This window comes from Dryobates pubescens, chromosome 17 (assembly GCF_014839835.1).
Source record: "Dryobates pubescens isolate bDryPub1 chromosome 17, bDryPub1.pri, whole genome shotgun sequence".
Taxonomy (NCBI): Eukaryota; Metazoa; Chordata; class Aves; order Piciformes; family Picidae; genus Dryobates; species Dryobates pubescens.
This window is the reverse complement of record NC_071628.1, coordinates 19,655,994-19,728,082: the sequence shown is the minus strand read 5'-3', so window position 1 is coordinate 19,728,082 and position 72,089 is coordinate 19,655,994. Positions and strand designations below refer to the sequence as shown.

Genomic DNA, 72,089 nt, shown 5'->3' with positions numbered 1-72,089 from the left:
ACAACCCCAGTTCCCTCAGCCTGTCCTGGTAGGAGAGGTGCTCCAGCCCCCTTCTGGCACAGTATCAAGAAATCTGCTGGCACAAATCAAATGTAGTAACACCAAAAGCAGCAACAACTTCATCAGTGGGGACCTGCCTGAGATTTCCTGCTTTGGACTTCTCTGTGCCTGAGAATCTGGTGGGGGGCAGCATCACAGACTGTGAGCAAAAAGCTGACAGTTCTAAGGATAAAGCTGAAGGAAGAGTTAGTGGGAAGACTACAGTCCCAGCACAGCAGTGTCCAATTCTTAGCTGGGGCAGTCCAAGTGCTGCTGGAGTTACAAACAGTGCAGTGAAGAACAGCCCTTCATGGGCTCAAATGTTTTCAGCCTTTGGCTACTGAAAGAAGACTCCTTTCTGCTTCTGAGTTCCCATATTTAATAAATTACTTATTTTCAGGTGGTTGTTTTGAGGCATTGGGTCATTGTAAATACAACAATATGGAATATTTTGCTAAGACACTGCAAGGAATAAATGCAGTACAGTAATTTGTGACAGTTACTTCTCAACCATGGCCCCACCAGAAAAGCTAACATGAGTCATGGCACTGTAATTCATGCTGTGAAACTGTCACTAGATAACTATATATTGGAAGCAGCTTTTAACTATGGACACATTATTAATGCTAGTAGCCAATCCAGATATATTTATTACTTAATTATTTGCAGTCTTTTCTGTACCAGTCTGAAAGAAGCTGATGCAGAGCTGCAGTCCACTGTGGAACCGGAAATGTTATTAAACCTATACATTTGGTTTCTTAGGGTTTTTTATTGGTATTTTGCTATTAAGGAAACATTTGAAGTTCCAAGTAGGATTGTTATTTCTTGAAAGGCATACTCTTTAATAAATGAAAAAATGTGATCAAATGGGCCAGGAGATGAGATGCAGAGTCTCCTGGAGCATAATCTAGATCATTAGATAAAACCACAAAGAAAAGAGATAATTATTATGAACGACCTCATCACGCTGATTCAAAGTCCACTGCAAGCAGTCTGCAAAATACTCTGAAACTTTGGCAGGAAAGAAACTGTGAAAATATTGTCCATGTTTTACTAGTGTCTTGCTGTGTTTGCACATGTCCCAGGAAATAAAGACAACTCCTCTTCCTAAAACCTCTTTCTGGACCAGATTTCTCTTCCATGGGTAGGGAAGCCTCACCAAATTTCCCAGGAATGGAACTAAGGGGCTGTGGCTTCTCAGGATACATCTTACCCCCTCCACGATATTTTTGTAGATACCCTTCTGCTCACCCTCTTACTTGAGTGAATCACTACTGCCTCTCCAAGACCTTTGGTGACTGAGGCAAAAACCAACAGCAGCAAAGGTTAATTCCACTTCACATGTGAAGTGAGCACAAAAGAAGCCACACATACTGCTTAGCACAGGTCACACTCAAAAACTCGGTTACACTTACTCAAGATCTGCATGCAAACCACAGGGATCTAATTTGAGTCAGGGAGAAGGATCATTAGGTACACATGCAAAAAGGCACAGTATGGCACAAAGAATACAAAATTTCTATATTGGTTACAGAAAAGTACAGAGGAACACCTGCCACAATGTTATATAATAGACCCTGGAGAACAGAAAAAGCAAATTAACTTCCAGTCTATGGATCTGTTTGGTGAGCACTGTGATTTTAAGTAACCATTCCACTTTGCAAAGAAAGGAGGAAAGGTATTTCTCTGTGCCCACTCCAGCACTACATTGTTCTTCAAAAGCCAGAGGGTAATGGACCAGCCAGAACTCAGATGCTCAGCATCTCCCTTCATAATCCACTATTTTAGCACTGCCAAGTTCCAGAATATTTGCTAAAGCTTTACTGACAAGGCTAATCTATACATGGAATGGGATGACAGAGTTATTAAATGCCTTCACAGACATGCATGGAAAAATGTAACATGCAAATAAATAGAAAAATGAAGAGGTCAAAGAACAAGTTCCTACACATACTCCTGCTATCACCTAAAGACGAAGCTGATCCAATGAAAGGGAAACCTGTGGGTTTTGACAAAGCTCTTTCCAACTGGCCACTTTAAAATGTACTAGAACCACTAGGATCTAAAAGCTCTTCTATGTGATTCAACCCTCCCCATTTTATGTTTGGTAAACCTAGAGAGTCACAGGTCCAATGTTCAAAAGCCAGTAAAACACAAACTGAGATCTGCATAGACAAGTGGCAGAACTTTTTGCAAGTTAGGTTTCACTGCTTAAAACCGAAACAAAACCAAAAACCCCCACAACAAACAGGTATACAGGAAGATAAACGCATTAGATGCTAACCTATTGCTTCTGGCTTAAAAGCATAAGGAACTGACATTTCACTCCTCAGGATTGCTCGAGGGAGTTACTCTCAAGTAGCCTACATCCATTAGCACATGATGAAAAATCTACATCTTAGGAGCAGGTGCAACTTCAGATCTGAAGAGTTCATGTCAAAATTGAATGGGCATTTGAGCCTGTAGCTTCAGTGAAGTGAAGCTTTAATGTCACAATTTGCTCTTAGCAAGTAATTCTGGTGAAGTTTGCTGAAGCTATTTAAATGTTAGAGCATTTCTGCATGTTGATTAGCAGCCAAGAGCTGTAAGCATAAAAATGCCATTTGAAACACTGGTAGCATAATTTGCACATGCTTCTTGTAGAACCTAATCAAGATTGCAGTGCTTGAGACAGTAAATTGAAGGCAAGTCATAAGCTCCACTGAAGAGTTAACATCCAGCAGCTTGCAAGAGCTGGGCAAAAATCAGTGCTAAGATAAGAACACAGTCCAGTGTGGGGTCTCACATCCACAGAACTAACACTAACATTTATATTCAGAAAGGAAGTATTCCACTCTGGGATTTATCTGATATGTGACATATGAAAATGCTGCCAAATGAGGACTGACCTAGTTTCAAGAACAGAGAGTGCACCCTCTCTTTGCTTCACTGTTCTTTAGCAAGTCCTCTCCCTCTCTGACAGCCCCCAATCAAACTGCACATGTCTTTCTATCATGGCTGATAAAGTCATCTTTTGCACTATCCCTTTAGGATTTCATTGGGTAGCAGCAACTCTAAAATTCCCAGGGAGAAAACAAACAACAAAACCCCAAACCAAACACAAAAAGCCACCCACAGAGCTACTGCCTGTCTTAAGAGTGAAGTTTGGGTAATTCAGCACTAGACAATCTTAGTAGCTCAGATCCATAGGCATTTTGTGGTTCTAACATTCTCATAGTGTGGGATAGGGAAGTGTTCAGAGTTCCTGGCTGGAAACTTGTTTGAAGTTTAGTTACTCCAGGAATACTAATGGAGCATAAAGAGGAGATGATAGTACAAAGTATTTCTCTGATTGCATTGAAAATTCAGCTCCAGTTGAAAATTATTGAGACTGGAAAAATAAGGATCTGCTTGCCTTAAATGGCTCCTAAATTAGAAGTCGTCTGAGAGAGACTCCTTGCCCAGGCAGATATGAAAGATTACTTCAAAAGCAGAGATCATGACTGCATAGCACAAACACTTCATCAACGACATTCTGATTTCTAACACATCTGCATGCTACTTAGACAAGATATAACCAAAGTCAGAGGGGAAATGAAAGACGATGGGGTTGGAGCAGTGAGCACAAAACTATGCTGCAGACCCAAGTCAGTTCTGCAACAGATGTCCTGACTTGCAGTCTGAGACAGACTTCCAACTGGGCTGGGCTCACTGTATCACCTTCCTTACACACAATTCCTGAATTAAAATCAGTCCCTACTCATATAACTATTGTTTTCCAAACACACTGGGAAAATTTGTATTTGCTCTTCTAATTATTCACCATTGTTTATGTTATACATCTTCCTGTCCTCAGTAAGTTTTAGGGAGGATTTATTTTCTCTAATATTTCTATGACTTTTTAAAAAGACAAACGAACAAACAAAACAAAAAGTAGTAAAAGGTAAAACTATTTAACTGTGAAAGGATAAAGTTCCCAGGATTATGGAACAGCTGGATTACATTCTCTGTTCTGTACATCTCAAGTAACCAGCATCTCTTTATGGTACATACAAAGAAACTGCAACCCAATCAAATTGCATGAACAGCTGCTAAGCAAATGACCAATACTGAGGCCAATAATGCAAAAAGGAACATTGCTGCATTTCTCACTGCTGCTTTATCATACAGGGGGGGTCTGCTCATTTCTGACATTGTCATTTCCTATTTTCACATCTGAGAAAGTGAAAAAATCGAGAGAGTCATCATACTATGAGTTTAATAATCTAATAGGACAGCTCTTTCATATCTATGGGCAAAATTACAAACAGTAGAAAACTTGTTTTAATCCTGTGTGCAACAGCTCTGTACAGCACAGCCCTGGATACCAGAGTGAGCACTCACGTACCAATTTTTACAATAGATTATGTGAATTAAATGTCCTTGAAATACAGCCAGCTGAAAACCCTCAACTCTTTTCTGCTGAAGATAAGAAACTCTTATTTATTCTCAATTAAGAAACCCAAAGGAAGTCTGTATACAAGAAACAACTTCTTTTCCTCTTGAAACTCTCTTGCTTGCAATATAAAATAACATACAATTGGCAGTGGATTAAACTGCCACTCCTGATATATTTTATTTCCTTGATGCCTGCTCTGCCCAAGGGGACTGCACTGCCCAGAAGCCAGCACACAGTTCCACTCCCAAACCATTGCTTTCTTCATTTTTGCACTTTAAGGTAAACCACATTCGGTTTGGACTCACACTGATATTCCAGGCTGAAGATTACAGTCTGCTCTGGGCTGCTTTGTGGCCCATTGAGCTTGCTGGCACGTAGAGAAGCAGAGCAAAGGGCCATTAATTGTTTTATCCTTTGCAACTCATAGGACTTCCAAGTGCATGTCAGTCCTGAGAGTCAGCTGACATGAAGCTGAATGTGACTTGGCCCCAAAATGAACTCTGCCCAGTTTCTTGTCACAATGACAATTTAATTCTGTTCTTATTTACACTGACTACTAAATCATGGCTTTCTCCGGTCAAGCAAGCTTAACTGCTTGCAACCCTGCTCATAAAGGAACAATGCACATTTCAGGGGAGGTACCGGTGAGAAAACACTAATGAGGTCTATTTGGCTCACTGTTTTCCTCTACCCTCACTGATAAAGGCACCAACCAGCCTATGAAAAACACACCTGTCTCATGTGGGTCAAAAGGCCTTTGGACAGGCCATGACTGTGGTTTGTGCCAGACCCAGGAGGCAAAATCAACTCCTACTTTGTAAGGTAAAGCATTCAAAGGATAAAAAACCCACCATAATATGAGCTGGCTAGTATCTTCCTCTCTTCTCTACTTTTAAGTGCTTTTAAGAGGGATAATCAGAAAGGGAAATTAGACCAGCATTATGAAGCAGAGAATTAAGTCATTCTGCAGTATTTCTCTGTATGCTATTCAATATCTACACATGCTAATGGTGGATTAGTACTGCCAAGTTGTCTTCTCTCTATTTCCCTGATATAATTTTCCCTGGGGATGCACTAGAAATGAGATTTTGAAAACTCCCATTAAATAGCAACAAACTTTCAAATGAAGTAATTGGAAAGGACATAGCAGAGACTGACTCAGAACTAACTTCGTATCCTAGGAAATTGATTTGTTCTCACATAAAGTAAGAACTAGATGGTCTCAAGGAATCCTGTCTGGTTTTGCTCAGGCCACAGCCTCACTGTATTTCCTGCCCTTGAGCTGCTCATCTGAGGCACGAGGCACTGTGTTGAGAGATCCTAGCAGGTGAGATCCAGCATACTACATAGGCCTATAAACATAAGCCACCTTGCTTTTCAAATACCAAGACATAGGTAGAAGAGGCCCAGGGTCAGCAGATGAATTTATCAGCTTAGCCAGGTCTGGTTTTGAGATGTTTCCAGATCTTCTAGAAGAAACAAGAAGTCTGTTTGGTAAAGTTGTACTTGTGATCATCCCAGTTAGACGTGCAAAAGAACTAAGCCCTGCTTAAGGAAAGGTATATTTTGCAATTCATTTCAAATCATCTCTCTCTTACAATGCAAAAAGAAACCCCACAGCTACTACATGCACATTTCAAAGAATTCACATACTGGCACAAACATCTCATACAACTATCAACCAGTCCTTCTCAGCCAGCTCAGCCATGGGCAGCCCTCAGAGGCAGCTGCCACCAGGGAAGAACACATCAGGTTTTTATCAATATGAGCTATCAAACATTCAGTAGGCTTCATTCATGGCAAGGCTAACTGCTCTGTATCCAACAAACTCTAGAACATTTGGAGTAAAAGATATGATGTCCTGACTGAAAGATGGCTTGAAGGATAGGTGCTCCCATGATGAGCAGGTTTGCATCCCAGTGCACCTACAGTTGCCTACAGACCACAAGGGACACCTTTCTCTTCAATTTTATTTCCTTTAAATCTGTTATTTTCTGCTGTAAGAATCTCTAGTTACCTTTAAAGAAATTCATCCTCCACAGAGTTTGCCTTTTTCATCTAATTCCTCTACTTACTGAAACCATTTCGAGCCAATAGTCTGTAAGGAAATTTATATTATTAATGCTTTATTACTCTGTTATTTATTGTGTCTTTATGGAAAGAAGACTTCATTTTCTTTATGATTTAATCAAGCCTTTCTGTTCTTTAAAATTCATACAGAACTAAAAACCACTTCCAGATACCAAGCTTGGCTGCGAGATTGATTTGTGGTTGCTCTTCCAGCACAGGGTTTTTTTGGATCAGTTTTAGCAGTGCAGATAATTATAGAGCAACTATATTATTAACTATTATAAATTCCTCACTGCCACCATCAGATACAATATTTAGATTGCTTCAGCATATTGAACTATAGTCATCTAAATATATAGACATAAAAATTAAGACTATAATGTCTGTCCTTAAATATTTAGAAGAAGCGTTCTTTCAGTATTGCTTCCTAGCCCTCATAGGAAACAGGCATTCTTCTCCAAGTGCAAGAATAGCATTCACCAACAAGAAATGGAGAGTCTAAGTAGATTGTATTGTCCCTGGGCACACATGTGCAATACGATACTAGACCCACAAGTTTACCTTACCCGTGATCCACAGGTGTAATTGTGTTCCTAAAAACCCTGGACTTTAACCTTCTTCATTTTATTTCAACATTTAAATCTGAAAAAAAAACCAGTTAGCAAAGCTATGCCATCATTAGCAAAATAATATCAGTTTGAAAATCTGTATTTATATTCAAAATGCACTTACATTTGAAGTGTCTCTCTCAAAGCAAAATTGCCTTGCAGTCACACAATTAAGTGGCTTGAATGGGAAACTTACTTGATTGGTTTGGTAAAGACACAAAGTTATTTCAGGTAATTATATCTAAATGTGACTGCAAGGAGTCTCAGAAAGGTTTCACAATAATGACTGAGTATTCAAATTCTACATTCTTAAAATGTACACAAGGGAAAACCAACACATTTATCAATAGATTGCTTACTATCCCTAAAGGCAGTAATATGGGAGGCAACAGTAATATTGGTTGCATGGTTTAGGTTGGTTGGATGATAGGTTGGACGCGATGATCTCGAAGGTCTCTTCCAACCTGGTCTATTCTATTCTATTCTATTCTATTCTATTCTATTCTATCATGGATAGGTGTGTGAAGCATTGGTTTGATATTCAGTGGCAATAAAAAGGCGGGTATGTTGGGAATCATTAAAAATAAAATGAAGCAAAACAGTTTGCATGAGTTACTCTGTGCAGAAAGCTCCAATATACCTGCACTTTGAGTACTTCTCTTTCCTCCCTAAGCATCATATGTATAACCAACCATCCTCAGAGATCAGGTATATGAATGTAAGGACCTTTGCTTACTCCAGCAAAATTGTTCTTACTGACTTAAAAGTCACCTTTTCTTGCCTTGGGGCAGATATAACTAACAAAGATAAAATGAGTATTTTTTTCTTTTTTAATCCCTGCATACAGCTGAGCTCTCACAGCAGAAACCACTGAGCAGTTCTCACTGTTCCTCACAAAACACATTTGGCTGGTTAGCCAGCACTTGCCATCACACTTGACTGTCATGTGGAATCTGTGGCCAGCTTTGCCCAAATACCCCACAGCACTGCTGACCTCTATCTACCCTGCCAACTGCTCTTTTACCACTGCATGTCTCGAGGGCACATCAAATGCTCTGCTTGCCAGATGTGTCTGGAAGTCAAAGATGTGCTGAAGTGGGATTAATGCTGGCTCAGAAAGAACACCTTCACAACTGTCATAACAGAAAAGAGATGTCAGAAGAATTTAAAAAATAATTAAATCCAACTTTACCTTTCAGTATCTGCACATCTGGCATTTCAAAAGTTCTCTCTAATCCCAAAGTTTAAGAAACCTGAAGGTTTCTTCATTTCAATGAAAGCAATCAGTTATTGTCTAAAGAGTAATTAATTCAATTCAGATTTAAGCAAATTCATTTCCCTGGATGGGGACAGCAGCAGAGTAAGCAGCAGTTGCTAAACGCTCCTCCGCAACTGCTGCACCCACGCAACACAGTCCCTGTGTGGCTGCATGGAAGTGGCAGGACTGAGCTGACCTGCGGAAGCAGCAAAGCAGACAACATCCCCCTGAGAGCTCATGGGTGGTCAAGAAGAGCACAAGGTTGTGCCCCTTGTCCCTGCTGCCTAGCACCAGGTGGAAACATTGTATTGAAAAGGACTTCAGAGACTGCAGTTCGAGGTCCGCCTGCGCAAGAATGCAGTACTTGGGTTTGTTGGTGCTACTGACAAATCGCTCTCTCTGCACAAGAGGAAACAACTGAAGACAAGTAATTTTTTTATAGCTTTAGATCATTTTTAAAACATATTCTCCTCAACCACTATCCTTGGAGACACTACAACTGTTCCAAACTTCCATATGCAAAAAGTCCCTAGCAAGTCTCCCCCTGCAAAATGACTCATCCTCTGCTTCCGCTGTACTTTTCCTGCTCTGCCTTCAGAGCCGACAGAAAAACTCTTCCAGTTCCTTAACCAGCTTTGTGCTCTTACATCTCATACCAGCAAAACTAAGGTGCTTACTCCTAAGGACTGGGTATTGGTTATTCGTATATGATTCAACTACTGGAATGAGCACATTTCAGATAGTTTGGGGCAAGTCATTTGGGTTTCTGTATCAGTTTCTGTATTTACAAAGGGTAATAAGATCTATGTTGTACAGGCAGTCCTTTTCATTGTGAGAGAGTACCTGGTGTATACCACTGTAAGCAAAAAGTGACGTTGGTCATGAGAGGACTTTTTGGTATGGTCATAAATGGGCTACGCCAACGTGTCTGGAGCCCGGTGTATGTACCGCTGCAGGAGCCAGACACTTTCTGGTTTTGCAACACTTTCCATTACCTTGAAAGAGGTCAGTGTCTCACTACCTAAGTGGATTTATAGAGTGAGTAAATTTCACTATTCCCACTACTCTTTGACTTTACATTCAATGTCATGTAAGCCCAAAGTATCCTGAAAGTAGCAGTGACTTCTTCAATGATTCAGAGCAAGCCAGGAACCCAAAGACATAAGAATATCTTTTCAAACCTCCTTTGCTCTGATTTTGCATTTGCTACACAGAAATAAACTTTCCCATTCAGACAATGGGGAGCTCTGGCAAACAGACAAAGTCTGACAGATGATATTATCCAGTAGCAATTGCTGTTCCTGGTGTCAGTTCCTCCACCTCAGTCTTTTTCCAAGGACAGCTCAACAGTTTTACCAGCAATACTTGGATAAGAAAGAGTAAAGGAAAGTGCCCTCTTAAAAAAAACCCAACACAAAACAACCCACACCACACACCAAGGCAGAAGTTAACATAAGACTCAGTATTTCCATTTTCTTAACAGCCTCTGGGATAGCATGATCTATAATGGAATGCCTTTCAGGAAAAGTGGAATGGAAAAGGCATATACAGTTAAATATTAATACTTTTTTACTGCTCCAAAGCATTAGAAACAGCTCTGCTCACTACACACTAGAGAGCTGATCCCAGCACCAAAGGTACAACTCACCATTATCTTCCTAATGTCAGCAACATATTGATTTTTGTTCCTTTTATTTGTGCTCAAGGCTCCCACTCTGTGCATGCATGCATGTGGGGTAAAGACTAGAAATGAATGATCTTTGGTGACTTTGGTCCATGTCTTTGGATGAAACAGCTTTTCCCCTACCCTTTTATGTTCATCTATTCTTTCATGCAGGTGCTGTTGTTTCTGCACTCACCCTGAAGCTGTGAAATGAAACAGTCACAGTCTACCAATGCCATGCCTCAGCAAGCAGTGAAGCATGACAGAAACTGGACCTTCCATCCTCTCTGAGGGCAAATATGTTCCTTTTACAGTGCTTCCAGCCTCAGCTGAACTTAGCTTGAGAGGAGAGACTCACTGCTGATCCTGCAGCTAATGCAGGATGATGAACAGGTCAAATCTTAGCTGAAGTCTCTGCAAACAAACCTAGCCTTGCCAGAACTGTCTGTAAAGGGAGGAGAAACAGAGAGGAGAGCTAAACTTCCTAACAAAGCAAATTCAGAAGTCTGTATAATTTACTATTCTCTAATAGTAACTCTGTTACAAAAAGAGGGTGTAGCAATAGTTGTAGTTCTGGTATTTTATTGATGTGTCCAAAAAGTAACAGAGGGACCTCACCTCAACACTCTTTCCTCCCTGTTAGAGTCACTAACAGACCCTACACGTTTTACAGTCCCTGCTCTCTTCCCAGTATCACAGAACATGTGCCTCCCAAGCCCAACTCTCTCAGCTTCAGAGTCTCAGGCCATATGTTGCTGATCCTGTCTTTTCTCTTTTTCCATTTTCTCAGTTTGGTGACTCTTAGAGGTGGAATGAAGTCTATTTCCAAACATCCAGGTTCTAAGCCACATCTGTGGGATAACCCAACTCTGCACAGTCACAACATTGTCTTCAGTCATTTTATCTCCAGATACCAATGACCATGTTTGCTTGCAGAGATCCTTCTTCCCCTCATCTGTGCTCAGCTTATTCAATTCTCAGGCACATCTGTTGTCTCACAACTGCCTTCCTGGCCTCGTCTTTCTCAGTCTGTGTTGTCTGTTGTCTGATCCTGCACTCACAGTGCTGCCTTCTCACAGTTATTTCACAAGAGTGCCTTTGTGCAGCCTTCCCAGGCAGATTTCTAACTTCTGCCTTCAGCCCCAATTTCCACCTCCCCCAGCTTCACAGCTCTCTTGCTGAGAATCCACTTGCCTCATCTCTTATCTAATTCAAGACAGTTCTGTTCCCCACAAAAAGCCTCAAAATTGATAGCACATACTCTCCATCCACTGCATTTTCAAAGACAATGTATACTTGAAACCACAGGTCCAAAAGGAAGAGGTTTTTGAATTTTCTGGGCCTTGCTCCCTTGCCCCACACTTAGCACTAGGGTAGGGACAACCTGTTTGGCTTCCATGGTTATTCTCAGATTAAAGTATTACTGAAATACACAAGAGATTGCATATAACACAAAGCAAAAAAAAAAAAAAAAAAGGAAAATCTATATTTGGATCACAAAGGTACTTAGACCATCATTAAATGGTTCCAGATGGCTGGTTTTAGGGATGTTTGAGCATCTGTGTGAAAAACATTGTTATTACAATGACACATGACTGGTGAATGTGAGCACCAGGGTGCATATGAGGTCTGTCTGCAGACCCCAGAATGCTGGGCTTCTCCTCCAGCCAGAACTTGGAAAAGATAAGAAGAGCCATAAATAGCACGTAGCATGCTGGCAAGCAGAGTGGTGACAAAGTGCTGTGCTGACTGCTGAGTGCCGTCCTGAAGGAATCAGCACTTTTTTTGGATGCTACTTCAAATCTTCATAATTGGAATAGATTGAAAAGATCAAATGTACCAAACAGGCTCATTCCAGGTCAGAGCAAAATCACAAATATACACACACAGGGTAGGGGGGAAGAAAAAGAAAAAAGAAGGAAGAAAATACCCTGTAGAAATAGCCTCTGTTCCTCTCACTTGTCTAATCCAAAAAGGATTTAGCCTAGTACTTCATGTAGATACTGCTTAGAGAGAACAATCCACCCAGCATTACGTGCTTTCCATGGTATCTGCTGCACAAATGTAGTGTCCCAGACTACACCTGGTTTAACCACACAGTGTTTGAGTGAGGTCATGGGCAAAGGCAAGCAGAAGAAATTCGCAGAGGCAGGCTGGACAGAAAATATATTTCCAGAAATTCAGACTCATCTTTCCATTGACCTCAGTAAGATTATATCAGGGATAATTCTGCCCAAAGCATAACATGGTGATGACTTTAAAATACTTACACCAGTTGGCAAGAAAAACAGAAAAAGGTCTAACAGAAGCAGTGCCTGGAAAGGCTTCCCTGACTTTGTCCTGTTAGAGCATGGGAAGCAAAGAAACTAATCCAGCCAAGCTCCTAGGAAAGTAGCTGTTTTAAGTACAGGAATTAGAAAGACAGAAATATTCATATTTTAAAAGCTTTGGTAAAGCATTTTGTTTGTAATTATGACAATTATTATTTTTTTCAATTTTGAGCAATAAAAATCCTCAGGTAATTATTCCAATGCTGATGTGACTTATTTGTCTCATTTTACGCCAATCCCACTAAATCAGTTACTTCTACTGCCTCAAATGGCACTATACTAAGAAAATCACAGGCATGGTTCTAGCATAGTGAAAATGGGATTGCCTTTGTTCTCTTGCATGCTGGCAGGCTCCAGTCTGCCACAAATAAGGATCAGATGGAAATGCAGATTGCACTGGGTGGAACTCAAAACAGATTTTTGGCTATCCAAAGCACAGTAGTCTGTGGAGACTCTCAATTACATATCAGAAATCACAAAGTTCCAGTTGAATTCCAAAAATACACCATTTTTACTGACAAGCAAATGTATTATATGTTTATATTTAGCTCATGTTCACATTCGTAAGGACTGCTGCTGTATTTTATGTGACAATAGGGAAATAAATATTGGGGTTTTTCATCCACTGGGATAGACATGTCACAAAACCAATTTGACAGGGATTTTATAGACAGCTAGAGAGGAATCTCATGAACATACACAAGTTAATTATTCAGGATAAAAAAATCCAGATGACATACCAAGCCAGATACTTTGTTAATTACCTTATAGGTACTACTCACCAAGTAAACAAATGACTAGTGAGTCAGATCTATTACTTGCTGAATCAAATATTTTACCTACTAAGACAACAACCCAGGACACAAAGGCTATACTAGGAGCCAGTAACTGAAAGAACAGTGGTGATGCTTTAATAAATAAGCAAAGATCAAATAAAATTCAGAAGGAAGTAATCCACTGAACATGAAGCAAGACCATCACCAGTACATGGGAGACACAAGAGTTGTGAGCACCTTGACAAATAACACAAAGAGCTTCAAGAACGATTTATGGTCCAGAAAAAGAACCTGCTTTATTAAGGGAATACCAAGAAACCAAGAAACTTTCCTTACCCAAAAGAAAGATGAATCTAAAACATATCCAAGAGAAGAGATGGAGTGTGAATGGAACTTTAACAAGGACATAAAGATACACAATGGTTGAAACTTAGAATAGAGATACACAGCTTTTCATCATCAGAAGTCTGCTACTTTAATCCTCAAGTTATTCTTCTTTATCTGAAGTTAAAAAACATGGAAGTTTAAAAATTATGTTCTAGATAAACAAATTACATGTGAGAGCTAAGAATCCTGTGGCCTGTAGTAAGGAGGACATTAGGATGATGTGCTTTAGTTTTAGAGTCCACATATTTTCAGAGTGGACCTCTCATCTACTTATTGGAAAACTACTCTGAAATCAGACACAGCCCTCTGCTAGAACTGAAGAACAAGTCAAAGGAGCTCATCTCTCAAATAAAGAGAAGGTTTGGATTTGACATAAATTCCTCTCATTCTCTGAGGAAGCAACACAGATACATGACTGAAATGTTGAGAATTAAGCTCTATTTTCAGCTTGGAAAAGAATCAATATACAAGGTCATTTAGTTTTCTAAATGGGTTCTATTCTTTTAGTTTAGAATAAAGTTAAAGAAAGGGCAGGGGAAATTCTAGTGGCTACATGTTTGAGAAAGGTTCTCAAGTGCTGTATGAGGCTGGGTTTGCAGGAGATGGTAGTATCTTTTACTAGATCAAGTGACATAATCAGAAAACCCCCACCATTTTTGCAAGCATATGGCTTTACAAAATTTGTATTGCTTGATATACAAATACCTCATTTGCAAATGCAGGAATTACTTCACTATCCTGCAAAATTTTCTTATCGCTTTATTCCTGCACTGTGTGCTCTGGAAGTCAAGCTCTTGGTTGCCATCTGCTGTTTCTTTGTTTACATTTCATCGTTTTTCTTAGCAAGGCCAGGTCACGACATGGGAGTCTTAAGGAATTGTTATGAATGGGCACAAGTGCTCCTTTCACACACAACCTGCCAGAGGTAGGTGACTAGAAATATTCTGGAAGGCTTCCTTAGCAAAATTTTGTCCAGCTATTCATATGGAGAGTATGTGATGCCCTGTTGAACCCAAATGCAAATTGGGAGTAGGAGGCTTAGGTTTAGTAGTGGTAGATTGATTCATTAGATTCACCACAGACTATTTGTGACTACAGCATAGGTATAAACACCTTTCTAAGTCTGATTTTCTTGTGGACAGTTCTGTGCTGACATCATGGTGACTGGCAACACTCCCCACTGTCACTCCTTGGCGTTGGCATGATTAGAAAAAGATACTGCTTTGACTTACAGTTCAGCCCTGGCCCCACTATCTTCCCCACTCAAGACAGGCTTCCCATCTCTCAGATATCTGCTCTAGTATCAGACCCCGGGGCTCCCAGTGTCCCAGTGCCTGCTACTTCCCAAGCTAAGCAGCTATAAAAGCCCCACACTAAACCTATTAACTCTGGAACCTCTCTCTGGGCAAAATTTAAGGCTGTTCCCTTGTCTCCACCTGCGAGACCTTTTTCTACAGTGTTTTCCACTCTGCACCTCAGCAAGAACAGATCTGGCTTGTTTTCAAACACCTTTTAAGTGACCTTGAGGGAAATCACTTATACTGAAGATTTTATGCTTATTGCACTCTCATATTTAAAGAACCACATGCCATGCACATCTATCTGTCCTGGCCGCATTTCTTTATATTCAACATGTTTAAATTTTGGCTTCTGCCAGCCCTTAATGCAATTGTAATGATCCTCTCTCTTTGAGGCAGTGAAGATGTAGGTTATTGCTCAAGATGCATTTATCACTTTAGCCACACATGGATCTTTCTCTTTCAGGAGAAGTGTTTAAAAAGAGATTATAAAGTTAAAAGGAGGTTGATGATTTAGTCCTGATGAAGCAGAATTGCCACATTAGCTTCATGACAGATAAGTCCAGTATCCATCACATTTGCTTGTTCAAGAATAAGCAAAAGAGTCTCTGGTAGCAGAAACAGTGTGAAAGTCACAATACTACAGGGCTTTCTTATGTTTTCATGATTCTTTTTCATTTCTTGCCATCCAAGCCCTTCACAAACGTTAATTCATTCTTTGCAAATCCTTATCTTTGCTTTACACCTGGGGAAACTGGAGCACTGAGCAGGGATGGTAGCCCTGGAGACTCATGGTAGAGCTGAGAACAAAGCCCACACCTTTTGGCTCTCAGTCCTCCTTTTTGCTGCACTCTTCAAATTTGCTAATTTTGAAAGGTAGTAGTTCCAAATAAGAAGATCAATTTCAAACAGCACAATTATCATTCAGTCTTCTCCTGTTTCTCCATTTAAAGGGGTGTGCAGATACCGATGTTCTGATTCCCTCCAACACCGACAGGATAGACAAACCTTTGGAATCTGCTACAAACAGTTGTGAGTTTGTTGTTGTTGGGTTTGGGGGCTTTTTTGTTTTGTTTTTTCCTGGCATGCAAGTGATCTTAATAACAGAATAATAACCCACACATGCCAACGCCCCATCCTAAAAGCCCCAGCGTACAAAACAGCCATTGTTACCCTGCTATGGGCCCAACACAGTGAAAGCAAGAAGGTGGTAGCAGGTCTGCCTCAGTGAAGAGGAGCAATGGTTAAAAATCAAGCGAAACTCTGGTCTATTTTGCAGTGAGATGTGCTCTGCACCACAGCACTTACGGGTTTTCCAGATGCCCATGTATGCACCAGGGACTTATCTATTGCTGCTAGCATCCTGCAGTATATAGATGCATCTTGAGAGGAGAAAGTCATTTTACTGCCAAAAGCACAATGATCTTTCTAATACAACTCTATCTGCTACTAAATTTGCCAGCCTCACATCACACTACAGACTGAGCAAGATCTCAGGTCTGGCCCTGTAACATTAAATTTCAAACACAGCTTGAAAATATCCTGTGTGACTTATTCACAGCATCTCTTTTTAGTAGATGGTGGAGCTTTTCCCAGTAGCTTACCAAGTACTGCAGAAAACACAGCAGCAGTAAAGGGTACTAAACTTTCAGTCTGCATAGCTGAATATGTACTTGCCTTGGCACAACCTGCTCACTCTTTGCTGTCTTTACTCCCAGGATAGTTGCAGTTTATTTCACAGGAACACTATACACTTTGTAATTTTTGGCACCTCTAATCAACTGTCGTTTGCTGTCAGATTTCGCTACAGGACACTCCAGCTGTTTCAGTTGAAAGGTATAAATACTGAAAGGGCTGGAAATAAATCCTTGCTGACTGACCCTTTAGTTTGAGAGAACAAAGTGATTAGGATTAAAAGGGGCAATTCTACTGAACCTGAAAAACAGTTTGTAAATACTAAAAACCTACAACTGGACCTTTACCAGGCAACGATCTGGATGATGGGATAGAGTTCATAATCAGTGAATTTGCAGATGACACCAAGCTGGGGGCAGGTGTTGATCTGTTGCAGGGTAGAAGGGCTCTGCAGAGGCACCTTGCCAGGCTGGACAGATGGGCAGAATCCAACGGCATGAGACTGAACACATCCAAGTGCCGGGTTCTGCACATTGGCCACAACAACCCCATGCAGTGCTACAGGCTGGGGTCAGCGTGGCTGGAGAGCGGCCAGGCAGAGAGGGACCTGGAGGTACGGGTTGATGGTAGGCTGAACATGAGGCAGCAGTGTGCCTTGGCAGCCAAGAAGGCCAATGGCATCCTGGCCTGTATCAGGAACAGTGTGGCCAGCAGGAGCAGGGAGATCATTCTGCTCTTGTACACTGCCCTGGCTAGGCCACACCTTGAATACAGTGTCCAGTTCTGGGCCCCTCAGTTTAGGGAAGATGTTGACTTGCTGGAACGTGTCCAGAGAAGGCAACAAAGTTGGTGAGGAGTTTCGAACACATGGCCTATGAGGAGAAGCTGAGGGAGCTGGGGTTGCTTAGCCTGGAGAAGAGAAGGCTCAGGGGAGACCTTATTGCTCTCTACAACTACCTGAAGGGAGGTTGTAGCTGGGTGGGGGCTGTTCTCTTCTCCCAGGCAACCAGCACCAGAACAAGAGGACAGACTCAAGCTGCAGCGGGGGAAGTTTAGACTGGATGTTAGGAAGAAATGCTTCATAGAGTGTGATTTCCCATTGGAATGGGCTGCCCAGGGAGGTGGTTGAGTTGCCATCATTAGAGGTGTTCAGGAGGAGACTTGAGAGGGTGCTTGGTGCCATGGTTTAATTGATTAGATGGTGTTGGATGATGGGTTGGACGCAATGATCTTGAAGGTCTCTTCCAACCTGGTCTATTGTATTCTATTCTAATGTAACACATTCCGCCATTACACCAAAACTGGAAACTAGGCAACAGTTGATGGGCAATAAAGCACAATTGCTCAGTCAAAATAATGTAGCAAGGTAGATAAACATAAGAAATAGAGCTTCCTACTCCTACAATTTACATTGCTTCTAAAAATAGAGCAACGTGGGGGGTGGTTTCTTCTCTGGAGCAATAAAAGATAGAATAAGAGGACATGCTCTCAAGCTGCACCATAGGAGGTTTAGGTTGGACATTAGGGAAATATTTTCCCTGATGTGGTGTCACACCCTGGAGCAGGCAGTTCAGGGAAGTGGTGGAGTCCCCATTCCTGGAGGGATTTAAAATACACAGAGAGGTGGTGCTGAGGGCCGTGGTTTAGTGGTGACCTAGCAGTGCTGGGCTAACTGTTGGACTCAATGATTTTAAAGATCTTTTCCAACCAAAACAATTCTATGATTATGATTCTAAGCAAGAACATACTGGATTTAGGATCACACTGGTATTAGCAAAGATGTATTCTTAAACATGCACATATTTAGTCTCTTTGTATTAATTCCATACAAAATGCAGGCACTGTGAGAATGGCTATAGCTTCAGTCAGAAGGTTGTCAAAGAACACCTGGCTGTTTGCCAGTCATTTTTGGGGCAGTCAACAGGTTGCCCTGCAACAAATGTCAAATCACGTAAAAGGAAGCAAAAGCGACTGATCACAATACATGCATCAGCTCCAAAATTGCATAACCACCCCCAGCTGCTGCTTCTGCAGTGCTTTGGAGAGCTCTCTGGACTTGTTACATTTGTGCACTTTGGGATTTAAGGATGTTAATGATAAACAAAGGCTGTCAGAGGCTTTAATACTACTGCTTTAAGCACTCTACAAACACAACCCACCTGCTAGCTCACAAAGCATATGGTGACAACTTTCAAAAGTTAACCAGAAAAGGCAAGCATTGTGTTTCCAGGAGGGACTTTGTTTGCCATCAGCCATATTTCAGAAGAGAAAGGTGGCTTTTCATTGATCCAGAATCATTCCTATTTTTACAATGAAAACTGGAATCACATCCATTGCTACCATGTCATTTGTGTTATTAATATTGACACAAGGCTGTTAGAGGCAATTCTTTGGAACATTTGGTGGATTTGGAGCAGATTCTAATGTGATGACATATCAGGCACCAACACACAGTATCACCATTTGAAACCATAAAGGAGTGTTATTTACCTGATCATTTGGTAGCATCCAACATTGCGTATCCCACTGTCATTTGCAGCAGTGTAATGTTATTATACCTTGCCTGAAGAGAGCTTATTACAAATACTTGTACATACTGAATAGAATCCATTTGGCAAGGCAAATGTAATTACAGAGGTGGTGTAGGAAATGAGCTTTTTGACATAATTAGCCACACAGACATGGTCCATCACGGTAGAGTAAGCCTCTGGATGTAAGCTAGTTCTCCAGCATTAAGTAGAATAGGAATAGAATAGAATAGAATAGAATAGACCAGACCAGGTTGGAAAAGACCTTCAAGATCATTGAGTCAAACATATCATCTAACACCATCTAATCAACTAAACCATGGAACCAAGTGCCTCATCCAGCCTCTTCTTAAACAGCTCCAGTGATGGTGACTCCACCACCTCCCTGGGCAGCACATTCCAATGGGCAATCACTCTTTCTGTGAAGAACTTCTTCCTAACATCCAGTCTAAACTTCCCCCGGCACAGCTTGAGACTGTGTCCTCTTGTTCTGGTGCTGGTTGCCTGGGAGAAGAGACCAGCCCCCGCCCGGCTACAACCTCCCTTCAGGTAGTTGTAGAGAGCAATAAGGTCTCCCCTGAGCCTCCTCTTCCCCAGGCTAAGCAACCCCAGCTCCCTCAGCCTCTCCTCTTAGGGCTTGTGTTCCAAACTCCTCACCAACTTTGTTGCCTTCTCTGGACACGTTCCAGCAAGTCAACATCTTCCCTAAACTGAGGGGCCCAGAACTGGACACTGTATTCAAGGTGTGGCCTAGCCAGGGCAGTGTACAGGGGCAGAATGACCTCCCTGCTCCTGCTGGCCACACTATTCCTGATACAGGCCAGGATGCCATTGGCCTTCTTGGCTGCCGAGGCACACTGCTGCCTCATGTTCAGCCTACCATCAACCAGTACCTCCAGGTCCCTCTCTGCCTGGCCGCTCTCCAGCCACTCTGACCCCAGCCTGCAGCACTGCATGGGGTTGTTGTGGCCAATGTGCAGAACCCGGCACTTGGATGTGTTCAATCTCATGCCGTTGGATTCTGCCCATCTGTCCAGCCTGGCAAGGTCCCTCTGCAGAGCCCTTCTACCCTGCAACAGATCAACACCTGCCCCCAGCTTGGTGTCATCTGCAAATTCACTGATTATGGACTCAATCCCCTCATCCAGATCATCAATAAAGATATTGAACAGGATGAGGCCCAGCACTGATCCCTGGGGCACACCACTAGTGACTGGCTGCCAGCTGGATGTGGCACCATTCACCACCACTCTCTTGGCTCAGCCCTCCAGCCAGTTCCTAACCCAGCACAGAGTGCTGCTGTCCAACCCACAAGCTGACAGCTTGGCCAGGAGTTTGCTGTGAGGGATGGTATCAAGGGCCATGCTGAAGTCCAGATAGACTACATTCACCAGGTGGGTCACCTGATCACAGAAGGAGATCAGGTTGGTGAGGCAGGACCTGCCCTTCCTAAATCCATGCTGGCTAGGCCTGATCCCTTGGCCATCCTCTAAGTGCTGTGTAATTGCACTCAAGACGACCTGTTCCATAATCTTGCCTGGCACTGAGGTCAGGCTGACAGGCCTGTAATTCCCTGGTTCATCCATCCAGCCCTTCTTGTGAAGGGGCATCACATTGGCCAGCTTCCAGTCTTCTGGGACCTCTCCAGTGAGCCAGGACTGTTGAAAAATGATGGAGAGTGGCTTGGCCAGCTCATCTGCCAGCTCTCTCAGCACCCTAGGTTGGATCCCATCCAGTCCCATGGACTTGTGGGGATCCAAGCAGCGAAGCAGGTCTCTAACTACTTCCTCCTGGATCACAGGGGAACCATACTGCTCCCTGAATCCACTTGCCAGCTCAGGAGACCAGTTGTCCAGAAGACAACCTATCCTGCTATTAAAAATAGTTATTAGTTGTTAGTACCTACTACTAATAATAATAACAAAAAAATCTTACTAAATTGCAAAGCTTTAGATTACAACAAGCAAATATTCCATATATCCCTGCCCTTCCCACTGGTTTCTGCCAGCAGCTGTTTTGTATGAGGACCCAGTTAGGCTTGTCCAGCCGACAGCTACTGGAACTACAGCGCCACAGTTTCAGTTTGGCTTGCATTCTTTAACACCACAGCATTGTTAAATGAAGCTGCAACAGTATTAACCCAAAAAGCACCAGAATGGTTGAGGTGTCACACACTTCTAATGGACTGGAAGTGCATTTGTAAGAAAAAAAAATTCCAGGAATGCAGAATGTTAGCTCCTGCACAGCTGTTCTAATGAGCTCATTTACAGTGGTGAGTAGGGAAAACTGTGATTTTACCTCCAGTGGGGCATGTTGGATATCTGCAGAAGTTATTTGTAAGAAGTTCCATTTTTCAACCTATCAGAGAGTGAAGCATGCCTTTGCTGCTGCTGAGATGAGGCAGGACCTTGGCACATAGCATTAAACAGAGGTAAGGTGCTAGAAAACAAAAATTTGTCATTAGTTTGCATTTCCTATAGCTGTTTTCAACCAGAAAGTGAGAGCTCTCCTACTAGTGCAACAGTGCATCAGTTCTTTGTGTTCTGTAAGGCCAGTATTTAACAAGCTTATCTGAAATCCCTTATCAATTCAGCTTAGCCACAAGCTCAGCCCTGAACTACATTTCAATGCCACAGCTATTGGAAACCAACTGTGGCTTTGCACCTGGAAGCATTTATTTTTGCAGCTATCTCACCATATCTGTACCTGTCTCATTAGGGAGGCCAGCTGTACCCTAACTTGCTTCCACTTTGAGGGCTCCAGCATTTCTGACTGCTTCTGTCCTAATGCAAGTGGCAGCCTGAAATCACCATGATAAATCTGTAAAAGGGGACTGACAGTTTTTCAGGACACTTGGACATCTTGCATTCCTCGTGCATCTAAGAGCTCTAACACCCTAAGGCATGCAAAGCATTACAGTACCAGGAACAAACTCCCACCCAGTTCAGTGATGGCCTTCTGCCACGCTATTTCCATGCCTGCACTGAGCATTAACATTCACATTCAGAATATCACAGATACTAATGTCTTCTAAAAAGACTTTTCATTACAGGAGCTCAACTTCACGAACAAACAGAATCCCACAGCATCACTGTGAGGAAAATCATTGCATAGCACAAGTGATCAAGGAAGACTCTCAGTGTTGTCAGAATCAATGAACACAGGCAAATGGCAAAGAGAGGAATATGACCAGAGAGAAGAAAACCAGTTGTAGTAATTCGCTCTGTCCAACTGAGACTCAGCAGCAAAAATAGTACAGTCAGTGAATGCTCTGTGACCTTTTGGCTCTGTGATGGCCCACTGCTTTGGTGAAGCAATCCCCATTATACATTGAGCTGCTACTCAACTCAAGAATCAAGCAGTATAGATGATACAAGCACACTTACTTTGGGGTCCACACATCTCCTGTAACTGCTGCAGAAGCACAGAGGCTAGGTTGGCAGATGGAAGATTTGCCTTTGAGGAAAAATAGGTCAGATATCAGAAAGTAAAAAGATAAACAGATGCAGTCCTCCTTTCCCAGCAGGCTGGTGCTTTCCTCAAACCCACCCTTAGTAACTGAAGGCATGGCTCCTTCAAAGCACTTCCCCATACATCATGAAAGACAACACTGTCCAGCAGGCCTAAGAGTGTAGCAAGATCACTGACCAGACCAGCCTCTGACAAGGCAAAAGCCAAGCACACTATATTAAGAAGCAAGAGGATGGCCCAGCATAAACACTTTGCTCAGGACATTACTCCTAGGGTCTGTGACCATTACAAGAGTGTAAATTACTGTAAGAATTCTCTCTTTCTACATGATGTTAATTAAATGCTGGAGGAAAGCAGAGAAATGGTGCTACACTGTAATGTGGTTAGTTACTTACTAGGATGGCACTTGTTTTTTTCATCCAAGTGATGTCTCCACAATGACTGTTCTCCTGTTCATCTCACTGAAAATATTGTCCTCCCCCTCAGTTCCCACACTATCTTTGGGTAATTCTAATGCCCTTTTAGAATCATAGAATGGGTTGAGTTGGAAGGGACCTTTAAAATCATCTAGTTCTGTCATGAGTTGAGTATTTCCTGCTGTTACTTAAAACAACCCTGCCTCATGCCAGCTTCAAAATGAAAGTGCCGGTTGGAGCAAAGTATTATGGGGCTTGAAGTTCAGATTGTAACATGGGAAGATTCCTGTTTCAGTTGTTGCTGGCTGGATCATTGAGATAAACAATAAAACCAGCATATGCATATTGGTATGGATAACAATAAGGCAACAGTGTGCTGTAAAAAAATTTGGTTTATACAGAGGTCATCAGCCACCAATTCCTACACATTCCACAGGACTTCTTATCACCTGAGATGTTTGCATAGCATTAAGATGCAATAAATCTACCCCTAAACAACATGATCACTTTTATATATATAAAAGCTTAATAGTTACAAGAGATCAAAGTTTTCTGTTTGTTAAAAACACTATAAAGCCTGAGAGATTATAACGAAGGGTGTTATATTAAAGGAGTATTTAAGGAAACTGTTTCAGACTGCAGGTGAAAACATACAAGCCACCTTTCCCATGGTATAAGGCTAGGAGCTTTTTAAAGAAATGGGGATCCTCAGGGAAGGATATGGTATAGCTGACATACCTTGAGTTTTCAGAGTAAGAGAAGGCAACTGCACAAGCCACTTCATCAGAGATGACTTGTATTAGCTTGTTTTACCCAGACAACAGTGCAGTGAGTGCTTTTCCATTTGTCTCACTGAATCCATCCTCTTAGCCTAAGGAAATGAGCCAAAAATAATAAATAGTCTGTTTAGAGGAGTGACATAGACTGCAGACAGTACAATTACAAAAAAAATTAGTATTCTCTTTACATATTGGGCCATCTCTGATGGCAGCTCCTTTACAGACAACCAAATTACAACATACTGGCCTAATTAGTGAAAAAAAGGAGGTGGCTAAAACATCTAGAGAGAAAGCAGTGAGTTGTTCCACACTACCACCAGTCTGCCTAAAACCAGCAGCAGGTACTCCAGACAAGTAGCAACTGTGCTAGCTGCGGAAGTCTGGGATGTTGTGCTGGTAAATAAGGAATGCTTCCACCATGGCCAGTGGTGTTCAACTGCTGGGAGATGAGACAAGAGCAGAACTGCATCCTGTGGCTAGCTGAATAAGAGTGGAACCTCGATATGAAGATAAAAGAGTATCCAGAAGATTAGCACTTTTTTTTTTCCTGGCCACAGACTGTGCTTGCAAAAGCCATGTAAAATGGCCTTCTACACAAATCTCCCCACAGCAAGTGTATACTGTGCTGAACCATTCAGCGGCAAAAGACGACTTCCACAGAACTTCTCTACTGCTCCTCTGGAGTGTCTTTATAGCTACTGCTGTTTCTCAACAAGCTGCTTTAGCTTTCTTTTGAAAAGCCTGTCAAATGCTAACAGCAACAAATTCTCTGTTCTCCTGCTGCTCCCAAAAAGCCTTTTGGAGTTCTAGTTAAGAGAGATCATGTGTGGGCCTTGGAGTGGAAAAAGGTTGGTAGCAGGCAATCAACTTTTTCTCTTGACACAGAAATTTACCCTCTGCTAAGGCTATAATTTATTGACACCTCTTTGTCTAACAGGTCATATGGCACAAAGTTACATCCAGCTCTTCCCACACAGCTATTCCCACTCATTGCACTTATTAACCAGAAAGCCTTCTAAATGTCATCTAATAGCAAGAATTAAGCACTTGTTTTGCAGATCATGCTCCTTAGCTTGCTCTTTCACTTTCTCTTACTCAACATTATCACATTATGCTCCCTCTTCTTATGTGTTTTTCCTCTTCACAAAGCTCTTTAAACAGCTGCAAAGGGGGAGGGACCATGATGCTCACGAAAACTCCAGTTTCCAGAATGCTTCTGCCAGGTCCTACTGCCTGTCTCTTTCCAGGCATTTAGTACCTCCAAGATTCAGGTTTGCTTTTACATCTCTTCCTTATGCATCCCTGACAACAGAGCCTATTACCAGCTGTCTTAATTCAAGAACAGAAATCCACCTCTTCCTGTGATTGCCATGAGGAATACGTACACCCTCCTTCTCTTTGTAGTGGGCTCCTTTTATTTTAACGGTAAGTGATCTTTTCTTTCAGATACAGTTTGCAGAACAGCAATAGCTCTCAGGGCTGGAAGGCAGGACTGTTATACAAGCTCTCAGACAGTTTCTAACTATTACTGCAGTAGATATCAGACTTCAAAAGGATGCATGAAACTGATCATTTTAGTGTTGTTTCTGGCTTTTTTGGTATCAGCAAATTCATGTCAATGGATAAGGACAGGCAGTAAGTTGAACACAAATTGACAGAACAGTAAGAGATGACAATGCTAATCACTAAATCATATGCATTTAGATGCTCCCAGGATTATCTGTCATGGGAAAAGCAGTTATTGTGCTGAGAGTGAAGCAAAAAAAAGGAATCACGACATGAACCATAAACAAGACAGATCTCATCCCTCTACAATGACCGGCTCAAGTTTATATATTTGGCAAAGTCCATGTTTCCTAATTGTTTGATTAGTATGTAAATAGTTTAAGTTGAGATATGTAAAAATATGCTAGAAAAAGCAAACATATTAAGAACATCTACTTTAGTCTGCCAGGAGCTCCTGCATGTATTTTAACCAACACACACAGCTTGACAGCAGCCTGAAATAGTGCATTTACCATGGGACAACCTTCCTATGGAGAATGTCTGCGAAACTGGCTGAAATCTAATCTAAACAAAAATCACAGCTTCCCCATAGTTACCTCTTCATCCAGGAGTTGCTTTGTTTCTTCAAACACTGAAGGGCAACTTCAGAAAACATCTGCTTTGTAACAAAGGGCAAGGGCCTACTTCAGATTCTTAATTACAACTTTTTAAAACCCATTAGTACAGTCTTTTCATTTCCATTAATTGCAGTACAGAAATAGTCTTGAAATAGTCTTCAAAATACATCGAATTCGCTACAACTCTTTTGTGGTACAATAAACATTCCAGTCTGGTGTGTGGTATTCTAGGAGTTTGTAGAAATCTTTTTACTCAAGAGTATGCTGAGAAGTAACACCACTGTGAAGTAACTTCCAAGATAATGGGACCAGCTCATTGCTGATCCTAGCTTGCTCTTTATTAATTACAGATGAGAATTTGGTATGTCACCACTGTCCACAAGTTATTTGTGAGAGGGGGAAAAAAAAAACCAACAAAAATGACAAAATTTGACAATGTAGTCTTTCTAAACAAATGCTATTTCAACATTTAGTAAAATAACTGCAGTCAGGGAAATGAAGGGAAAATGCCTTATGTTAAATGCTGTAATTAAGACAGTGATAAGAGCGCACTTGACTGTCTCTTGTCAACCCTATTCCTCATTGTGTTCTGTGGAAACCACTCCAACATATTTGTCATTACACTGAAAATAAACAGCAGAACACAGGATGACCAGTTACTTCATTGTATATATTTAAATTAGAGCATGTAAAAGGGAAAGTTTGCACTGGGGAGTGAACTGCATTTGTTTCTCCTGCTGTGAAATTGGAAGCATCCCTATGCAATTATTTTTTAATGGTCATACTCCCGCAGAGAAAACAAACTTACTGCAGAATGTGTACAGCAAGTTAAGTGGCAATTTGCTCTCCTTGTCATGGAGCAGATGTGTAGCGTGCTCAGTGACGCTAACACAATTTCCTTCGCTCAGGATCCACCCCAATGAGTTTTCTTTATTACTGCTTTCAGCACACAAAAATACTCCACCCCCAAATTAGAACTGCTTCATCATTCTTGTTCAAATCATTTGTCTAAAAGCATCAGTCTGCCCTTTGCAACATTTCTGGTGATTACTGCTATTTGGGGTGGGGGAAGGCAGTTTGTGAGGGATACTATGTACTTCCATTTCTTCCAACTATGAGAGGCTAAGGAGTTTCAAGCGCATGGCTACTAATATCATGAAGTGCATGCAAAGGTGAACTGGAATGCCTGGTAATTTTGTTCTCATTAGGTGCTAATTAACATGTAGGCTGGTAATGGAAAATGGATTATACAAATCGTACAAGAATCACTCATTTTAACACCTTATTTACAGGGGCTTTTGCAAGCTTTAAGGTGGTGTACTGCTGACATCTAGTGGTAGAGTGACCCCTTCCAGCTTCATTTCTGATGATTGGGATGAACAATACTGCAAAGCATTATTCATTAGAGCAACCCCTTTCCTAAGAACAGATAATGATTTCCTAAAGGGATCCATTATTTAACAAATATTTCTTTATAATTACATTGTGGCCCGTTGTGACCACCAGCATAAAATTTATTGACAGCATCAGTACTTCAGGTCTGAGCTGTTCTCCTCAGACATGCAGACTCCACAGGATGTTGGGATTTGGACACCAAACAACTATGCCTGCTAGAACTAGGTCTTAAAGAGGATTATTACAAATTCAGAATTAGCTTTCTGCAAATATTCTGCAGTTTCTACTTCTTACTTGCTATTTAGCAAATAAGTGCCACAATATTTACAGAAAAAGATGGCAATGGTGAAAACCTATTTAACAACCCAAATAAGAATTTACTGTCTTTGCTAGCAGCATTCAGCAGCCACTGTATAAAATGAACCAAATGGCAGCTGATTTATATTGGAATTCCAGCCACTTGCTCCTGTTATGCAGGAACGTTTGTTGAAATAAACCAAAACAATAAAATAACTTTAACTTAGATTGTCCCTTTAGTTACCAGGTACCTTCTCAGCTATCCTTACAAACCAAATGATTCACTCCTAGAGTGCAGCCCCATTTTCTTCACTCTATCTCAATTACAATACACAAGTTAAAACAGGACCTGGAGCTTAGCAAGGATCAGCACAGCTCTAGCTTGATATGCCTTTGATTAGGCAGGCTTACACTGAGAACAAATGTAACTAATATTAAAGTGACACACAGTACTATGGCTTTTATAATGACTTGCAGGGGGGTACAAAGCAAGTATACATAAAAACAAACAAACAAAAAACACCTGACCCAAAGAATCACAGATCATGAGGGGTTGGAAAGGACCTTGAAAGAGCAGGATCACCTACAGTAGGTCACATGCATCCAGCTGGGTTTTGAATGTCTCCAGAGAAGACGACTCCACAACCTCTCTGGGCAGCCTGTTTCAGTGTTCTGCCACACTCTCAGTGAAAAAGTTTTTCCTTATGTTTAGGCAGAACCTCTTATGCTCCAACTTGCACCCACTGTCCCTTGTCCTATCACATCACTGAGAAGACCCTGGCTTCATCCTCCTGACACTCACCCTTCACGTATTTATAAACATCAATGAGGTCACCCCTCCAAGCTAAAAAGATCCAGCTCCCTCAGCCTTTCCTCATAAGGGAGATGTTCCACCTCCTTAATCATCTTTGTAGCTCTGCGCTGGACTCTTTAAAGCAGTTCCTTGAGGTCCTTCTTGAACTGAGAGACCCAGAACTGGACACAATATTCCAGATGCAGCCTCACCAGGGCAGAGCAGAGGGGAAGGAGAACCTCTCTTGACCTACTAACCACACCCCATCTAACACACTCCAGGATGCCATCAGCCTTCTTGGCCACAAGGGCACATTGCTGGGTCATGGTCATCCTTCTATCCACCAGGACCCCTAGGTCATTCTCCTCTGCACTACTCTCCAAAACACCCATGGGTTTGTTCTTTCCCAGATGCAAGACTCTACACTTTCTTTGCTGTATTTCATTAAATTTCTCCCAGCTCAACTCTCCAACCTGTCTAAGACTTGCTGAATGGCAGCACAGCTTTCAGGTGTGTCAGTCACTCCTTCCAGTTTGGTGTCATCAGCAAACTTGCTGACAGTGCACTCTGTTCCCTCATCCAGATCATTGGTGAATATATTGAATAGTATTGGTCCCAGTAGCAAACCCAGAGAAACCTGACTAGATACAGGCCTCCAAGAACACTGATGGATTCACCCAAATTTGGTTTTCCAAACAGCTTAGGAAGTATTTGAGAAGCCTACTGTGGAGAATAACATTATGTTAAGTATATGTGACTCTACTTCCGCTATCAATGCCACAACATATGCTAGCCCTAAAAGAATTAAAACAACCTTTCCCCAGAGCTTGAGCAAAAGCTGTTCCTAGATGTGAAAAAAACAATTTGATGATGTTTCTTTCTACACATCTCCACTTTCTTACTGGATCAGAAACAAGAAGTTCTTACAGCAGTTTTTTAATCCGAGTGAAAATCCTAAGTCCCAAGTTTCAGGACAGACTTGTTCCGCCTGGCACCTTACAGCCTAGTTCACACGGGAACTGGGCACCTTCTAGAAATGCACAAAAGTTTTGGCTGCTTATGTGACCCTGGTCTTTCAATGTCTGCCTTTCTCTGGATCTCACAGATAGAAAAGCCAGAACAAATATCCATTTGTACCACAAATTAAAAATACCTGCATGTCAGTCATTTTTCTTGTGCGGAACTGCTCTGGCCAGTAATGAAGCAAGTATGCTGTAGGGCCACTATCCTCATATCTGCAACATCTATGGTTGAGTTAGGTGCCCTTTCCTATGCAAGGACTATTCTATCAACTGGATTAGAATCTGTTTGCATTAATGCCTGCATCCCTTGCTGTCAGCTGTACAACACAACAAAGAATTATTTGACATGCATCAGAATCTCTCCGGGTCAGTTCTTTGGCAGAATGTTACCACAACCTTAATCATCAGTATTGGTTTGAAAAGTCCACACACAAGATAACGAGAAGAGATGCAGTTACCTCTGATATTCTGTTCCATGGAGCATATTTAGGCTTCTTTGATAGTGCCTTGCATTATATTTTGCAGTCACTGAACTCCAGCTTTGGCCATCTAAGAGTTACAGCATTTGTGGTAGTTCATAAATCAGGTTTTGTTTCCACATAAAATAAGGCCTCAAGTTTTCAAATAAAAAACATTCTGCAACAGAAGCATCACAAGCTACAAAAGAGCTTCCAATCACTACTAAACTCTTTTAACTCCTGCAGCTCATCTCCTGGCTTTCCCTATATAGATCAGAGTATTTCAATTTGTTCATGGGCCTGCAACAGTGCCTACGATACCGAAAGAAAAGTCATGGCTAGACTCCTTGCTTTTGGATCATTGAAACGTTCTTCCTCTATTATTAAGAGGGTGGTTGTTCCCAGTCTCTATCTCTGAATGTATTCCCAAAACAATCTCTCAATTTGAGCTTCTCATTTTACTGTGAAAAAACCCCAAGGGGCTCTCATTTATCTGCTTTGATCTATGTTCTGCGAAAACAGTCAGTTTCAGCAGAACAGATATTGGTGCAAGTACCATATCCTTCTGTTCACACAAGCCTACAGTCTTCAGAAAATCAAAAGCCCTCATTATTTCGTGAAGATGATCTGATGCACAGAAAATCTGTGATCCCTACATCATGTCACTTGGTGTCTCTTCTCTAATCCTGTTACGTGATGTTTTACAGGAAGCACCGCAGCAGACGCCGAAGAAAAGCTAATGAACCACCTACTGAGCCCTGCCAGGTACAATAAGTTAATTCGGCCAGCTGTCAACTCATCCCAGTTGGTATCTATAGAGCTGCAGGTGTCCCTGGCACAGCTCATCAGTGTGGTAAGTTCATATTAGGCTATGCCTTCTGATTCCTTACTACTTGCACGTACTCTTAAGTAAAAGTCACACTGGTATTGCTATGTCTCTGCTATTTCTTAGTTTATGTAATAATACTTTGTCTGCAGGGTCCATATATATGATTTACTGGATTTATACTCCAGAATATAGCTACAACAAGAAGATCAATCTATGCCCAAACCATAAAAGACAGTGGCCAATTCTTTTAAGATTTCATTGATCAAAAAAATGTAACTATTCCACTGATTTCAGTACAGCTAGAGTAAACTACACCAAGCCCAGATCTATCCTGGACTGTGTATACAATGCTAAATCATCTTCTGTTGCTTGCATCAAGGAAATGTGGTTGAATGGTCAAAAAACAAGCTATGAAACCAGTTCAAAATCTCATAGAATGTCAGGCACATCAGCAAGAAATGTTGTAAAGAAAAAGACACATTAGTCCCAGCTGAAACAGCTTAACGTGGTTAAAACAATCCTTGCATAAGCAGCTCCTCATATTTGATTAAAATTATTTCAAGGGGTCTGAAAGACCTTTTCACTCAGAAGGTTAGCATGTGTTTTTCTTCCAAGGTACAAGCAGCACACACCATAGTGCCAAGACAAGTGTAGCATTAAATGCAGTGGGAACAAGGTCCAGCACAGAAGTTGGAAAGATCTTCTGAATCATGGCTTTCAACTCCACTTCTCTCTCCCTGAATGAAAAAGAGGATACAGATGACTGCCTCCCTGCCAGAATTTGTGTATGGGCCAGCAACTAACCTGGTGCAAACTTTCAGAGACCTGTACAGTTTATACTTCGAAACTGAAGAGGAAAAGAGAGGGGCATTGGTGAAACACAAAGGAAACTGTACCAACAGATGTGGTTGCAATGCTTGCAGGCTGATTTATACAGGATATAGTGTCATGTATACCAGATGACTCTGGGACAAGAGTTCCCTCTCTCCTCAGGAATTCCACCTTGCCACAGACGTACCTCCTCACACAGTGCACTGTCACCACTAGCAGCATTCCCTTCCACAATGCAAATTGTGGGCATAAAAAGAGGTGTCTTACCCCCTCAGGCCCCAGTGATCAATACCTTAAACAATAAGGATGAATGGGCAAGGGTTGAGGGGAATAACTCAGTTACTATCCCTCTGTATCCTCACACTTCATGCAGAAAGCAAAATTAGGCATCTTAGGGGCTCTAACAATCCCAAAGATCTTCAGAATTGGAGGATTAACTTGCTTTCCTGCAAAAATCCTTCTGCTTATTTGACCTCCTACCTTCTCTCTTCAGTAGAGCCCCAACCACATAGCTCTGTTGCAGAAAGATGTCTCTTCCAAATTGCTGTCCAGAGAGACAGCAGTTCCACCAAGCAGAGCCTGCCAGATGAGAGCTTATATGGCAAACCTTACATAAACCTCACAAAAGCTAATCTAGACCTTTGGTCAAATATGCCTTCTGTTTCAAATCAAATCCATATGGAAGGGGGGGTGAGGGGGGAGGTTGCAGAATCAGCTCAGCATGGTGGTGGTAATTGTTCCCAAATAGCCATGCTCACTTCTGTCACAGCTGTCCTTGCTAAAAGCCACTTGGAGCTCTAACTCGTGGGGTTACTACTTATTACCAGTGTGCACAGTGCTGGCCCTCTTACCATCAGAGAAATGCCTGTCTTTAAATACATTAGATGAAATCATGCTGCACAGTTGGAAATACCCTCAAAAGCCCACTGAACAGATTGTATTACTGTCAGAAAGTGAAACATTTTAGAGGAGAACTTTTCTCTCTGTTTTTCCCTGCAGAATGAGCGAGAGCAGATTATGACTACAAACGTCTGGCTGAATCAGGTAAACAAACCCACAGGGTCATGTTCTTGCAAACCACAAATGCAACTGCTTTCACTCCATCACAGTAATTGTTTTGCTAGTGGTGGTCTGGATTCTCCAATCACTACTGTACAATTCTTCTCGTAGGAGTGGATTGATTATCGCTTGGCTTGGAAGCCCTCTGACTATGAAGGAATAAATAAACTGAGAATACCTGCAAAACACATCTGGTTACCAGACATTGTGCTTTACAATAAGTAAGTATAATTTCTGTAGTTTATGCAGACAGTGAACAAAATCTTAGCCATGTGTCAAGAAACAGGCATCAAAATCAATGAAGCAGAGCTGATAAAATTCTAAAACTTAAACTTAGCTTTGTAACTTTTAGCCAGTATAGAGTGTGTCTGACTGAGGTAATGGCCTCAGAGATAACTTCAGTAAAATTAGGGCTCTGGTTAAAGAAATTCCAGCAGACACAGTGCACATCTGCAGTGTGAGCTGCTGTGACATAAGAGGATCCATTGAAATGTGGATCTATAGCATACTAGTCTAGATGGAAACATGAATTACAAACACAGCCGTACAGTGGTCATGTTTGCAAGAAGACAGGACATCTGGAATTCTACCAGACATCTTAGGTTGTGAGCTCCATTTTTTGTTTCCTGCTTCTTTTTCCCCCCATTCCTTCCACCCCAGGCTCCAGGATATAAAGCCACTAAAAATTTCACATGTACAAGAACTTCATGAGCTAACATCAATTTAAAAAAATTATATTCTACTTTCATAAAATATTCAAAACTCAATTATAGATAATAAATCTGTCAACATTCAACCTTGCTGCTTTACAGTACTGAGAAAAATAAAAGCTTAGTGCTAGACCACATTTCAGTTTTTCCAAACAAAGAGCTAATTGCCAATTCTGTTTTGTTGTTTTCAAGTCCCGCAAAGCCTTGAGGCAGATGTTAGCAAGTTGCTGGGAAAAAAAGAAATAAATTAAAACTGATACTTTCATGAAACTGAAACCCACTTGAATTCATGAACACATGATAGTTTATGAAAGTATACAGATGGGAAACCTAGGAAGTTTATATATAACTGAATTAAGTCCCTGGAATCCTCCTACTGGAAATCAGATTTGAGAAATACTTAAAACTATTGTATTAGTCACAAAATAATTCAGCCAGTGGATTAAGCTGTACTCTGCCTGGTCAAATTGTCTGGTAAATTGTGCCCCTGCCATCTGCTTATTTCTTCCTTACTCCCCAAAGGACAGTATTTAAGGGCTTGTGAGAGGGGAAAGGAACAATATCAAAAGGTTTCATCAGCATACAGGAAAAAGATTTTAGCCTCTCCATACTGGATTTTTACGTTAGTACAGATCTTCAAATTAAAACTGTAGAGAAAGGACAACCTCTCTAACTTTCTGCTGCTGAAACATTGTTTCATAGACATCAGACAGTTAAAGAAGGTGTGAAAGAAATCATAGTGCAATGCATGGCATAGGTAAATCTAACTCAGGAAGACAGAGACATGAGCAATAATGTAACAATTTCTTTACTGAAACAAAGAGTTTACGACCTGCTTATGCTGCATAATTTCTGCATCTGGTCATTTCACTGCCCACAGGAATTAGCTACAAGGGTCTCAGCTCAGTGCCAGGCATCAGATCCAAATGTAACTCATCTGGAGTAGAGCTATACATGTGCCAACCCTAGATATTTGTAGCACTTTCCTGCTCAGAAAAACATTACCATTATTCTCAAGCTGAATCTAAAACACAGCACTGTACCAGCTACTAGGAAGAAAATGTAACCCACTCAAACCCAGGACATAAGTTGATCTTCATTTGTTTACACTTGCAGTGAGTTTGGTCACATTTTTGCAGACAGCAAATTGTCTTTAGGTTGTGTGCATGTCAGATGTGCCTAGTCCAGACTCTTCTTTGCAGTCTTAACAAAGGGGCTTACCCAGCTTTTAATGAAAGCAGTTGATCAACATAGGAACAAATCTTTGAGCTTTCCAATGTGTCAGGAAAGACTGTCACTAACAGTTTTTCCATCCTACTGTTACACTTTCCTTTGGTAGCTTGACTGGCTGTGTTTGAAAGGTGTTGCATAACGCATATGAGAAGACGCAGTGAACACACTCAGAAATACTACATTTTGTCAGCAATTGACCGTTTCACATTTCTACCTCAGGATACTTCCTAGGTTAAACAGCCCTAAGTGGCTTGCCCACAAACACTAGACAGGAGAAGATACTGACTACTGACTGAAAATGATCTTCTCCCTGATTTAAAGGGCCCGTTGTAACACATAAGATTATCCTGGTGGAAGTTCAGCAGCTGGAGAAAATACAAAGCCAAGATGATTTGTGGGCACTAAGAACACTGTGGCTTCTCTGTTCTGGTTCTGTAATAAGTAAACATCAACTAGAGTGATGCAACAAATTCTAAACCATATAATTACATTTCCTCTGCCTACAATCTCCCTGTGATTCTAACTAGCGCTGCTCATCCTTATTTCCTCATCCAAGTCCTTTAGGAGTGTTGCTGTGTGCTCACAGCAGTGGCTGTGTTCCAGTACCTCCATTTCCATGCAGGATGAGGGCTTTTTTACGCAGCCTTTAGAGATGTTGTAAGCCTCAATTACTTTAACAAACATTTACAAAATACTTTGGATGAAACAGAGATGTATATTTATTATTTAACTATAGTTTAATGAAATAATTTCGTAAGTATCAGATCAAATAGCAATTCTCTGATGGGGAGAGATGCATATATTGACCTCACTAGCAAATTCTAACTTCCTACAACATAGACTGCACAACTTTGATTATTTGAAGTCTACAAGACCAAGAATGTCAGGGCTTTTCTGTTTTGAACTATGCTTGTCTTCTTAATGCTTTATTATCTTCTCTCCCTGTTCTTTCCTCCGGTTTCATCAGTGCGGATGGCACGTACGAAGTGTCACTATACACAAACGCAATCGTCAAGAACAATGGCAGCATTCGCTGGCTGCCCCCTGCCATTTACAAGAGTGCCTGCAAGATTGAAGTGAAGCATTTCCCATTTGATCAACAAAACTGCACATTAAAGTTCCGGTCTTGGACATACGATCACACAGAAATTGACATGGTGCTTAAAACTTCCATGGCAAGCATGGACGACTTTACACCAAGTGGTGAGTGGGACATTGTAGCACTCCCAGGAAGAAGGACTGTAAACCCTTTGGACCCCAGTTATGTTGATGTGACATATGACTTCATCATTAAAAGGAAACCTCTTTTTTATACCATCAATCTTATCATTCCCTGTGTGCTAATTACATCCTTAGCCATCCTGGTGTTCTACTTGCCTTCAGACTGTGGAGAAAAAATGACCTTATGCATATCTGTGTTGCTTGCTTTGACTGTGTTCTTACTGCTCATTTCCAAAATTGTCCCTCCAACATCTCTAGATGTTCCACTGATTGGGAAGTATCTCATGTTTACAATGGTACTAGTGACCTTCTCAATAGTTACCAGTGTCTGTGTCCTTAACGTCCACCATAGATCTCCAAGTACTCACACTATGCCTCCTTGGGTAAAGCTGGTTTTCCTTGAAAGACTCCCAGCCTACCTCTTTATGAAGCGTCCAGAAAACAATTCTCCACGGCAAAAGCCATGCAACTGCAAAAAGACTAAAGCAGAGCACCCTTGTATGGATCCAGCTGACTTCTACAAGAACTCCACCTATTTTCTGAATACAGCCTCTGCCAAAAAATATGATATGAAAACCACTGAGACTCTAGACAACATCAGCAGTCATCGAGACTGTAGGTTACGAACAGGAACGAAATTTTCTCCTGAAGTCCAAGAAGCAATTGATGGAGTCGGTTTTATAGCAGAGCACATGAAAAGTGATGACAACGACCAGAGTGTAAGTAAAAATGAGACATCATCTCAGTCCTCCCAAACTTCATATCCTGTCCTCCTCCACAACATGTGGCTCTTCAGCAAGCATGATTGAGCTCCCTAGCTACTCTAAGCGAGATTCTAGCTATAGTTTATAAAAGAAAATAATTTCTACAGTTAAAAGAACTTAATGAACAGCAATTTGGTGATTGCCAATACTCTTTTGGAAAGAAACATGGCTGTTTCTATAAAGGCAGAATATTGATTGCACAGGAAATCATGAAACACCCTTTGAAAAAGCTGTGTTATCATATCCAAGTAGTGTTTGGCAGGGAAAGAAGTAATATCTAGTTCCAGGTCAGAAAAAGAGTATTTTTCCCCACTATATTCAGTAAGACTGTGATTCAGTGAGGTCATGTTAACCAGAAACAGTCCTTCTGCAGCTCAATCACTTATTTACTTAATTGGGTACAGAAGGAATATTCAGTAAAACTGGTAAAATACGTTTGCAAACACCCTCTCTGGGCTAAGATATCTGTCTCTATATGGCAAGGAGAATGGGGAGAATCGAAATCCTAATGCCAGCAGAGATGACACTTCCATTGAGTTAAATCAGACTCATCATTGGCTGCAAGTACTCTACTCAGAACAAATCTGAGCTGCTGCTGCCTATCCACTCACCCTACTAGCTAGCACACTAAAGCTGATACAAATGCACTATGAACACTTGGAAAAACTGATGGGTCAGAGTTTTGTTTAGACAATCACCCATGGTCAGAAAAAAAAATCACCCTGATACCTACCAGTGTCTTCTCTCTGACCCATATCCCACTCAGACTCCAGGTTCTCTTTTCCTGTTGTGCTCTCCCTCTCTCGGCTGAGCAGATTAAGAAAGTGTGGTTTCTGATCTTTCAGAAGTCCCTTGAGGAGCATGCTGCTGAGTAGTTCATGTTTTCTATTAACTGAAATTACTGTCAATATAAATAAAGAAGATCAGCTATTAACATTAGACATGAGCTTGTAAACACTGAAATTGACTGAGCAGAAGAAGAAAAAAACATTTTCTAATAGCTCAGAAATTCTTGCAAGAATGTGTTGCACTCAAATGATCTACCAAGTTTCCACTTGGTACTAAGAATAATTTTCCATTAATTGAATGCCTTTCACACTGGGTCCTCTAATATGACATATCACTTTTCTAGATTGATAATTTTAATCTCTGCTTTCTTCCTTCATTACCATGGTCTGATAACAACTGCTTGTGGGCATTTACCATAGTCTGATTTCAGAAGCACACAATTCCCATTAGCAGCAATAGAAATTAACAGTGTGCACTGGAGGAAAAAGATGTAATGTTCTACTATAAGGCATGAGGTAATTGAAATGCATGGTAAAGTCACTGAGGTGAGCATGTCCAATGTGTAATTAAAAATCAATAAGAGAGGGGGGAAAAAAAAAATGACTCCTGAGATGCAAATTAAGATTGATACATTCTCTCTTTACAATAACAGCCTGATAATCACTTCAGTTGAAGAACAGAGTCTAAGGCAACCCAGAAACATATGCAAGGCAAAAATGGATTTTAATAAAAGCAACAGTATTAATATGCATTAAACCCCTTGATTAAGATGACTGCTGATAAGAACACTGAAGCTAACCTTGTTTAACATCAGTAAACAACATCTATTTTGTCCACTGAGATTAACAGCATCTGCAAACTAAAATGAAAGAAAAAATTCCTTAATTGGATTATCCTGTGGGTCCTTCTGGACTGGCTTCCACCAGGCAGCTACATTCAGCACCTGGTGCATCCAAGTCAGCTAAGAAATACAGCACTTTTCCCCAAAGCACAGAATGGTTGTAGGAGAAAAATCCCTTCCCAAGCCTAGTCAGTTTATTCCTTGACCCTTAAGACTTATTTCCTTTTATTTTTATAAAGTAAACCTCAGCATTAGCAAGGGAAAAAGCAAAAGAACGTGACAAATTGCTAATATCTTTAATTGTCTTTTTTCTTCCAGGTCATTGAAGATTGGAAGTATGTTGCCATGGTAGTGGACAGGCTGTTTCTCTGGATATTCGTCCTTGTTTGTGTCCTGGGAACTGTTGGATTATTTCTGCAGCCACTTTTTCAAAATCACACTGCTGCCCTGAACACTTAGCTGTCATTTAAAATTGTCAATACGTACATAGATATTGGGTCTCATTCTGCTCTCAGCTCCTCTCTGTTAAATCCACAGATATGCCAGCTGAGTTCTGTTACACCAGATTTAGGGTAGGGTAACAGAAAGTAGAACTTGACTTGCTGTGATAGAGAAAAAAAGCCCACAACAAACAGAAAGTTGTCTCAATTAACTCAGTACTTCTGGTGGTATCTTGGCCCTTTTTTCAACTATTGAAGCCTGAACATTACAGAGAAAGGTATTTACTGCACAATATGCCATCCTGGCTCACAAGGATTATTATTTTTCAAGTATTTTACATACATTGTCTAAGGAAGGACATATTCTTTCCTTAGAATATTGACATTTCCTGTTACAAAGAAGGAATTGCTATGATGTTCATTTCCTTCAAATATGTGTAATCTACAAGGAACTTTACAGGTGGAATCACTGTTCAGCTGTTTGAGTATGACATTTAAAACTGAACTGAGTCATGGAGACATACTTCTGAGGTAATCACTAAAAGGTTTCTGACCTTGCCATCTCTGATAGCTGATTGATCAACACAGGCCAAATTAATATATGACAAACAAACATGTATATACTCTGTTCAGTGATGAAATATAAATAAAATGTAAAATTGTCCTTTACATAGATTTTTGTCTTGAAATGCCCTGCAACTTTAATGGTGCATGTAACTGGGGTTCATATACAAGTCCATGAATGCTAAGTCCACAGGAAAGCGTCTAGAGAAAGCAACTGTGAAAGACAGCTACCTGAGAACAAATGGACCCACATGCTTTGCTGGTGAGACTTTAGTGTGGATTTCAGTATAATTCCCAACAAGTTAGTTAGGAAAGCAAATAACTCACGTATAATCTTTGGCAAAGGACAAATCAAATGCCCCAGACTCCCATCACAGGACAATCCCACCACCTCCAGGTAGCTTGTAACCTGCAAAAAGAAAAGTGGGCTTCTGGCATTTTTCAAGCTAAACTGGTCTCAGGGTTTCCTTGAGGTGTTGTCAGAACACATAACATTTTTACCACCATTGACAGGTACAACTAATGACTGGTGAACAAATTGTTAAAATCCACTGTTCCTTGTAAAGGGGACTTGAAGGTCACTTGTCCCAGAGGAGTAAGCACACAGGTATCTGTGCTCCTCAGCAAGACACAACTACCTGCCCTCATCAAAACTGAACTACATCTCAACCTAGATCAGCATTTATAGGCAGCTACACATAGCTACACAGATTTAGACATGCCAAACCAGCTACATTATCACCTTTCCAACTGTTCAGAGCAGCTCTGGGATCTTTGCTGACTCCCATCTTCACTCCCTCCCTGGCAATATGCTGAACTCCCCAGCACTCCTGGCACCCTCCCCTCACCCCTGGACACTGGAAGGGCTGTCCCAGGGACCTGGGCATCACAGCATGGCTGCAATGATACAATGGCAAAGCATCAGAGGTGGGGTGGGTGAGGCTCTATGAGCAGCAGCATCTCTTCTAGGCGGTATGTGTGAAGAAGGAATAGTTGTAACACTGTAATCTTCCTTTCTATTCTCATTCCGCTATGCACTGTAACTGAAGTAACATCACTGAAGACAAAGCAAGGCAAAGGATGATTGCAGGACAGTCACCTAATGCAGGTATGCCCTATGACCATAGAAGTTGTCACATTGTCCACTAGCAGAGGGTGGCAAATCCCCAAACATTAACCATACTGGACAGTTCCCATGGTCACTGCTAGGCGGTGCAAAGTTTAAATGGGTCAAACCTGCTTTCCCTATCTCAAACACTGCCTTCTCTTCCTCAAACCTAGGGAGCAGAGCTATGTCCCTGCAGGCAACTGAAACAACAGCTGCAAAATGAGATAGAGCACACACAGCCTCTTGGGAGCACAGAGGAGCCTTCACCCATGCAGGGAGATGCTCCTCTACGTTATGTGCTGGGAGCTGCTGTAGAGCAGAACATCACAAGCACACAACTGCACACACTGTCCCAGCTGCTAAGCAGCCTTTTCTGCTTACAGAGAAGCCTGAGGGAAGCCAGAGCAGCTGCCAGCAATACACAGGCAGCGTAAAGGTGAAGTCTCTTTAAATCGCACAATAACCCTGAACAGTGAATCTGAAAGGCAGCACAGACCTCAGCACAGGGCGGAAGGGAGAGGGACCAAGCACCCAAGGATGCAGCAGGTCAGGCAGACTGTCAGTTTGCTCGCCTGGCACTGGACCCCTCTCTCCTCTTTTCACCCAGCACTAACAGCTCTTTTGGCTCTGGCTCTCTCTCACTCTCTCATCTCCTTGTTCACTTCTTATCCTCCCCATCACTGCCTGAATACAGCTGAAATGAGGCTTCCAGTAGTCCCATCTCATAGCTGGCCTTATCTCTATGAGCAGTAATGACTGGTAATGCTTGGCTCCGTAACTGCAGCCTTCATCTGAATTATCCCCAGCACAGACAAAAGTTTTAGAAAGGATTTGGCAGCTCAACTAGCAGCTAACACAGAGCACAGGCAGATGGAGGCCTCAGACTTGACAAACCCAGAAAAAGCTTTCAGAAGGCACATCACTGGCCCCAGAGAGATCCCTGCAGAACTAGACCTCCTCATCCAGGAAATGGTAGGCTCTGGTGCTCGCCTTACACTCTGGCCATTTTATTCCTTTTTGATGATGAGTGAAGCAATACAACCTGCCCTAGCTATGTTCATGGAACCTATCACTGAAATATTTTTTTTTTTTAACATTTCCAGAAATAATCCAATCCCCAGGAAATTTCAGAATGGAAAATTTTGTTCAAAGTCCTAAAATTTTGAAAAAATCTGACCTCCTAAAACTCTGCTTTCAAAATGGGAAATGCTATTTTTGCCTACCCCTCAGCAGCTCCACCTACATAATACATAGAACTGTTCCCAGTTTAAATTGTCAAAGAATTGTAGGGGTTTCTGCTTTCATTTCTGGGCAAAACTTCAAAAAGAAAATATTTCTGGAGAGAAAGAAACACTAAAAATGTCACTTTGCTGGCTAATAGAAATATAGGAAGATGCCAGTTCATCAAACAAAATAAACTTCAACATTTCCACTTTCCAGGGGTTTTTACAGCAATGCTTTTTATTAAGAAAAAGTGGTCTTTCAAAATGCATTTTTCATTAAAACTGTTCTTCAATAGCAGTGTGCAACCACCCTTTGCTTCCCTGCTAGCAAGGAAAAGCCTCTCTTGGCTCATCCACATTTCCTACCATTACAAAACTCTTTAACTGTGACCAATCCTGTCTCACATCGGGACATGCAGAGGTGGCACCACCATAAACATCTGTATCCAGGTGAGTTTATTTGGGACTGTTTCTGCACTCCTGCAGCCACAGCAAACTAGGAAGATCAGTAATGTTGGCTTTTTATAGAGGGAGCATCTGTACCCCAGACAAAGGCAGGAAAATAACCTTTTCCTCATCACCTCAGTTGATTGATTTGATCTGCACACAGCAAAACACCTCCACAAGCAGCAGATTTCTTAAAAAGCAAAGGCTACATGTTTGCTGCTGCAGATCTTGGGTAGATCAGCTTGCCCCTCACCATACAAATTCCTCTTCCACATAGTTCTGCAATGAAGACATGGTGACGCGTTCTTAGCACATCGCTCTCCCTAGCCATAAAAATAATCTTATCACAAACCTGGGCTGATTTCAGCAGGAGCTCCAGCATGGATGTTAAGAAACAAACTATCTACGCATACAAACACCACTGAAAAATTCAGTAACCTGGCAGATTAAGCTAAAATATCTTGATACAATGCCTCTTTGCTGTCTCTGCAGATCAGATGTTTCCAAATCATGCAGGCTTAAGTGCTGACTTTTTGTGAACATGGGTTATAATATGACCTTTGAAGCTTTTGCTCATTTCTAGTTAGGACTGAAAAGAAACAAACAAAATTTTCAGCTACAATGCAACTTACATATGCAAACGAAGGAGAGCAGAAGGATACATCTAGTCTCAAGGCCCTGGAAAAGCAAAAAAAGTATCCACAAAGGGTTAAGCTAAAAGACCAAGCAGCCGAGTTCTCTGGGGGGGGAAAAAAGCCAAAAGATAGATAAAATCAAATGGACAGTAAAGCCTATTTCCTCCAAGCTAATAAAATTGCAGAAATTATCATAAGAGCATGTGTCTGGGGACAGAGTGAATGATGCTCTGAGAGACAGGGCAAACAGGATAAACAAGCTCTGTGCCAAGAGCAGCTGAGCTGAACCCAGTCTGGTGCTCTTCCTCCCAGTGCTACCTCTTAACAAAAGGCCACGTGAGGTCATGTCGTTTATCCTTCCCTAACTACACAGAGAGAAGCACCCATTAGGTGCAGTCTCCTATCCCACAGGGCTTCCCTCTCATCATTTCTGAAAATGAGGGTGGAATCCCACTTTTTTCTCCATCTCCCTTCTCCCTCTACACAGACTGCCCAGATGTATGCAACTACCAATGGTTGCCTGAGCTGTACATCATTCGGTCATTAAAGGCAGTCAAAAAGTGACATACAAGTTAACAAGGAATTGGATGGGCACCCAGGGAATGAGTCACTTTGCAAAAAATGATTTTATGATGCAGTTTGAAACACAACTACACATTTCTTCTCCATCTCCTTTCCCTTAAACAATAAGGTTTTGCAGGATCAAGCCAGGATCCTGTGCTCTTACTCCCTTTCCCAAAGTTCACCTTTCTAAAACATGAAAGCAGGAAAGGACCAAAGACTGTCAAATGTTCTGTCAAGTTTGATCTCCAGCTGCCTCTTGCTGGATCCCAGCTAGGATATGGATCCCAGCTAGGATATGGATCCTTATGGGCTAAGATCCTGATAACAGCTGTACATGCCTTTAATTACTCCTGGGAATAACACAACCTTTTTATACAGTCAAGCACCGAGCACATGTACTTGCAAGATGAAACAGAGACAGGAAAAAACCCCAACATTAACAGCATAATTGGAAATTCAGGTTCCATGATGTCAGTTCAGCGCAAAATCAGACATCCTTAATGCCAACAGCCATTTCAGCACAACTCAATTATAAGATGTTTATTAATTAAACATGTCCTAGTAGATTGGCATGAGCTTCTGCTAGAGAAGGATGCTGTATAGCAGCTGACTACAAAAATCTTTAGCACCATCATATTACCAGGTTTGTTTACACACCAGCATAAGGACTCTTGACTATAATCCTTGCCAGAAGACTGCTCTTTACTTACAACAACATCTGGTTTGCCTGCAATTTATTTGCTGTTTCCTGTGCTCTGACAGCCTGGGCAGCTAGAAAGGGGGCAGCACAGCAAACCTAATGGGAGCTCACTGCGCAGAACTGTGTTCAGGGTCCTGCCGTCTGCTGCTTGCAGGCGTTTCACGCATCACAGGAGCAGAGCTCTCTGTACTTCCCATGCTCACACAATCCTGGCAGCTAAGCTCATCTCCAACATTCTCTGTCGACAGGCACTAATTCATAACACCATGGAGAGCACACATTCTCTCCTTCTGGCTGCTGCTGTTTGCTTTCTCTGTCAAGGTGAGTGATCTTTAATTTGTTTATTCTTTGCTGGTGAAGGGGGGTTAAAAAGGAGAACAGGAGATGGCTTTGGTGCAAATTATTTTTAAGAGGTGTTGAAGCTCACTCCAAACTAATGGATAAATGTCCAGAATCCCACTACAGCTCTGTTTGTTACATAGTTTGTTGGGGTTTTGTTATTTATTTATTTTTAAATTTCTCCTTGTAAAGTAGTTAAGTAGTCCTGATCCGAGATGCCAAACAGGACACACAAAGCTATCGTACCATTAAGAAGAAAAAATACCTTACGTGTAAAGGTCTAGTTTTACATGTAGAGAGGAACACAAGAAAGTAACAATATTAAACAGCTTTAAATACATGCTGAAAACAGTTCACCTTCTCTCTGCAGACACAGAAAGTACAGAAAAATGTAAATAAATAATAATAGAAAACATTAATGCACTTCTCTAGATACACTGGATGCTAGATTTAACTACTGTTGACATGTAAAAAGGCTGGCAATTTAGGACTGATAAAAGAGAAATTCGTTGCAATCTCACTTTAAAATCATTTATGCAAAAGACTTAGGAGTATTTATTCCAGGAAATCTTGATCTGAGGCATAAATCAATAAATAATAAGGGCAAGGTTAGCAATTAAAAAGTGTGAAAGAATGTGTTTGGTTTTTAGTTAGGAAGTGGGCTTGAATGATTTCATTAACGTGAAAACAAAACTGCCCAACCAGGAGAGCAAGATATGGGGAGGGGAAAAAGACCAAAAAAAAAAATGTAAAAAAAGGCAAGCTTTTATCTGAATACAGTTTCACATGAGGGGGACACTCTTTTTTTAGGGAGTGCTCTTCCAAAGATCATAAAATAACACCTGCTTTATGAAACACTACAGATCAGTCACCTGCAGAGACTCCTGCCTTCCATCACTTTCTCTACTGAAAAACAACTATCTGGCAAAAAACAAGCATCTCCTAGCAAATAACTCTAGATTCATACTTGTGTTTTAAAGGAACTGTATATTCAACACACTTCTGTGCTTTTGCCAACCTCACATGTAGTCATCCATAAATGACACAACAAGTCTTTTTCTGTTTTCCAGTTAGTGCTTGAGGATGTGATGCCACAGAGTTTATAACAGAGTTCCCCCAAAAAAAACAGATACTGGCTTTTAAATAATGTCCATCTCTCAGGACAGTTACTGCCTAACTACCTCCAAGACTAAAAAGCTAGTGTGAAATATAGGCTCTCACACCTCATCCTGAAACAGCTGAAAAACCTTGTTTAAGAATTTCAGTTTGCAGCTTTTCTTTTGGCCACATGGCACCAAGAACAACTGCAAAACAGACAGTAGGAATGTATTATAAATAAAAATTGCTTTGTGTAATTAATGGGTAATTAGCACATTTCTTTGAATGTCTTTGAAAACAATGGTTAATTCAGTTTTAATCATTTTTTTCCCTCATATTTTAACAAGTAGGCTGTTATCATCACTGTACTCACACAATCATGACTCAGACTAGAAAGCAGAGTTCTTATTTTCTGTAAATCTTCCTACTGCAAAGCACCCTGAGAGCTTACAACTGTCCTGGTGGGTTACACTTCTCCCTTCCTTTGCTCTACATCCCTTGCAGCTTCAGCAGGTCTAGGGGTTGAGGCCTGTGAAACTGCTTTTGCACCTCCAGTTTTCCACTAACTCTGTAAAACTATTTCTTGAACCCCTTTGCAAGTATGCACGTGAAAAAACTGTCATTTACAAACTGCCTTTCGCTGCTTTCCTTCTCCCAGTCTAATGCAGTCATGACACACGACTACCCACTTAGACGAGACCACTTACGTGGCCTTTCCCCAGGCATCACACAGACGCCAACAATCAATGCACAGCAAGACAGGCACCAATAACAGCAGTGCCGCCAGCCCTGCCAAGCCCCCCAACACAGAGTGATGCTGTGGTAGGCTGCATCTGCACCCGCCGCTGCTCACCCCGCCCTGCCCCCTGCAGGCTGCGGCGGCTCCGAGGCCGAGCACCGGCTCTATGCGACCCTCTTCCAGAGCTACAACCGGTTTGTCCGTCCCGTCAAGAACGTCTCGGACCCCGTCATCATCCAGTTCGAAGTGTCCATGTCCCAGCTGGTGAAGGTGGTGAGTACCCGCCCCGGCGGGGCGCCCGCGGGCGGTGGGAGGGCCGGCGTCTCTCCTGACACCTCTCTCTTCTCCAGGATGAAGTCAACCAGATAATGGAAACCAACTTGTGGCTGAAGCACGTAAGTAGAACTCACTGGTAGCCCAGCCGGCAGCAACTCATCTTCTCCCCAAGGCGGGAAGCGTTGCCCGCAACCCGGGCGGCCCAACTTCTACCCTCATGGGCCGCACCAGCAGCGGGAAGAACCGTCCGCCGACGAAGGCGTCTGTGGGCTCCCGGGAGCACCAGGCTCGTCCGTCCCGCGCCAGGTCCCGCTCCCTCGAGGCAAAGCCGCAGCCCAGGGAACCACCACAGGATTAGGCAAACCCCGACCGGGGCCACAGCGCCCACAGCTGCCCCACAGCGTGGCTCTCCGGCGGGAACGCCGCCGTCGCGCCCTCACCGGCGCGCTGCTGCCTCCCAGCGGCGCGCTGAGGAACGCCTCCTGCCGCAGGCGCTGACGCCCGCGCTGACACGGCGCGTCAGAGCCCACCTGCTTGCTCTCACTGACCGCTGGGGCTGACCCCAGCAGGGAGCAGCACGGCCCTGCTCTACCCTCAGGCCCTGCCCCCGGCCGACTCCCTGCTAAGGGGCATCGTCCTTAACTGACCGACCAGAAACCCCTCTCTACCACACTGTCTCTCTGATTCGGGGTGCTGCAATGTTTGAACACGGGCCCGGCTGGGGGTGCAGCCGCTAAACTCCGTCTCGAGTCGCCAGCAGCTGCCCTAACCCCCCCACACACACCCCTAGCAAAGTCGAAGCACCTCGGCAGGAGCTCCCACAAGGCATGATGTAGTACTGGTTAGTGCCTCAAACCTGAGAACAAATGCAAAATGCTGACTTGACTGAAAAGGATCTTCATGGGTTAAAAATGTGATTGCTCATCATGCAGTCAGTTTCATAACCAACATAATTCCCAAGTTTAGCTTAGTGTTAAACTTTGCTAAACTGAGGTTTAACAAGCCTTACTGAACAAGACAATCACTTAACTGAGCAATGATGATGACACCATGCAGCTCTGTACCACTCCACCCAAACTCCTTCACTCACCATTCACACCTAGTACCTAAGCCTAAGAATTGCTTTCACCAACTCACAGACACCTGGCTTTTTGATATCTAAATTATTTAAGCCCTACATGCTCTGGCAAGTGTGTGTCTTATTCCCCCTTTCTCCTTGTCCTATTCCTGGGACATTGTCACACACATCAAACTCATATCTACACCAACATGTAAACATTCACACCCCACGTGAATAAAAACCATTGTAATATCCAAAATAGAACAACCCCAGAAGTGATATACTAGCACTTGAGTCTAGTCCATGGAATTTTAATTTCTTCACAAACCTAATATGGACTCATTTCTTCCATAATTAGATCTGGAATGATTACAAGCTTCGGTGGAATCCAGCAGACTATGGAGGTGCTGAATTCATTCGAGTACCATCTGGCCAAATCTGGAAGCCAGATATTGTTTTATATAACAAGTAAGACTCTTGCGTATTTATCTTCTTAATTCAGGAAGAAGGGGGGGTGACGTTACTAGTTAAAAAAATAAATCAGCAGCAGGGTCACTGAACTAACTGGCAAAGCCTGCTTCTCAGTACAGCTGTCCCACATCTCTCTATTGCTGTACCTACCTCTGTGCCATCTGTATTAGCATCTCTGGGCAGACCAAAGCGAACTTCACTTTTCCTCTTCATGAGCTCTGACTTTGGTTATTATATCCCTGTCTACAAAACAGGTGGCAAGAAATTCCATTAAGACAGGAGAACTTTTGTCTGAGAGTCAGACCTTTAACCTCTGCAAATTCTAGCTTTTTAGCAGTTAAACTATTCCTGCAAATGCGTCAAACTGTGTTGACGTAAAAGCCACAGGTAAAAGTTTACTTTTGAAGTTAGTTTCTGAGACTGTAGGGAGACAAATTGTGACACAGATCCAAGGACTTACGTCTATGGAACAACTCCTTTTCCAACTTTAGCCTTAAAACATTCAATTACCTTTTTAAATTTACTTTTTACCAACTGAAATTATCGCACCGATCTTACTAGATCCATGTGATCCATATAGCCATGTAAGACTTAGGAAAACCCTCACCCAATTCACTTATACAAAGATGCACCTCAACCCTAATCCCTCTTTCCATAGTTACTACCTGCACTGTCCAAAGAAGAGGTGGAAATAGCAGTATTGCCAGTATCCTCGTATCAGCCCTTGAGTTCTGATGTGATCTAGAATAGAACAAAACAGTATAGTTGGAAGGAACCTACAACAATTACCCAGTTGGACTGCTATTTGCAATCTCCTATCTGCTGCTTTGAATGCTGCTTGCACTGATCCATACTGTCATAAGGGAGGACTTTTCCTTTGAATCCTCCATGGTAAATTTATACAGCTGTTTATTTCAGTTTTAACTATGCAAATTTATGACAGCCAGCAACTCACAGTCCTGCATGTGCAATTCAGCTCCATCCCAACATGTAATAGCTGACTTTTCCAAACCAGACTAAAGCGTTAATGTATATGACATAATGTAGGAAACTATCTGGAGTAGTTGCATTCTAATTTTTACTATGTTTATTTGCTTTGCAGTGCAGTTGGGGATTTCCAGGTTGATGACAAGACAAAGGCCCTCTTAAAATATACGGGTGATGTAACTTGGATACCTCCAGCTATATTTAAGAGCTCATGTAAAATAGATGTAACCTACTTCCCATTTGACTATCAGAACTGCACCATGAAGTTTGGTTCCTGGTCTTATGACAAAGCCAAAATTGACTTAGTTTTAATTGGCTCTACAATGAACCTGAAAGATTACTGGGAGAGTGGAGAATGGGCTATTATTAAAGCTCCTGGATACAAGCATGACATCAAATACAACTGCTGTGAAGAGATATATCCAGACATCACATATTCTCTTTACATTAGGCGTTTACCTTTATTTTACACTATCAATATGATTATTCCATGTCTGCTGATTTCTTTTCTGACTGTGCTGGTTTTCTATTTGCCTTCAGACTGTGGTGAGAAGGTGACACTCTGCATATCAGTCCTTCTATCATTAACAGTGTTCCTTCTTGTTATCACAGAAACCATACCTTCTACTTCCCTGGTAATTCCACTTATTGGGGAATACCTGCTTTTCACCATGATATTTGTAACTCTTTCTATTGTCATTACGGTATTTGTACTTAATGTGCACTACAGAACACCCAAGACACACACAATGCCTGTGTGGGTGAGAACCATTTTCTTAAACTTACTTCCTAGGATCATGTTTATGACAAGGCCTGCCAGTGATGACGAGAGTAACGAGAAGCCAAAACCAATTTTCACTTCTGAGTTTTCAAATGTAAATTGCCTCAACAGTTGTGAAACTAAATGCTGCAAAGAAGGCTTTGTGTGTCAAGATATGGCATGCAGCTGCTGTCAGTATCAGCGAATGAAGTTCCACAATGTCAGTGGCAATCTCACAAGAAGTTCAAGCTCTGAGTCTGGAGATCCTCTGTTTTCGTTTTCAGTTCTGTCACCAGAAATGAGAGATGCTATTGAAAGCGTTAAATACATCGCAGAAAATATGAAAATGCAGAATGAAGCAAAAGAGGTAAGAATATATTTTACTACTCAAACTCCAGACATTTGCCACTATGGTGATCTCAAAGAGATCTCAAAAAAAGCCCCAAACGCACACCAAAAAAAAAAAAAAAATAAATAAAAGGAGTAAAGAAAAAAGGACAAGAAAGAAATAATTTTATTATTGTTCAAAATTATTTTATACAAGAAGATTACCCAAAATATATTACAAACATGTGCATTTTTTACTTTAGATGATTTTGAGGAGCAGCTCTGTTGCAAGGCAGTCTCTTTATTGACAACACATACCCTAAGCGAAGCATGTTAAGGTAACCACTGCTAGGGAAAGGTAGTGGAGTATCCATCCTGCAACATTCAGAGTGAGGATTTTCCAAGTTGTAATCTTAATACTGGAATTTGCTGATGCTATAGCTTTTGGAGTTACATTCTCCCTCCCACAGTTTATCATCAATAACAAAGAACATTTAGAAGGAATGTCCTTCACAGCAACGTGCTTGTTGTGCTGCTGCAGAGTGAAGTACTGTAGCTAAACAAGGTAACTCCTGCAAGATGGGGACCATCATCTTTCATAATACTGCATCTTAGTGCACTAAAAAGTTTTCTTTTTATCATGTTCCTTGAAAATACTAAAAGCAGTAGCTACACGACCACAGCTGTTGCAGAATTTAAATCCTCTGCAGTATGGCACTTACAGTTAGAATGAAGTTATTGTGTTTATGCTGGAATCAGAATTTTATTTAGAATTAGTTGGTATAGAAGCTTCAGGGTTGTTCAGGAATTTTTTTTCCAGTCTGCTTTAACAAACAAGTTCTAAGTGCAGTATTTCAAAACCAACAAATGCATTATTCATGTACTAGCCTTCCTGAAGAGGAAAACAAAATAAAAAATTGTGATTGCAAGAGTAAATTAAAATGATCACTTAATGCAGTTATTATGAATATATAATGCATAGAATATCTCAGTATCACTCTTGTAAAAAGAAGAGAAAAAAAAGACACCGAAACGTTAGTAAAATCTGGGTTTTTTGGTAACAGGGTTCCCTCTCTACATGGAAAGTAATCAGATGAATTTCATATTATGCATGAGAACAATCAAATTTCAGTACCACATAACAAACATACCAATAATTATATACTAATTAACCCTTGTCATTTTACATACTGCCTAAAGACCTGTAGGAGAACTCTGGTTCAATGAAGGTTTCTGGACAAAGCTGATGACCTAAGAGTGTAAAGCTTTTCACTCTCATTTTTTTGCAAGAAGAAGAGAAGCTGTATCTCATGAAGTCCGTGGTCTCAGTTATCAACTTTTTGTATTTGAAAAAGTAGCTTTTGGCTTTGCCACAAATAGTATATTAAATAAAGCTCCTTCAAGGTGAATTTGTTTATTAATGAAAAGAGAGGTATGTACATTGTACATACATGAAAGACATCTACAGATGGAAAATATATGTGCTTCCTATAGAAATTGGTACTAACTGCTAACGCAAGTTATCTAATAAACATGCTATTCCATTTCTTTTTCAGATTCAGGATGACTGGAAATACGTTGCCATGGTAATCGATCGTATTTTCCTATGGGTTTTCATCCTGGTATGCATTCTAGGAACTGCAGGATTGTTTTTACAGCCTTTGATGGCTGGAGATGAAATGTAACAATTAAATGGTATGTTGTGAAATCAAATAAAACTTTTGCCAACCAAATCTGCACCCCTACCCTAACACCTGGTGTCTCTTCTATGTCTAGTAGAACAAGGATTTCTCTTGGCCTAAACTTGGCCTGACCAAAAGCTTTTTTTGAAGTGCGAAAATGTGAAAAAAGTAACATTTTGACCCTTTGTGGCAGCTAATCTCAAAGTAATATGAGCTATGCTTGACAGCTACTTTTTTGCAATAACATTAAACTATACAGGAATGGTTTAAGAAGGGGTTGATAAAGAAACTGAAAATTACATGAATATTGAGAAAGTCAAGACAGGTTGGCTACTAGCTTTGGGCTACGAGATTTGCTTCCATGAGTCCAGCATCAGGTCTCTTCAGACCACAACAGGCAGGGAAGAAGTTCATACTGAGTTCCATGAATGCCTTTTAAGGACCCAATTGTTTAGGAAGCATAAATACCAAATTGTTAGAATGCAGACATTGCCACCTGGTGTTGAAAACTAACTCAGATCGTGGGAAGAAAGGACTACAGACAAGTTTACTAAAAGAGGAGAACAAACAGGTAAAGTAATAGATGATGTTAAGAAAACAGCCATAATTTAAACTCTGTGCATCCCTCTATTTCCATGTATGAGAAGACTGTCAGAAAAAACAAGCTATTCAAACCTAACGATGTTTAAAACTGCTCAAGTGAAACACACTAAGATGCAGTCTCCAAGTTATAAGAAGGATCAAAAAACTTTGATAGGAAAGTTTGGATACAGAAGCATTCTGCTATAGCAAAGTGTTTTATGACAAAGTAAGGCATGTAGGTACAAAATAGTCCTGTAAAGTGTGCTAAAATTGCTGCTTGGGCTTGCAAGAGCATGAATAACGCAACAAAATAATGTCTTAAGAAAATATTTCGTATAAATATGAACTGTTCTCTCTGTATGACTCTGGAATTTGTTCTCTTTTGGGTTTTTTTTTTTTTTAATACAGTGTGTCAAGTGATATGACATGAAAATAAAGAGAATCAAGCTGATGGAAATTGTATCTTTTTTTTTTTATTATTATTTTGACCAAGTGACAAAAACCTATATAAGGTAGCATTGGCTACAGTTCAATGCATTCAGAAACAAGTTACATAAGTAAAGGCCCATGCTTCCAAGTTTCAGACATATGAGATAAGGAAGAGAGATCAATGATTCTAGTGTCAGCTATCTTATCTGTATTTACCAGGATCAGGATGTAGAAGTGACTAGAAGAAACTCATGCATTCGCAACACTTGAGTTACTAGTACAGATACTCCATTGGCCAAGGTGCTGCCAATCACCTTGTGATAAAGTTGGGCAGTCTACAGACACCACGTGATAATGAGATGAGGTGGGGACTTAATAATATACATAACCAAGATAAACTTCAGTGATTAAACCCCAAGGAGGACTATATAAAATTAAATTTTGCATTTGATGAGGAAATAAGATATCTAAAGTATTCCTGCAATTTCCACATGAAGTCAACAATAGTAATACCAAAAAGGCAAAAATTATTATATTAATAGATTAAATCAGATCATGTTTGCAAATTAACCTTTAAAATTAATTATGATGGGACTAGAGGAAATACAGATATCCACTGCCAGATAGTATTAAAAAGAAAACAAAGGGAGGCTTGCCTGGTGTCATTGCCCCACCTGTAAGCCTTAAAAAGTTACATAAACCCAAGAAGGTCCTACAAGTCAAAATAACTTTAAATGAATATTCAATGATATCTAAGTTATGACATCAGCAATCAGTATTGTAATTGGTACTGCTATTCTGAAGGATAGACAGGGACATGCATCTTTTTTCCAAATTCATAATCACTACATTATCAAAGTCACTACAATCTATATAAAACTTCTCAAACATGTTATTATTAAAGCAGTAATTTGAGCAAGGCTTGTTCTAGCTTGGCATTGGTTTATTAGCCCAGCACGATGCAACTGTATTTCAACATACACTGACTAAATTTTGGTTTAAGAAAACTTCTGGTTCAGAGTCTTCTAGAAACATTTAGGAAAGGTGGGATGGGAATGAAAGTGAAAGAATTCAGAACCAGTATTTCTAGAGTATTTTAATGCGATAATTTAAAAACTGCAAGTTAGTTTTCAGTACTCTCAGGGGGAAAAAAGTATGGAAAGCTGTAAGTCTTCACAGCCTAAGAGTTACATATAGTTCTATAAGTAGGAGAATCTCTTAGAGGTAGCTACTACCTGTGCTTAAAAACTTAATTCTGAGAAACACGCCAAGGCAGGAAATGATTAACATGTTTGCCACTAACAGTATGTATCAAATCCTTCGTCAAGAATGAACAAATCTACATGTTGTGGTCCATTAGAATATTTGTGCAACTTGGGAACTCATTTAATTTGTCTTTACCTTTCTTTCCCTAGATGAGAGAGATATCAATATTTGTGCACCCTGTAGGCATTTTAAGCCTTACTGCATTAAATGCTCACATCAGTATGATAACATTAGAAAGAGTTTAAATTTAGCAGCAAACTCCACTGAAAATTTAGAAAGACAAAATGCAACCAAACCACTGTGTTCACTTCTATGTTGAATGTACAATAAGTGGCAATTTTTTTACTATTTTATATGTATTCCATAGAAACTTTACATTTTCACAACACATTTGGAGAGCTGGTAAAAATTGTCCTTTGCATACTACAGTAAATTGAAACAAGCAGCTCTGCTGTGTAAATATCTGCCAATATTTAATACTCAATTAACAACTTGTATAGTAATTCATATTTGGACTATGGTCATCACTGTCTAAAAAATTTTCTATCCTATTTCACAGTAGGTGTCACTGCATGCTTTTTGACACATCACACATGCAAGTGCTTAGAAGGTCCTTTTAATTCTGACCTAATGTAGAAATAGCTTAGTAGACTGACAATAAGCAAACCGACTTTTGCATCTCCTAGGGATGCCATGCTCTAATATAAATTCCTGGGTTTGGATATTTTTGTTCTCTATCAGAAACGTGCCTGCAAAGAATGCGCATGGAAACAGAGCTACTGCACAACCCTCCAGAGCTATATTAGCAGAAGACAGACCCAAAACTACTTTATGCATTTGTACTGCCTATATGTGTAGGTACTATTATACTTGCCCATTTATGAATAACAGGAATAAATAACAGAAGTGATCCAATTACTGAAACCAGAAGAAAAGCCCATAAGAACATTCGATCAAGCACCTGAGCAATAAATTTCCAGTCTTCAACCACCTAGAAAACAAAGAGCATAAGACTTAGTATCTGTGAGAACAGGTAAAAAACACACTTCAAAATCCTGCAATTCTTAATCATTTTACAGTATGCCTTTTTCCCAAATCAGGCATAATTGGTTATCCCCTTCAGTAGCTTTTTATAATTACAGTATGAGCTGGAAGAGCAACAAACTTCCCTCTTTGAAGACTGGAAAGCTATATAAACAAATACTAGAATGCAATGCAGAAAGAGACCCTGACAAGCACTAAATATCCTCAGCAACAGAAAGATTAAATCAGTATGCAATTTTCTAACAGACTGCAGGATTTAGGATTCATGCCACAGCCTCATCATAAAGCTTAAGACAAAGAAACAAAACCAAAACACCACTCAAACCAAACTTAAAATAAAAAATACCACAATCCAAAATTAAACACACACACACAAACCTACCACAATGTGACAAACTCACAGTATTTTCAGGACTATTTTTGAGCTTGATGGAATTATTAATATCTATACATAGTTTTGCAAATATAGCAGATATAATTGTGGAAGCAAATTAAAACCTTGCCAAATAACTGTCTTTGATTTCAACTGGAGCTATCCATCACTCCCAAGCCTACTGCTTCCTAAGAGGTAAGGGTATAACAGCACTAGTGGTGTTTTCATTAACAGCTTCTGCAATTAAAGCTCACATTCTCTGGAGCCCAAATAAGAAGATAAAGTGAATCCCCAGTCAGCTGTATATTAATTTCTGAGGTCTGGAGTCACACCAATATTAAATCTGAAAACCAAATACTTACCACATCTCTTGTCACTCAAACGGAGTAAGATCAGTAAGAGAAAGAGCCAACCCTTAATTTACAGGAAATTATGTATTTAATAGAAAACTATTCTGGTTTTGTTGTTTATACAATGTAGAGGTATTGAATGCTCTTTTAAAACCACAGTAGATACATTTATTTAAAATGGAGGCTGGATTCCTTGTGATAATATCAGAACTGAGTCCTGAGAAGGCACATTAGAGGACTTCGCTTACTCCCAGGCTAGTACAGAAGAACATGCTCTTAGTAAGCAGCAGCTTCTGAAGACAGTAATTTCTATATATATTGACAGAATCTCAGGCCTTGCCATCACAAAAGATAGCAGTATCATGAGACCACATAACAAGCGTCTGCATTTCTACACTGGTCTGAAAATAGCATTTAAGTCCCTGATGTACAAATGCTGCTAGTTTAAAAAGCACAAAAGGAAAAGAGATTCAGAATGCCCTTATCTAAATGGTGCAAACATACATCAAGGATAGTTCAGAGTGCAAATACACAGCCTGAAGAAAAACATTTGATATAAACTTAGAGACAAGTAATACAGGTAGAAGAAAACTCAAGAAGTCATCTATTTGGTCTTTGGTCTTAGCACTAAATGACCAACATACAACTATACAACTTGTATTTAGATTCATGTAAGTTAGGGCATTAGAAGCTGTTTTTATTTGGAATTGAAAGCTGCAAAATGACTCATTAATAACACGAAATTACTTCTAGAAGAAACCAAAAGAACTTAAAGAATCCAACTACTGCGTTGGATCAGCTGAGTACCTGTAAGAATTCTCAGTATTGTACCATGCACGTAATTCTTTCCAGTGGAAATAATTAGAGGCTTCCAGTGAAGCTGGAAATTCCATAGCATGTATTTAATATGCAACTGCCAAGTAAACCATTACTTCTTTTTCTTATTTTCAGCTTCACAAAAACAGTGTAACATAAAAAGCACCAACCTCACGAACTTCATTCTCCTTCATAACATGTCTTGTAATATATCGAATAGAATCCAGAGCTGCTTCCAAGGTGTTCCTAGATGATTCTGATCCATTCATATTTGCTCTTTCCTCCTTCTGAGCAAAGTATCTATCTACATGACTTCTCATGCAAAGCAGCTTGGGAAGTTTGTGAAGAAATATCTTGCGAACCCAAGGTGCCATAGCATTGTGTGTAGACGAAGAGCGATGATGAATATTGATAGCAAAGACAGTTATTACAATGGACAATGTCACAAATATCATAGTGAACACCAAGTACTCTCCTATAAGTGGGATAACTTTAGAAGAGGATGGAATAATCTCTTCTATAACAAGAAGAAAAACAGTCAAAGACACCAGTACTGAAGTGCAAAGTGAAATTTTTTCACCTTCGTTTGAAGGAAGATAGAAGACAAGGACAGTTAGAAATGAAAGCCCAATGCAAGGAATAATGAGAAACAAGGTGTAAAAAAGTGGCAAACGTCTAATTATAAATGAATATGTAACAAAAGGATACCAGCAGCAGCCATCAGTCCTGTTTCCTTTGCTTCCTGTTGCAGTCACTATCTCCCATTCGCCATTATCAAAAAAGTCTCTTTTGTCAACATCATAGTCTTCAAGAATTAAATCAACCTGTGAACCATCATAAGTCCAGGAACCAAATTTCATAGAGCAGTTTTGGAGGTCAAAGGGGAAAAAGGTTACATCAATAGTACAAGAACTTTTGTAGTTTGCTGGTGGAGTCCAAGCAATGGTGCCATCATATTTTACCACAGTTTTTGTAGCTGTTCCCTCAAAACGTCCATCTGCACTGAATGAAGAGAGATATATGCATGCAGTTACAAGGGGGGGTTGTTTTAAAATAAGTTTTGTTGGTGTCATCAGCTCAGCTCTTTATCCTTACTTCCCCTTCACAACCAAAATTCTGTATGGCATTCATAGACAATCTTCTAATTTTGTTTTAAAATCTGAAAGTTACAAAGGTATAAACAGCTTTGGAAGGGTAAAGAATGTTTCCAAGGCATTAAAAGATCCATGCAACTTTTTGTGGTCCCAATGTCTTCTCAAATGACTGTAAGAGCACGAACAAGCTCTGTTTTTTCTATTGGTACTATAACATAAATACTTTGCAATGTGGCCAAATCATAATTACTGAAGAAAAAAAAAGAATAAATTATGAAACAGGTAAAATAATACCTGTGTGCCATCTTCAACCTTTAATTTATAATCATTGCAACAGTCTTTTTCCCTGACTTAAGTCAGGAAATATAAAAGCATTGTATATGCACCTGACTTGAGCAGAAAAGTTAATTTAAAAGTTATTACTTCTGAGATCTGTTAATTCTAGAAAAAAGCCAAAACAATTCCAAACCAACGCCAAAACCAGTGAAACTCCCCTTCATTTTAAATCCGTGATGAATATGACTCACAATGGCATGGATTAGTTGTTTCCTTCCCATCACTCTACACTATTATTTTGTACCCAGCACTATTTTCCAATGTAAAAACAAAGCAAAAGGTTTACATAGAGAAAGGGAAATAAACTTTTTAAACAAACTAGAAATTCCATATAGAGTCAAAGCAAAACATCTAAGCATTTAACACAGCAACAAAATCCATCTGAACTCAGACAGTCTTCCATACATTCTTAGCTCTGCTGAATGTACTCACGTATCTATACAAGGAGTCTTCTGAAGGCAGCTTGGATATTAAAGTTAGAAACTAAGTGCATTTATACTAAATGATTAAAATCTTACTTGTCATACAGCACAATATCTGGAATCCAAATAGAATCTGATGGGACACGAATAGAAGTAATTCCAGCATAGTCTTCAGGATTCCACCTTAATTTCACATCTACCCATTCCTGTGGATATCCGAGATGTAAAAATCACTATTATCGTGAAGCTGATTTAAGCAGGGCAAGACTGAATGAAAATAAATTAAAAGACAATTTTTTAAACATTTACAATCATCAAGCCAGCCTCTAAAATTTTCATACAATGCTGAATTTACCTCATCCAGTATTAGTTTTGTGTTATAAGCATCACTTGACAGTATTTCTGTACAGAAACTAAGGTATTAAAATCCTTTATCAAAGCATGTAGCAGACAACTAAATTTGATAAAAGCTTGCTCTGAATGACTATCAATGACTCTGGAATCTGATCAGAAACAAGTAGAACATTTTCATCACCTAAAAAGTACAAATCATAAGACAGTTGCTCCTGTTTCTACCAGCAGCACTAAAATAGCACCATTACAGGCATAGTGGTACTTTGTAATTTTATACTTCTGTATACAAAAGCTCAAAAAGAAAACTCGAGTTTCTAAGAATTCACCTTCACATAGAATTTCAAATGCATGTCCAGGTCAGGTCTTAGTTTATTTGAACTGGTTCAATTGCAACAAGTTCTGCAGAAACTATTAAGAGGGCACAAAGTGCTCACATGGACAAATTGTCTCTCACACTTGCCAAGTAATCTCAAAATGTTCCTGAACAGAAAAACTTTGCCTTAAGTAACATTTACTGGGGGAGGCAGCAGCCCAAGGAAAAATAACTTACTTAGCCACCCAGTATAATCAGAGTCTGCAAACAGTTTCCTAAGTTAAATCAAGAATTATCCACAAACAGCATTTCCCAAGTTAATGGTGCCCATTATGTTTAGCACTGGACTCTGATTATTATAAAGCTTGAGGCTTCTTCCTGCCCATAAACAGTCTTAAAATAGGAAAAGTAGCTCTTTTCACCAAGCATATACAGCTTTGAAACAAATTCTTCAGTTGTCTGATAATCTGAAGCACTCTACAAGAGAAAGATCTTGAAACTGTCATACAGAAGACTACGCAAACCCACACTTTCCTTAATAGAGTTTTGTAAAGAAAACTTAGGCACCAAAGTAGTAACTGTTATGGCTGGACACATACATCTCAAATGGCCAAGCAATTCCATACCCAATTTATTTTAATTAGGTTGTTGGCTTTTTTTTTAATTTACCTTTATTGTTTGGTTGATTTGGGGTTCTAAGAGTTTCAGAACAATTGACCCTTTAAAGCATTTGGAGGGAAATTTTTAAAGATACTATGTGACATAAACATTCATACAACAACTAAGGTTTGTGGAAAACACAATTTCTTCCAACTTACGCCTATGAAACCTCATAATTTCTCATCAATATTTTACACATACCTGTTTCAACCAGACATTTGTTGTCATCAATTGGTTTTTCTCATCCTAGAAAAATAAAGCATGCTTTATGAAAACAAACAAAAAAACCTGCACAGTATATGCACAGTAATTAGCTGATTTAGTTCACAGCTGTAGTTTAAAATACAAAACACACTCTGCAAGCATCGCAGCCACTGGCGTGTTTAAATGAGAACTTTTTAAACACATGATGGTATCCTGGGATCATTTAACTGTTAAGTTACAGTTTTCCCCTCTGTCTCTTTCCTCCTTTTCATTTTATTATTTGACTCTATATTTTACACAGTTCTACTGTTTTTCTACAGAAACAAAGAGCCAACATGTGGAAGGAAAGCACCTTACAGCTATGAACAGTGAATTCAACATGAAAAAGAATATTCTGAAGTGAGCAAGTAAGTATCAGAGGGAAAATTATCAGGCTGATCTCTTTTACATCACAGGTAATTCCAAGAGATAATCTTCATTACTATGGAAGTGAATTCTTTGAAGACTTAAGTAGTATTTTGCTGCTTAACAGGGGAAAAAAGCAGTATTTGCAAATGTTCCTGAATTTTACAGAAATTATATTTATTAAGTTTTAAAATATCTGAGTTTCACACTGAATAAATAAATTAAACAGTTTCCAGGGTTTAAGAATTTCACTCACTTTTTTTTTTCTTTTTCTTGAAAACATCTCTAAACACAGAGGTTATCTGACTTCTCTACCTCTTTGCAATCACTTCTTCATACCCACATCTAAAATTGTTATTAAGCTATTAATATTTTCAGGTAGAATCTGCTGTATTTGAAGTCAAACATGCACAATTATTTAAAACTACACTACAGTCCACAATTTTAATAATGAGGGGATAAAAATAAAGTCATTTACTATACCTACCACATCTACTAGTTGAGAGATTGCAAGGCCAAACTTTATTTTTATTGTGTCATTCAAGCGTTCCACTGGACGAACCCATTTTTGATAGTCTTCAAATAAATGTTTAAACAAACGATCTTCACTTTTAGCAATAAAAGAAGGTTCAGATACACCTAGATTAAAAAGCAATGTATTAGCATTGATTTAAATGAGCATTGTACATCCACATTCTGTTGTCCAAAGCTATTCTGATGTCCAATCATAGCTACAGCTATGTTTGTTTCTCATTCCCTTTTCTCTGCAAGCACAACTAAAGTCTTAAAAGAAGAATTTTATGAAGTGCAAAGTTTATGATGTATAAATTTTACAGTACTTGCAGAATATTTCTTTCTACTTACAAGTCTATCCTCTACCTATTCTAATGTTACGTTGACTGGAAAGTACCTATCTAGTTAAGTAATAGTATACATGCTGTTACTTCTTGTTCATAGTTCTCAAGGATTCATTTCAGTACCTGGAAACTGACTGATGGCCTGGAACAGCCAAAATCTTAGTCTATCTTACAAAGAGTAGAAATAAACATCTTTTGTCTCCCAAGAGAACAGAATACATGGCAGACCACTGAGGAAAAAAAGAAAAAAACCTAATAAACTGTACTGCAGATGCAGAAACATCAGGCAGAGAGTAGCCCAGAGTTTAAAATATATATATGTACATTGTCTTAAAGCACGTCATCAGGCAACCACTGTCCCACTGTCCTTTATGTTTGGGAATCCGCAAAACCTGAGATTTTTAACTAAATTTTTAACTAAAGCAGTCTCATGGGAATGTATCATTAAAAATTCCAGTAATAAAAAAAAAAAAAAAAAAAAAAAAAGAGAGTTTGAAGTTTCTCCATTATGAGAATCTATGGAAAAAAATTATATGCCAGCAAGAGAAGGAGAAACTTGAGGAAGATATGGAGAGACGGGAGGAAAAAAGGCAAGATTAGCATCTAGATAAGCAACTTGAGTATGGAGATCTTCCAAAGGCAGTGTGAAAGACCTGAAGAAGGCCATAGCCTCAAAAGGCAGCACAAGCTACACATGTCAAATATCCTGAAAGGAACAGCTCCAAAAGGGTCTCCAATTCGTAGAGAAAAGTCAACCACGAGATGACATGAACACATGCTCTAGACATACTCACTGATGAGGTTTAAACTGACTGAAATTACTGTCAGAAAAAAACACTATTATTATAGTCAGTTTAAGGGACAGAATAAACCAAAGAAAATGTTCACAACCATCTCTTTCTAATGCAGGTTTAAAATATTACACCATTACATAAAAGCATGGCATGACCTCTCTAGAAATGATGTGCTCACTAACAGCACCCATCTAAAAAAAGATAATTCAGAAACAGAAAAGCACTAGAGAATGTCATAAACAGATTAAAACCAGAGACAGTCATCTGTACAAGGAGAGATTTAAAAGATTAACATAATTTTGTTTGGAGGGGAGGTGAATTTAGTGGGCGTAACAGAAGTAGATAAAGTAGTGAAGAATACATGCAGAAAAACCACACTGATGGATTTAACCTTTCTCATAAAAGAAGGTCAAGGAAATAAAAACATTAGTTAAAGGCAGTAGAAACAATTTCTGTGTGAAGTTGACTGCTATCAGCATTCAGAGAATCAAATTATTAAGTACTGAACAGAACCAGAATTCTAGAATTGCCTGGGATGGCTAAATTGTCAGTTATGTCAGGTAGTACCATACTCGCACAGAGTACCAGTTCCCATTTCACCACAACTTGCAAAAATCTGCCTCAGAATTTGATCAACAGTTTGGTGGGTTGCATTTGTAGCAGAAACTTGACTAACACCATTTAACCCACTAATTTAGACAGACCTAAGCTAGTTCTGTGTGACTGGCAACCACGGCCGCCTAGACAACCAAGACAGGCAATGTTACGTTTTTAAGTTGCCTCTCCTTTATCAAAGGGTTGTCACGACAGCAACAGCTTTCTGCTGTGCTGCAAAAGGCTGCACTTCACAGATCCTTTGGATAAAACACCCAGAGCAATGCAGAGCCCAGCCACAAGAGAATTCCCTGCCTTCTGCACTGCAGGTCTGGGACAGTCCAGTAGAACTATTATTAGGAACACTGGGTAGATTTTCTCTGGAATTATACAGTAGGAGTAAAAGCAGAGTGTGGCTTAAGGAATAGGTTCAAAACCAAGTCAGGATTCCTTTTACCCCCAGATCTTACGGTTAAGCTGCTGCTGAATGGTCCCTGATCCTCTAAATCAACACTAGTGCTGTTTCACTAGTGTTTGTTTCAAAATACAAATCTACCTATTTACAGCATATTTCCCTCATTTGAAAACCTATTGTGGTTCCAGATGTATTATTTGTACACACTCTATAATTTAACGTCTTTACATTTCAAGATTGTTGGCATGTGGCTTGTGTAACAGCAAAGAACTGATGAACTTGTCGTACGTACCTTCAGGTGAGTACTTGAAAATATACAGGACAGAGTTCCTGCCAAAAAGGATCCAGTGACAGAATCTTACATACACGGAAGTTACCTTCACAGCTATTAGTATTTATTTTTACTGACACCTTAGGTTCAGTGTACCCTCATTAGTCAAAGAATTTTTCTTACTTATAACTCTACACAGATTTGCCAAGTACTGCTTTTTACAAACATCCAGAAGAATGCTTCCTGAAGACAACTTATTTTTTCTGTTTCTGTGTTCCTATTTCCTGAATTATGAATGGTTTGTGTATATTTTAGCCTAATATTCCATAAATGTTTGATTTTCATATTAGCATTAATTACATTTCCCCTTTGCAGTTACAACTCTCAGCTGAATTTTGGATACAATTTGACAATGACGGTGCAGCTGTGTATTCTCTCTCCATTAAGTGACCTTGAAGCAATGCAGAGGCAAAGTTGCACTTTCACCATTTCTGAGTTCCTGTAAGATGACCTCCTGTACAGCAATACAGCATCTGCAGGGTACACGCTGTTTCCAGACTAAGCTTCTCTTAAAACACAGCATCTCCTCTGCTATGCCAAATGGGGACGTGTTCCTTGATCACTTTTACATGCTTAGGGAATTGTTTTCAAACATCTAAACATGGCCCTACTCACTGGTTTCTTAAGATGACCATACTTACAGCTTTTCACATTTCTCATTTATTCTATTTATTAATAAGCTAGGGCATACTGGTCCTCAAAAGGCAGCTTGCATGAAAGAGAGATGGAGGTGGGGACAGTAACAGGCTAACAGGATGTTAGAGTTGGAAGGGACCTCCAGAGGTCATCGAGTCCAACCTCCCTGCCAGAGCAGGACGATAAAATCTAGCACAGGTCACTCAGGAATGCATCCAGATGTATTTTAAGAGTCAGCAAACACAAAACATATAACTACCCCTATCTTTCTGTATTTTATTTAACAGGGCCACTTCACACAGACTGCCCTCTTTTCCATGTGTCTGTATGCTTTTAAAATTATAATAGAGGGTGTAATCCTTAGTTACTTATTGCAATTAGTGCTAATAAAAAAATGGAAGAACTAGTGGGAAGCAGAAAAATGATCAGAGGAAAAGAGATGTGGCTTAAGGCAACAGTGTGGCTATGCTTGCTGGAGAACAGAGAGAGGGTAAGCCCTATAGCTACCAAGATCAGCAAACAACTAGCCTGAGGTACAAATATCATACTAAATTAGATGGTGAAACACTCACCCCTGCGACTAGCTAACTGTTCTAAGAAAAAATTAAAAGACCTGTACTCTTTGAAGGGCAATTTTAAGCATCCCTGTATTTATGGAGCTTCGGTTTTGTTGAGGTCAGGCAACTTCTGTAGTCTAAATCAAAGGCAGCTCTCTATACTGTTCAGTGATAAATCCCCATGACAATGTTTACTTTGTAATCTACATCTGAAACTCTTCTCTGCTCACTCCAGCTCAGTGTGATTCCATGTTTGGGGGCAGGGGGGATTTAAAAAAAAAATAAATCCAAAAGCACATGAAAAAACGCTGGACGGCCAAAATTTGACCTGCCCAAAGGAGAAATACTTATGCACAAAGCAGACTAATGATTCATTTTTTCAAACCTCTGAAGTACTCACAGTACACCTTCCACAAGCAGAGATGCTAATTAAACACCTGACCTCAGACACAAGACTCAGTTCTACCATTTCCTCCCTGAACATTTAACAGCAGCTTAATATGATTTTGCAGCAGTATTCTTTTTATAAGAATTACCAGTGAAACACGGGATTGCAGGTAACACTGGTCCTTATACTTCAAACGATGCAGTTCAAAGCATTGTCTAATTGATATAATTGAGTGTTAATGATTTCAGGTTTTCTTTGGATCCCTACTTGGTTCATTTTCAAAAGGGGTCCACAGGAGAATAGAAAGGGTCACTTTTAAGAAACCTTATGTTGCTTCTGAATCTACATCTTAACATCTATCGCTAATGCAGCCTTATCATGGAATCACGATCATATACTACTATAATAAAGCAAGAACATTACTGAGAAAAGTAATCATGGTAAAATATCCATACTTGGTAGTTAACATTATGTTCCTTAACAGCATGTTATTGCAACACACAGACTTTTATTCACAAACCTAACTACTATAAATAATTGTTTGCCTACAAACCAGGAAGGTGAATAAATACATCCAGTACACCTGTCTTGGTACACTGGTGTAGTTATTCAGATGATATTGTAGAGACTTTTTCAAACGATGTCACATAATTTATAACAAAGGAAGCTCGCTGAAGTCTAGGAAGTGCAATGGCAACCCTTCAAAACTTGCTACACAAATTGTTCAGTCATCACTTGAGAGAAGAAAAAAAATGACCATCTATCTTACAAAGCAGCTTACACTGCCATGCTTTTCTTCAAGGATTCAGTCAACATTAAGCATTTTTAAAATATCACAATCACCTTTACTAGACTGTAAGTCAAAGTGCAATTACTAACTAGCTTCAGCTTTTTACAGCCTTCAACTCTGAAAGTGACACCCTGATGAAATTGAGACCCACTCTTTTGAAGTCAAAGAAATAAAGCATGAGCAATCTAAGAATAATTTTCCTCTAAGTTTGTAAGAATTTCCATATATGTGACAGTGTAACCATTACAATCTACTCTGTAAAGTCACCTCCATACCATATGCAAAGAGCAAGTACCACAAACCTACAACTGTAGCTCACCTAAGTAAACAGCACAAAACCTGAGAATTAAGATGCTTCAGATCTTCAGAGCGTTACACGTTAATTTAAAAAGCCTAAAACCAGTGTAATTAAACGCCCGGTAGTCAGGACTGGTATGCACCATAAAAGCCGTAGTTTAGCGAAGGCATTTTCCCCTCTTCTGTGCAAGGGACAGCCCTGGTAAGTCAGTGACCAGGATCTCTGCAGGTCACGCTCTCGTTCATAGGCTAGCAGAAGTCCCGCAGTCCCTACCTCAGCACCAGTAGAACCCCTCTTTGCCTCCAAACCAGCCTTGTGTTGATCTCCTCTTGGTAAAAGTTGACGGCGTGGAACTCGCCGTGCGGTGTGTGGCCGCCCCAGCCGCACACGCAAAACCCGCCTCATTTTTCCACACGACCCTGGCTCACCTCCCGCTTGCGCTCCCGCCACTCCCAGATGCCGGCCTGAGGGCCGGAGCAGGCAGGGCAGGGAGTGAGCGGCGGCCCGGCAGACGCCCAGACGCCGGCACAACCTCCCCTGCTCCCCACGCACAACGGCGGGTTACACGAAAGCCTAAGCTCCCGAGGACTCGTAGCTTGCCGTTGACCGAGCCCTCCCGTCCTACTGGCCCTCACCGGGCCACTCGAATAGCCTTACCCGCGTAAGGGGCGCGGGCGGCGGGGCCGGCTCCGGGTTTGCCAAGAAAAGGCGCGAAGAAGCAGGTGAGGAGGAGCAGAAGGCGGCCGCCGCAGCGCAGCCAAAATCCGAGCACGGCCATGGTCAGGGTACGGCCCCCTCTGCTTCAGAGCCCCGCGGCGCGGACGGGGCGCAGCGGCGGGGCGCCGGTGATGCCGGGCGGCGCTGGCCACGCCCCGCCGGGAGCCCGGGAAGGGTGCGGGGTGGGGGGAGCGGAGCTCGTGTGGGGACCGTTACAGCGGTTGGCGCGTTGCGGGGGGCGGCGGCGCGAGCGTCAGCAGCAAGACATCGTCCTGGGCCCAGAGGTACCTGCTCGTAGCCCCGCGCTGAGTGAGACGGTGTGGGGCTGCGGGGTTAGGCTGTGCGCCTCCGGGCCCCGCATCGGTAGGGTAACAGCGCCTGCCCCTCGGGCTGAGGGGAAGCACTTCGTGAGAGAGGCGAGTGCCGTGAGATGAAGCCTGCTCGCAGGTACCCTCGGCGACAGAGCGGTAGTGGACCCCCTAAGCACCGTCCCGTCTCTTCCAGAGCCAGCAACTATGCTCGCCCTTGGGCGCAGCAGGTGCTGCTGAGGGAGGCGGGAGCTGAGCCGCGGCTCCTGCCTCCGAGCGACCGGCCGCGCCTCGCTAAAGCTCGGCTGTAGCCGCCAAACCGTTAATAGTACTAACGGTAACTCCACCTGGAGCAGCAGATGCTTCCCTTAGGCCCGGTCGTGGGAGGGAAGAAGTGTGTTTTCTAGCAGAAAGAAAAATATTCCAAGTACAGTGGTTTTTAAACTTCCATTTGAAACATTCAGGAGTGTGGTGGGGGGTTGTGTTCTTTTAAGTTTCTATATCAGAATGTTTGGGATATTTCAATGAAAAATAAATTGACAGCAGTTAGTAAGAACCAGAATATTTTCATTATTACAAGAGCTAGAGAACATGTCATGAATCCTCCGAACAACAACAAAAAAAATTGTCACTGTTTTTTTCCTGTACCAGATACAGAAAAAGCTGTTACAAAAGACAGGCTGTTACAAAAGACAGCTTTTAAAGCAACAAATAATACAGCGATTTTTCCTAGATCTTAATGGAACTGTACAGTAGGCACATTGCCACAGAAAACAAGCAGCTGGTATTAATGCATTTTTTATGTGTAAGCTACTGTTTAAGATTTAATTCTTTTCAGAGCAGGTTTGGAAAGAAGGGCTAAATGGTTTTACACAGCATTTAGCAGGTGCTGTTTGAAAAGAGATAGACGGCAGGTTCCTCAGGAAAGTAGACTTGATTCAGCTCAAATAATTTTAGCAACTTTGTAGCTTCCTAAAATGAGAACCGCCCAAAGTAGTGATTTCAGTAGGCATTTTTTCTACCAAGAGGTCATTTTACAGAGATACAGTTAATCTGTTGATGTAAGTCATGAATCTCTTCCACAACCAAAAGAGATTACTTAAGCATTCCTATTTATTTCTTAATTTTTAAACCAACGTTTTGCTCTCCTATCTTGTCCTGCAGCCATGTTTATGTTGTGCATGTCTGTGCAAGGTATAATGCAGCCTGCAAAAGCCACCTGACAAAAGGCTGCTTACACAGTAGTTTCTCCCAGCACTCTTCTAGTGACATGCTATATTGATCTGAATGCTCTGCAGTAAATATGGGCATGTTATACACAGAGAATCCATTTGTATACTGCATGTCCTCCACAGTCATAGTGTATATGAGCTAAAGGATGCATTGTGACTCTTATTTTGAAATGCTTGGTGTGCATGCAGTGTCAATCCAAGCTTTTAAAGTAAATAATGTTTCACCCAAATATGTGATACAACCTCCTCTTTTTTTCATTCTTTTGTGAGACACCGGAGTACTGATGGTTTCTGAGTGCTCCAAAATTACCAGGCAATGTTCCTACTGAAATTGCAAATCTCTTATTTTTTTGCTGACAGCTGGTCCACCGCTGCACTGCACCTGGTGTTCCCCACATAAGACTATCACACACAATCTGTGTATCTGTTAGCTGCATATGTGCATTGCAGTAAGAGCATTTTAGAGCAGTGATGTCTAGTTAACAGTGGTAGATCACTCGAATCTAGAGGACATAGCAAACTGGTTTCATTACATAACTATGAATTTGTTTGCAGCTGGGTCCTAGTTAGGCAAAACAGATGCTTGTAAGATATAAAAGGATTGAACTGCCTAGGTTACATGCCCAACATTTTGCTAAATACTTGATGTAGCATCATCTGGCACACATTAATTATGTTGTATTATTACGGCTTAGAAAATAGTAGTTATAAATAACACCCTGTTTCTTCCTGCCACTTTGGACCTGGAGCAAAACACTAACAAACAGCAGCAGCATACTATGTTTAATCTTTATCATTAAGGGAAAACCTAAGCAATTATGCATTGTCTGCTATCTTTCAAGGCGTCCTTCTCAGCAGAGGTTGATAGCTGCAGGTCCCCACTAAAGTATATTCTGAGAATCTTGAATTAATTGGCTGATAGCAGCTTTTACTGTGATCTGAAGGATGCTTTAACTGGAAAAGCCTAATGCCAAATTAATCACAGATAAAAATAGCAAGCTGCTCAAGTTCTCTTTGAAAAATCACAAATATTTAAAATCATTTTTTGTGAAGCTGAATTTTCTCCAGATTAAAGCCATGATCTATATAACCAGCCAAGGATACTCTTACATCAAAATATTTGAACGGGTTTTCATATTGCAATAGAATTATCTGCAATTAAAACTTGAAGACAACTTCCACAGAAAAACTGTAATGGAAAATATTCTTAAAGAAAATGAAAGACATCTAAGTAAGCCCTAAAATCTTATCTAGTCTGAAGCTACATCATTTGTCATGTGTGAAGTACAAGAGCGCATTAACTTCCTGGACTTGGATGTCTTAGGATGGATGACTTAGCTATGCTGTTACCTATGTATCACATCAAGTCCTGTAGCCTCTAAAACCATTGATTTGAACACCTTAGAATCATTAGTATGTTTTTCTCACAACACAGTGGAGAAGTATTGCCTCTAAAGATTTTGAAGAGAAAGAATAAATAATTACCTGGGGAATCCATAACAAAGCAGAAGTCAAATCCAACTTTAGAAGTCCTTTGCCCATCATCTTCATTTAGGTGCTTTTATAACTCTGACAAGCGAAAATATTGACATGAATACCTAAAGGAATCTTGCGTGTTCTGGTGCACAAGCAAGTCACACACAAAGCAGACTCAGAAGTTGATTTGACTTCATTTGGATAGAATTACAGTCCTCCAGAAAACAAGCTAGCTTTTTTTTTTTCTCTTTTTAACCACTGACAGATGCAAGAGACAGCACAGGTATTACTGGAGAGGCTTAAATTACTTAAAACACACCATAATTAATTAGGACAATCTAGTTGTGAATACTTGCCTCAAGCTCTATCGTGCACTCAAGTGAGAGATAAAATGGAGTACAGATAAGAAAGTTACTTGAATCATTCCAACTCGATTATTACAGTATCTGAAAAGTTCTCTTTTACCACCACAGGATACAGTGTTTGGCAAAGAAATGCTATTGGCATTTTTTTTAACAAAGCATTTATGAAAAAAAATGTTGTATACTAATACTTCTGTACTAGCACACTAAACAAAGTGCCCTGCATGGTTTATACATATTGATGAACCCAGCCTCAGATGCTCTAATGGTTTCCTACAATTCATTACTAGAGTCTACCACGTTTTGTGTCAAGTGATCTTTGAGAAAGTAGAAAAAAAATCAAATCATTTTGGCTTTAGGGCATATTCCAAGTGCTTGCACAACCATCATCAGTAATCTAGAAATCTACAAAAGATGCTGATAGATTGCATTCACAGTACCAAGAAATAAGGGTGAGCACTGAATTTTCTGCATAAAAATGGAGCACAACTCTTTATAATGGAAATTAAGTCTTCTACATTGCATGTTCTCGGCAATGCTTCAGGATTTGTTCCATGAGATATCATTCCTGTTAGCCTTTGGAAGATCTACTGTTCCACAAGGTGCAAATAAACCCAGTCTGCTTTTTATTAGTTATAAAATTTGAATACTACCCAAGTACTAAGTTCAGTACAACACACCACAGCTTACACTGAAACTTAGAAGATAAACAAGCAGGTCCTGCATTCTGCACAAGACTCAAGCTATCCATGGCTGTGCTCTGGACAGAAGCTGAGAGAGTAAGTGAAATACATGTGCACAACACGCAGCACACAATTCCAGGCAGATTCCTTCCCTCAGTGCTCAACAGTGAGTCCTGCAACAATGATCTCCAAAATGGGATTTATGGACACTAATTTCTGGCCATGCTGACAAAGCACATTTTATCAGTCAGAAGTGTCTGGGATAGATGAAAAATAAATAAATGAGATGAATCCATGCAGTGATAAATTAAGTGATCACATGAAATCCTGCAAAAGCCAGATATTCTTGGGGGGGGGGGGGGGGAACAAAACACCAAGAAACAACACAATCCAAACCCAGCCAAAAAAAAAAACCAAACACAAACCCAGCTAACTACAAGGTAGAAAGGTAGCTACCACCCAGGGCTGGCACAAAGGGGCTGGTCATCCATGTCACAGTTCTCATTTAAGCATGTCACTCAAATGATCTTTTCAGTTTGCTTTTGATCACTGAAAGGGTGTAAAATAATTTTCAGTAGCTTGATTTCATCTCCTTTGTTATAAACTCCAGATAATTCTTTTTTTTCAGAACTAGAAGAAATGTTCAGTAATCTGAAAGCCATAGTTTTGCATTCAATAGAGACCCATTGGAACACTGCTGTCATTTCTAATTCACACACAAATCCTGTGATTTCTCAAGTGGTTAACTGTTTACTTTTCTAGATCGGTGCCCATCAGGGAGGAACCCAAATCCTCTGGTACGGTATCATCAGTAATATTAAACATAAAACATGTGAGATCCCTTTTAAGATAAAAAGTACAATAACATGGCTTAAAATCATGCACTACATTATTTATTTATTGACAAGATGGCTTCAGATTTTCATGTCGCCTTTGTGAAATATCTCTAGATTGTGTGAATGTAGGTAGTGTTCTACGAGTGATTTCCTAGAAAACACAAGCACTCGTGATAAAAGGAACACATTTACTACAGGGCACGTTTAAAGCACTACTGCTTGCAAGACCACACCTGTTGTGGAACAAAATAGGCCAAAAATAAACCTTGGCAATGCCAGCACACTTTAATTTGGTATTTGTGCAATTATTTTTGAACTCAGGAGACTTTTTCACTACTTTAAAACTCTCACATACACACCAAAGTCTAGCAATTCTAACACTATCATTTGTTCTTTACCGCCTAGCATACACCTTGTTTTAATGGTTTAAACCAATGAAATCCCTCAAGAGCATGCATACCCAGGCATTACTGAGAAAATAAAGACACCCATAACCATTCTTCTTAAATTTTATTCCATAATAAAAAATAGAAGATGAAAGAAACTGTGTTCAATAATTAAAGCAATTATTGGTCAATGTAAGGAGCAGTAAACTAATTATCTGAATGATGATTAAGGACCTGGTTCATCAAAAGTAATTCTGGGTCCTCCGTGGCATATTTGCAGGCCTCTACAAAACAGAAATCCAGATGATCTTTTACTGAAGC

The 72,089-nt window shown here is 40.5% G+C and overlaps 4 protein-coding genes across 4 annotated transcripts in view; 2 read left to right on the top strand and 2 right to left on the bottom strand.

Annotated features, from left to right (window-relative positions):
* The first annotated feature begins 24,881 nt into the window (after positions 1-24,881).
* On the top strand, positions 24,882-38,663 carry CHRNB4 (cholinergic receptor nicotinic beta 4 subunit). The gene is made up of 6 exons (XM_009896425.2): positions 24,882-25,100; positions 30,471-30,616; positions 32,423-32,467; positions 32,594-32,703; positions 35,393-36,365; positions 38,359-38,663. Exons 1-6 carry the CDS (start codon positions 25,046-25,048, stop codon positions 38,497-38,499), a joined length of 1,470 nt encoding a protein of 489 aa, XP_009894727.1. The 5' UTR covers positions 24,882-25,045; the 3' UTR covers positions 38,500-38,663.
* Positions 38,664-43,673: 5,010 nt separating this feature from the next.
* Positions 43,674-52,438, top strand: CHRNA3 (cholinergic receptor nicotinic alpha 3 subunit). Its single transcript, XM_009896313.2, has 6 exons — positions 43,674-44,042; positions 46,031-46,170; positions 46,248-46,292; positions 47,592-47,701; positions 48,807-49,818; positions 51,335-52,438. Exons 1-6 carry the CDS (start codon positions 43,988-43,990, stop codon positions 51,461-51,463), a joined length of 1,491 nt encoding a protein of 496 aa, XP_009894615.2. The 5' UTR covers positions 43,674-43,987; the 3' UTR covers positions 51,464-52,438.
* A 395-nt stretch (positions 52,439-52,833) lies between these two features.
* On the bottom strand, positions 52,834-66,555 carry CHRNA5 (cholinergic receptor nicotinic alpha 5 subunit). The gene is made up of 6 exons (XM_009898097.2): positions 66,426-66,555; positions 60,596-60,747; positions 59,701-59,745; positions 58,269-58,378; positions 56,491-57,322; positions 52,834-54,728 (listed from the first exon to the last, which is right to left on the bottom strand). Exons 1-6 carry the CDS (start codon positions 66,544-66,546, stop codon positions 54,567-54,569), a joined length of 1,422 nt encoding a protein of 473 aa, XP_009896399.2. The 5' UTR covers positions 66,547-66,555; the 3' UTR covers positions 52,834-54,566.
* Positions 66,556-71,822: 5,267 nt separating this feature from the next.
* The window catches only part of PSMA4 (proteasome 20S subunit alpha 4), a 5,216-nt gene continuing 4,949 nt past the window's right edge, over positions 71,823-72,089 (bottom strand). Inside the window, exon 9 of the mRNA XM_054169138.1 lies at positions 71,823-72,089. This exon is cut by the window's right edge and continues 193 nt beyond it. The gene's annotated coding sequence lies outside the window, so the exon portion shown is untranslated.

What these genes read in the sequence shown, in the direction of transcription:
- CHRNB4 (XM_009896425.2), top strand. Translation starts at nt 25,046, where the DNA reads ATGAGGAATACGTACACCCTCCTTCTCTTTGTAGTGGGCTCCTTTTAT. An exon ending in CAAACGTCTGGCTGAATCAG is followed by an intron (nt 32,468 to 32,593) that starts GTAAACAAACCC and finishes TTCTTCTCGTAG; the next exon opens with GAGTGGATTGATTATCGCTT. An exon ending in GACATTGTGCTTTACAATAA is followed by an intron (nt 32,704 to 35,392) that starts GTAAGTATAATT and finishes CGGTTTCATCAG; the next exon opens with TGCGGATGGCACGTACGAAG.
- CHRNA3 (XM_009896313.2), top strand. Translation starts at nt 43,988, where the DNA reads ATGGAGAGCACACATTCTCTCCTTCTGGCTGCTGCTGTTTGCTTTCTC. An exon ending in TGTTTGCTTTCTCTGTCAAG is followed by an intron (nt 44,043 to 46,030) that starts GTGAGTGATCTT and finishes TGCCCCCTGCAG; the next exon opens with GCTGCGGCGGCTCCGAGGCC. An exon ending in CCAACTTGTGGCTGAAGCAC is followed by an intron (nt 46,293 to 47,591) that starts GTAAGTAGAACT and finishes TTCCATAATTAG; the next exon opens with ATCTGGAATGATTACAAGCT.
- CHRNA5 (XM_009898097.2), bottom strand. Translation starts at nt 66,546, where the DNA reads ATGGCCGTGCTCGGATTTTGGCTGCGCTGCGGCGGCCGCCTTCTGCTC. An exon ending in GATATTGTGCTGTATGACAA is followed by an intron (nt 57,323 to 58,268) that starts GTAAGATTTTAA and finishes CTCTTCATTCAG; the next exon opens with TGCAGATGGACGTTTTGAGG. An exon ending in AGGAGAATGAAGTTCGTGAG is followed by an intron (nt 54,729 to 56,490) that starts GTTGGTGCTTTT and finishes TTTGTTTTCTAG; the next exon opens with GTGGTTGAAGACTGGAAATT.